This window comes from Elaeis guineensis, chromosome 3 (assembly GCF_000442705.2).
Source record: "Elaeis guineensis isolate ETL-2024a chromosome 3, EG11, whole genome shotgun sequence".
NCBI lineage: Eukaryota > Viridiplantae > Streptophyta > Magnoliopsida > Arecales > Arecaceae > Elaeis > Elaeis guineensis.
In genome coordinates, this window is record NC_025995.2 from 97,134,742 (window position 1) to 97,195,689 (window position 60,948).

The window sequence follows — 60,948 nt, forward strand, 5'->3', positions numbered from 1 at the left end:
GAAGGCTTTGATCTAGCTATGCGTAGCTTTCACAATTATTATTAACATGGCTCTTTGATCCTTCTTATTTAAATGGAATCGAAATCAGATTGGTATGAGGCAAGAGGCACATATGGAGAAGTACCCAGATGCTAAGGTCATCAGCTTGGGAATTGGTGATACAACTGAGCCTATCCCAAACATTATAACATCAGCCATGGCTGAGGTAGTGCTAGATCTTTAGATACTGCTTTGGTTTTAAAGATGTTAGCCAACCAAATCCTTTATACTAAGTTCTCATTGTCATTAATGTAAGTAGACACTTCATGAGGCTCTACACTTTCTCACTAGCATCACAAATTCAAGAATCTGCAGGATTTACTAATCATGGTGGATGAACCTATTAGTTGTTAGAGATCAGAAATCAGTTTTCCATTCTTTATGGTAGAAAAATTAATCATTGCACTAAAATTTCAATGAGTTATAATTAGTTTAATTTTAACTCAAAGAGACAGATGCAAGTAACGAGAACATAGGTGCTAGGAACAAGTGATTGTGCTAGCTTCATCTTAAAATGAATGAAAAAGAAAAGGAAGAAGCAGCAATGGACGGAGGGAGCGGGGCGTTTATATCAAAATAAATAAATTTTCAAGACCTTCGTGCAGGAGGATCCACATCTATGACATGTACCTGAAATGCACAATCAGAAAAAAAAAAAAAAAAAAAGCACAATTAAAATAATCATAACCAACTTTTCAAGGAATCGAAGATTTTGAAATATAAAATATCGTGAACTGATGGTGATTTCAAGTCCTCTGTCTGTGTTTGTCGTCAAAATAAAGAATTGACCAAGGTTCATGAAGCTCCAAAATGGATGAACAGCTTTTTATAATTTTTTTATTGACTCTGCAAAAACCTAATTATAAGCTTGCTATGTTTAGTAGCTGGCACCGTACTTTTTATTTATGATAAGTACCAATCAATTTGAGTTTAAGGACTGAAAAAACCGAAAACAAGACTCTACAAGGAGAAGTTGCATTTGTCCGATGTAATTTAATTTGATCATTTGACTAGAAGTTATGGCTTTTTTTGGTCAGGATAATATAACACATATAACGTATACATGTATGCACCTCTCTCTGTATGTATATATGTATGTATGTATGCATGCATACATGTATATGTATGTATGTATGTATGTACGTGTGTGTGTGTGCATGTGTGTATAGGTATATGCATGTATGTATGTGTGTGTGTGTAGGTGTGTGTATATATATAGATCTAGAGAGACTGAGATACTATTTAAACATGTATCTTTTATGGGTGAAACATCTTATTTTGATCTTGTTTCCCACTGCCCATAACGTTGTTATTTGGACATGGGTTAACCTATTTAGATTCTCTTTTCTATTCTCTCTAAAAAGATCTGTTTTGTTGTGAATCTCAAATCATTATATATAGTGGATTGATGAATATGCACTTAAGGCTACAAAGCCATAGAGCTAGAACTTATTAATTGAACGTTAGCAACTGGTGTTGCATTCCTATCAAACTATCAAACACACTCTGAGATCTACCTTCCCAAAAGAAACAAAATTCCAGGGTCTTCTTCAACAATAAACTTTTCACTTCTGGATCCAAACAAATATATATATATATATATATATATATATATATATATATATATATATACACACGTTCAGTTTGCCGGTTGGTTTTCAAATTCTTAGTGAATAAGATCTAAAATTTATAGGAAATAAAAATAATACTGTTCTTTAAAGAAGCAACAAAGAAACCATGGGGATGTTGCCTCTTTATCTCATGGCAGCTGGCTGCTGACAGTCGGGTCAACCTTTGAGCAATCCGGACCGGAGTTGGTGGCGACGACCACCAGGTCAATCCCGGTCGTCTCTTGACTCCCCAGGTTTGGTTGGGGTTATAAGATTTTCCCAGCAACTCACATATTTGTGCTTTAAACTTTAGAGCTCCGTTTTTTGACTTCTCCCCGAGTCCCTGGTAAGAACTATTAGTATCGGAGTCAACATGTGGCATATTTTGTTTTCTTGTGCGTGCAGTCTCAGCTAATTTGTTGGCCTAAAATATGAACTTGTTTCCAAGTGATTTCGTGTCCTGGCTTTCCAATGTTCTGCTTGAGTGCAGTTCATGCATGCACATCCATGGTAGGAAGATACCATGTTAAAGTTGTCACAATCCAATCAAAAACTGAAAATCGGTGGCTAGTGTGGGGCATCATTCATAGAAATCGACGAAATACACGGCACTCGATGAAATGTAGTCTCTCTCATTGGATTGTGATAAGTTTGACACGATATCACCATTGCAACAAATATTTTCTCGATCAAAGGGAGGGCCATTCTTCTAAATAAGCTTAATTTTAAGAGAAAATATATTCTACATGGTGTGCACCATGTGCTCATGCATGCAGCTAATCATAGCCACTTGTTCCTATAGCGGTGCATCAAAATGAGCACTAAGTGCTTAATAAATGAGACCCACAGGATCAATAAGTTGTGATCAGCGGCATGCATGGCAACGTGGCGAATGCAGTGTAGGATATAAATCTCCAATTTCAAGCCTGGTTCTTAATGCAAAGGTCATAATATCTTGGTTGGGCGTGTCTAAATTAGTGAAATTTGGTCATTAACCTATATACAGGCTTATAATTCCATGGTGTAGATCCAAAGACAGCCATCGCCCTGAAAACTTGACATTTCATGTTCCTTCATTATGTCTTTCTACCTGCACGGTGAACCAGGCACGGCAGGTATTACTAAAAAGTGACTGATAAGAAATGAAGCATAAGCCTGATGTTACCATATAAGTAATCAACTCAATATATATGTTAGTAGTCCTTTTGTGAATCTTTTTAATTAAGCCCATACTTCTCCTTAAACCTTTTCTTCTATATATTAAAAAAAAAAAAAAATTTACTTCTCCTTAAACAAACCTTATTTTGCTTGCAGTATTCACTCGCACTGTCGAGTTATGAAGGTTATACAGGTTATGGACCAGAACAAGGAAACAAGGTAATAACCAACTTATATTTGGAATTCCAGTCCATAGTGTGGCCTTTTTGCCGAGAAAGCTGGATCACCAATGTGTTGGCAACTAATTAAGAGTGCCATGTCCTTATTCTTCTCACACAACAATTCTATTCAATCTTGCAGCCACTGAGGAAGGCGATTGCTGAGACAATTTACGCAGATATGGGTGTCAAAGAATCTGAAGTCTTCGTTTCAGATGGCACACAGTGCGACATTTCCCGTATTCAGGTAATACATGCAGATGAGTTGTAGTGTCTGTTTCTTTAAACTTTTTGAGACAAGTTGTTTAGCAATTGAACCTTGAAGTATATTAAGAAGCCTAACACCCAGAATTATTTTTATATATCTAGAATGATGAAGGGAAATCCAATCTGGCCTAACGCTTAAGTCCACTTTTCATGCAGTTGTTGCTTGGATCTGATGTGACGATTGCCGTGCAAGACCCGACCTTTCCGGTGATGTATAAGCTTCCAAATACTTGCGTGACGATAATTCTAAAATTGGTCATTGTGACACTGTCGCTGTAATATTCTTGCATACTTTGGTGGTGATAGTGATAAACTAAGCTGTCGATGGGACACCGGAATAGCACCTCCCCTGGTGCATGCATGCATTTGAGTGGGTGTCCTTATCTGGGTGGGGAGAAGGTTCACCTTTAACCTGAAGGAGAGATTAGCCCTACTTACTTTATTAAGAAGAAAACAGGACTACAATTAGTAAAATTCATGTTCTATGAAATTAATTGTTAGACTTTTTTTTTTTTTTTTTGGTAGAAAACCATTTTTCAAAAGCTCTAATATAAATCATTATGAGGCAAAATTTAATAAAAGCTAGACAACTGAAAAGTTTATATTTCCCGATTAAAATGTAATAAGTGGTTGCATGTTTTCATGACGCCATGATGGATTCAAGTCTCATGCAACCTATCACACAAAATCTCCGACAAACTTTTCATTTCTTTTTTGAGAAAAAGAAGAATCTCCAACAAACTTTGGAATAACCTGTCTATTGTTGAGAAAAATGTCTAATAAATAGCGATTAACTTTTTAATATGATCTTTAGAAACTAATCTTCCGCTTTTTGGCTTTTAAAAAATAACATCTGTTTTCATTCTGTTTAATATATAAAATCTGATGAATATGGCCGGAGGCTTGCTTCCTTAGTCTCCATTATCTTCAAAATAACAACAACAACTACAACTGTTTAATGAACTTTGAAATACTAAATAAATTTTAAGGTATTGTTGATTTAAAAACCACATATCCTTTCTCTAAAAACCTTGAAATTTCCACTATGCTTGGAATTACTGTTATCGATCAATGGTGCAACAGTTTTCCAAACACTTAATCAATCTAAAAATTACGTGTGCAATACATCTGCCTCAAAACATAAAAGCATTCACACGTTCTTAAATGATCAGGCATATGTCGACTCAAGCATCATAATGGGTCAAACTGGTGAATACATTGAAAGTAATGGCAAGTATGAGGGAGTTGAATACATGAGATGCACGCCAGAAAATCTATTTTTCCCAGATTTTTCTCGAATTCCAAGGACCGACGTCATCTTCTTTTGCTCACCAAACAATCCAACGGGTCACGCTGCATCAAGGGAGCAACTACAGCAATTGGTAGAGGTTGCTAGGAGGAATGGATCAATAATTGTGTATGACTCTGTGTATGCTGCCTACATATCAGATGATAGCCCAAGATCCATCTATGAGATCCCTGGATCAAAAGAGGTAATTAGATTGCTTGGTTTTCTTGTTATAGTGAAATGGGACTTAATACTTCATTTGCCATAATATGGTATGCGAGGATATCCTTGTTTTAGGCTACTCGCCATAGCATAGAACATGTAGATAGCATCACCATGAGCGAACTCTATTTAACATGTAAATTTCTTAGAATGAGCAAAACATTTTTAGTCCTTAATTTGAGGTTTCTGAAAAAAGGGAAGAAAAAAAAGAGCCCTCCTAGGAGCAATAACAATGAATGACCATGAGAAGTCATCTATATCAGTGAAAATAAGACACAAAGAATGATAGTCCTCTTGGCTCCAAATATAACATCGAGGCTCTTTGACAAATTTTCTTGTTACAAAATTTCATAACATTCCTACAAAAGTAATCTAATTCAATTTTAATATCGTGATCGTCTAATTATAAATATATGAGACAGGGAAGGATCCATAAACGCTCGATCATGCATACAGATGCCATGCTAAGTTACAGAAGCGAATCTCTTAATAAGATTTGGACATGGTTCTCTTTCAGGTTGCAATTGAGATTGCATCTTTATCCAAATTTGCGGGGTTCACCGGAGTCCGTCTTGGCTGGACGGTGGTCCCTGAAGAGCTCCAATACTCTGATGGCTTTCCTGTCGGAAAAGATTTTGATCGCATCATGTGCACATGCTTTAATGGTGCATCCAATATTGCTCAAGCGGGAGGCTTGGCTTGCCTATCGGAACAAGGTTACAAGGTCAGTACTGCAAAGTTAGGTGCCATTTCATAAAAACAATGCTACGAGACTGCTAAGATTCATCAATGATCATATATATAGTTGTTTGAACTTTTTCTCAACATTTTTGCAGGCCATACAAGAAGTAGTTAATGTCTACAAGGAGAATGCTAGAATACTGAGAGACACATTTTCTTCAATGGATTTGGAGGTGTATGGAGGCACAAATTCCCCTTATATATGGGTGCATTTTCCTGGTCGAAGATCATGGGATGTTTTCGAAGAGATCCTTGAGAGAACACATGTTATTACTATCCCAGGTTGTGGATTTGGCCCAGGTGGTGAAGGCTTCATTAGACTCAGCTCATTTAATCACAAGGAATGCATTCTTGAAGCTTCTGAAAGATTGAGAGGTCTTTTTGCATAAAAGTTCCATCTCTTTTCTATTTTCTTTATGAAAAAATTGTGTTTGAAAATTTTCTTTGTTGGTTTGAGTTCATAACCAATCACCATCCCTGATGTAACGCTCTCTTCGTTCCCTTTCTCTCAGGCTTGATACTCTTAAATAGCTTTTGCACCTTTCTTTCATTTGCTGAATGAAAATGATTAAGCTTTGCCCAATCTTTTCTTTAGAAAAGTGCCACAATATATGCAAAATCCTCGACCCCCGCCAGCGTCCCCCATCCACCACACACCCCGCCCCCAACAAAACCCTCTACTCCAATGGAAGCAATTGAGTTTGGATCGCTGTGGATCCGATCAAAAGTTCAGATATGAAGCTGATCTATTTATTAAATAGATAATCCGACTCGATCTGCTTAATTAATCCATTTATTAAATGAACCAAGTTAGATTAAATGAGTTAAATTGGTTAAATAGATTTTTAGCAGGTTAAATAAGTTAAACAAATCGGGTTAAACAAGTAAGAAACAAGTGAAGCATGTTTTAAATAGATTAGAAGGGTCATAAATATGTTAAATAAGTTAAATAGAATAAATAGGTTAAATGGATTATCTGATTCAATCCAATCTAAATATTAAATAGATTAAACGGATCAGATATCCAAAATCTAAATCTGATCAAAATATTAAATAGATTAACAAATCGATCTGTTAATGATTCGAATATGCTTAGCCTAAATCTAAATCTATTTATAGTGGATCGAATATGGATCGGGTTGATGGATCGGATCATATTTTACCAGGCTTACTCTTCTCTCTCTCTTTCTCTCAGACACACACACAATTCTATTGGAATAGATTGGATTATAGAAAATACTTGATTGAGAGGAGTGAGGGATCGAAATTGGAATAAGAATGGATGACTCCCATTTCAACGTTTGGTTGGAAGGAATTCCATTCTGAGGTGGAATGAAAATGACCCAATCTACCTAGAACTCAATCCCCACTCTCCTCCATGGATTCAAATTTTCATTCAGACTTCGATTTCGATCATGAACCAAATACTTCGAAGAATTTGGTCATTTCGATTCTGATTTCAATCTATTTCAATTTTCATTTCGATTTCGATTTCGATCGCGAACCAAACACCCCTCGTTTAAATCCTAATTTGATGAAGCCCGACATATTTCCTTGCGCCTAACCAGACGCAACACCCTATCACTTGTGGTCAGGTTCAGGTCACAATCAGTTTGACCCCGATCAGCCCTGTTCATCATCATATGTGATGAGGTTCAGGATTGAAAGATATTCGATCAGAGCCGGCCCTACCCACCGTATACCCATATCATGGGATTCCGCACACCTAGAGAGGAATCTATGGATGGTTATCATATTCCCTTTTCCTTGGATCCTTATCCGACTCCACTTCTTCATTCTTATTCGTAGTGAGAGCGCTTATTGCAAGCACAAACTTGGCAGACCTTATCTCTATAAATTGACTGGTAGGATATTTTGTCTTAAAGCTTATCAGTTATGCAGCATCAGCTAGTAGGATGTGCAACTACGCCAAAGCTGATTGGTTCAAATGAACCCGGTTGGTCTATTCTTACAATGAATTGATTTGGTTCATGTAGTTCGAAGCATGTAATGAGGCACATAGGTTGCATGTTAGTGATTTAAGTAACATTAGGTATTTGGTCAAGCTATGTGGCTAGTGATCTGTTGTTTAGGCTAGGGTTGGCCCGCTATTAACCTCAAATTAAGAGGAAGAAATATTTGGCTGATGGTTGTGATTTAATGTCGGTAGAATTAGACTTTTCTTTAGACAAAAATATATCTACTTTTATTTTTTATAGTCTCACTCAGACATGCCATAAGCTATGGTAGTTGCACTGTCATCCACAAGTGCATCTTGGCATTTCATGTAAATGTTAAGAGGAGAGATGGGTAGCTATGATTCTTATGATGAATTGGTTGGCATTTTTATTTCTTAAAAGATAGATGACTATGATTTTTGCGTTTTTTTTTTTTTTTTTTTTTTTCTGGTTTTTGATGGCAAATTCTTGTCAAGCGAACTGCTGCACTCTTCCTCTCATGGACATCCCAAGTAAAGGACGAGCAAATGAAGCTGCTGGCACCTATTCGAAAGACCTTCCTTGTTAAAATCTGGGAGTAGTCTCCGTGGGGAACAAAGAGAGGTGCAAGCAGAAGAAATGAAACGAGCCATGTATCAACACAGCGAAAGAAACGAGCTGGCTGTGTGCTCGTGGATGATAACCGAAGACTGGCAGATGAAGTTCCCACCTCCAATGTAATGCTAATTGCGGACTGATAACGAGGAAACTGTTGCATTTCCTCAATCTTAACTGTGGGCTGAAACATAATTTCAGTCATAACTATACATGAGTACCGTTACAACCTGTTACGATTCGACGCTCTTCACTGACGGATATAAATATAGCAAACAAGATACCCATACTCTGCCTCCATATCTTGAAATTTCAGTCCGAAATCATCTCTTTGCTGCCATTATTTTTGTATGTATAACCATAATCTTTGACCATTATATCCACCGCTCAATCTATACATTGCCACCAACTCCTCAAAATATCATGTATATATCACTATAAATACAAAAAAAAACAAAATATCATGTATGTTACGACTCTAATATAACCAAACTATATGCTTATAAATAAGTAATGGAAATTTAACCTTGTTCTCATCAAAAAAAAAAAAAAAACAGAGAGAGAGTATGCATCATAATCCTTTCATGGTAATTCCTTTCTCTGATAAACAAAATAGAGTTGGCCATCCGCATAGAAGCTTATGAATTCTCTTCATACATGGTAAGAGAGAAATACATAAATTCATTAGGACATGGCATCATAGGATAGCTACTCTATCTCAACATTAAAGCTTCATTTGGATTGTGTACTAGTTTCCTAGGGATAAGGAAAACTTATGCTAAGGGCATTATTTTATACCATCATAAATGGGCACAAATTTTATTTTGTATTTGAGAAAAAATAGTGTTTTACCAAATAATAGTTGTAGTTATTTTGCAAATAATAGATGAGAATTCCAGAAAACTAGAGGTGGAAATTGATTTTTAATGCCGTGATAATATATTTTACAAGTATCCTTCTAAGCTAAGTACTTTCTCCGAGGCACTGGTTGTTTACAATCTAAAAATCATATTAGAATTCGAAGTCGAACACTAATAAATACTCTGTTATTTGATTTTCTTGGTGCAAGACATGATCAAACACTAGGCTTCACCATATTTAAAGGCCTATCATGTATTTTCTTTGCATACCAATTGATAAGAGCAAATAAAATCTTAAATGATAGTGTTGATGGTGCTATATGTTTTGAAGCCTTTCTTTGGAAGTATTCGATTTTTTTTTTTTTTCCATTTGTTGTTGCAAGGTTTCCATCTCTTTTTCTAAGGGAAAAAAAAAAAAAAGAAAAATGAACATGATGGCCTATCATGTGTTAATTGTCATTGATCAAACCCATGGACGGCACCAAAGAGAACCAGACCGGACCAACCCATGGTTCATTATATAGCCTTGGTCTAATTCTATGATTGGCATCCTAGCCCCATTACCTGAATCCGCGGCTTGCCCACAGATATTTGTGGATGTGGATGGCAAGCTTGAAGGGCACTCACAGTTGTTGCTTTGGCCACCTAAAGCCTTCTTAAAAATAGAAGAAAACAATAATAAAACATCTCCACCAACTCCTATAAATACCAAAAACCCATGACCAATTCCACCACAGAACCCTCAAAGCCTCAACCTCGGAAAAAGAAGGCCTCGAATACTATCTCTGTAACGATGATGTCCATGGGAGCTAGCTATGCCCGCCTCCATGTCGAACAAGAGCACTACAAGGAAAAGTTGAGGACAAAGGAAGGCGAGAAGGCCAAAGGAGAGAAGAAGGGCTCCAAAACGAAGGTCCATCCTAGCGGCCCGGCGACGTCGAGCTCGAACCCTTGAAGGAAGCCAAGATCACAAGAAGAAGGATCTTTGGCTTTTTCACTGTTAACTATTTGTAATTTCGATTTTTGTTCAGTAAAACCTCATTTTAAAGACTTCAACCTTTTTTTTTTTGTGTTTTGATTTCCCAAGTTTGGTTAGCGTGGCCTTGTAGATTTTTTTTTTTTTTTTAATTCTGAAATATCCGTTTTCTGAGAGTGAGGGGAAGTTGGGAACTTGGGAAAGAGGTTGAGAGCACTGAGAGAAGCTTTTTGGAGCATTGCTTCAAACACTTCGGTGTTATGTTCCAACATAGCCGTGAGCCCACAAAGGCTGGAAGGCATCCTGCAAGCTCGATCCAACTTCCGAGCTACTCTCTCTCACACAAAAGGCTGCGAGTGGAACCACCGAATTAGGTCACGGGTCTACAACCCCAGAAATTACATCACACGAAGCACATGATGGTGCACCATGTCAATCATACTAGTTTGTTTCTATATTGATGTAGCACTTGATGAATAAATAGGATCTACAAAATCGTGCAGTTGTGATTGATGTGGTGCATCATGGTGCGTGTGCTATAGGGGTACAATTGGGCCTCTTATCTGAGCTCTGAACCAAGAGAAATTAAATACTACATCAAATGCACCGTATTATCGATGTACCATGCCAATCAGATTTCTCATACCTGTGGGCCTTATTCATCCTGTGGCTTGTCTCGAATTGTCATCCGCTCACCTCGTCACAAATTGTTCCTATGATGCACTACTGATGTGGTGCACCTGTTTAGAATATAATTTTTCAAAAGTTAGGTTTTGTCTAAAAGTTTTGCATCCATTTCATCAGAAAAGATTGTAGATTGTAGAATTGTGCAAGGATCAATCTCTAGATACCAAATGAATTTAAGTTTGCTGTCGTTGCTGACCACTCAAAACTTGGACAGGCAAATTAGGGCACTACCATCAAGCAATTGTTGTGATGATATCATCCTGGCTCATTGAACACTAATTGAACAGGAAATGGGTTTGATTCTGGTCAGTGAAGATTAACCCCTTACGTAGGTGTAAAATTTTTTAAAAATACGTTGAAGATCGAAAGAAATTAGAACATCAAACTCTCTACCATTGCCGATGAGGTGACTACTCAAAACTTGGGCAAGCAAATTATGACACCGCCACTAAGCAATTGTCGTGACAGTATCATCTCTGCCAATTGAACAAGAAATGGGTTTGATTCTAGTTGGAGATGATCATCAAAGAGTGAGGTAGGTATAATTAAGAACACACACTGTCACACATGCGCGCACACGCACACACAGGCGAAAAAGGGGAGGGGAGGGGTGGGGGAGATGTTTGGATATTAACCCCTATTTAGATGTAAAAAAAAAAATTGAAGGTTGGAAGAAATTATGACATCAAATTCTTGTAGGGGCATATCGCAATGTTTCCATTACCTCCCCTCCTCTTTTCCTCGTCAATGTGAATCAATCCTTATGGAAGTCTATGATTTGCTTCCTTGATTGGCTAAATAGTACATGGGACCTTAATTAATATTCATTAACATCGAGACACCTCACCAATCTCTTACTGCCACATAGGACCTAGGAGGTTAGCTTAGAGAGGTAGCAGTACTTGTTCTTCAATGTCTTGTGAAAACAGCTTAATATGGTCCCACACAGATACCAACGCACGGTAGGTGTCATTTAATTGAATGCAACAGCTCTCGTAAACCATGTCATTGTTTCTTGTCCAAGTTTAGAAGCAACGTGATTTAAGCATTGGACACCACCTACGTTTCTATAACATGCATCAACATCCTAATGTGAGCTTATCAAGTTGCTAACTAAGTTGGTTCCTTCTTTTTGGCAATATCCAGTGTTTTGGATGCGCTTAGGTCTGGGATGTGCCATCTTAGAATGGCCACGTTACCATTAGGTCAGCAAATATGTTTGCTAGTTAACTATTAAATTCCTTCTACAAACTTTTGAGACCCATGGCTTTACCGCGAACTAGGATTTAAGAGCCCAGAAGTGGTTTGAAGCATCACCAAGGACTGTGGTCAGTTGGGTTTCGTGTTCCCTTTTTACATTGTTTATACTTAATTCACCTCAAGCTTTGCTCTTCCCTATTTAACCTTATTATTCTAACAATAGCCCATGATTAAGTACATCAAACTCAGTCCAATTTAAGAATAGTAATCTAAATAATAATCTAAACGAGCAAAATACTAGAACAAACATTACTTCAAATTGCTCTCATATAAATTAGATCAATATTAGACTTTATCAACAACATTTAAGTAAATATACAAATTGGAGTCTTTTAAGTACTGCATGGAAGTGATTTAGGTCAGACTGGCTGGACTAGATTTACAACTTGGAGTAATAAAATTTGGAGAAAGAATTAAAAATGAGTTGAGCCGGGTTCTGGGTTTTGGATCGTTTTTGGATTAAACTTTCTTTGTGTTAATTTGCAGATTAAGTTCGACATTTAGATCGGGCCAAGATCAAAGATCATAATTGAAGCCTGTCTTATGACCACTTTAATAAACAGTCTAGCAATGTGAGCCTGACTTGTTTGCATACATCTTAGGTGGTTCACATGCTTAATCATCAGATTTTGACCTCAGCCATAGGGCCAGCACAGTGATGTGATATAACCCCTTGGGAACATGGCTGTCCCAATCGTGGGCCAAGGGAACATGTTGGTGATAAGGCATTTAAGACATAGTGAAATAAATGATCCATCATTATTAACTTTACTCCATTCATAAGGGGAGCACCAAGAAGCAAGCTTGGACTTTGTAGAATGAGCAGAGTTAAAAATCACATACCTAATTATGACGAGCCTTTAAAAAAACCATCTTAGTGCTATCCATAGATTCTCTATGATCTAGCTAGTGCATTCCTGTCTTTCCAGATTTGCCACCATATGATGCATAACGGGCATTTCCCCATGATAAACCTCATTAAATGAAGATAGCCATTCATATAGATTTCAAAATATCATTCATCTCATATATCTTGACAAATCAAAACCAAATTATCGACACATTGTTTATTTATTAAAATAATTGATGTAAAATCATGTAATTTATTGAAATTATTTTTCTTGTCTTATTTTGGATGAATGTAGTCAACCAAGGAAAAGTGGGATGGAAAATAAAGGGGAAATCATGAATCATAATTTCAAACATGATTCCAATGAAACAAGTAGCATTTGTTAAGATTGAATACTATAAAGATTTGCTTAATTGTAATCTCTCATATAGCTATCATTGGTGAGATAATAGGAGTTTGCATTATATAACAGTAGATATCATGCCATGTTTGATGGAAGGCGAATAGATGTATGGATTAGCTTATACATTTGGCATCAGTATTCACAATAATATATATTTTTTTTTAGATAAATGGAATTATTCATAAAATTCTATTGGAATGCTTTGCAATGAAACATGCCACCCAATACACTACTCCATTAATTAGTTTTTCGATAGACATGATTTGCATATACCATGCACATAATGCCTTGAAATCCTCGAGTAAAAGCAAGGGATGCTCCGTAGTGGACATAGTTTGTCTCGAGATTCAGCTGATCACAAACATCAATTGGTCTTCAAAATCAATATGATATATTTGAGTTCTTTCCATATCCCTCTTAACCCACCTTTGATACAAAAAATATTTAATAAAAATTATGAGAAAAAAATAATAATAGAAAAAAAATTAGAAAAAAAAATAAATTTATTCAAAAAATAAAAATCAAAATAATGAGTTTGGCTCATCTCATAAAACTCGCATCTCTCTAGGATTCTTCACTTCAATGAATAAATAAATAAATAAATAACTCTCGCACTCTCTCTTTTCTCACACTATGCTGCAAAAAAATGTCCCACATCTTTTAAATAGAATTCTCAAGGTTTGGTTTCCACCCAAACTCAAAAATCAAGAGAAAGCAAGATGACCACTTTTCCAGTCCCACTAAAAGAGAAACTTTGATAATCATTAAAGGACTAAAAAAGCTACTAAAGGTAAGATAATTAAGCAAATAAAATTAGGAATGGAGTTCTATTATAAAAAAGCAGTGATTCTCAACAGAATCACAAGCTATCCGTATACCTGCAATGGTAGTTAAACTGATTATTCTGCTGCTTACATGCTTGCTCACTACAGGATGAATCAAGGAGAGGAAACAGCATTCTTGAACATCCAGTTATTTGTTATTAACCAAATTTAATGAACAAGGTAGACTATTTTGATGCACAAGAATCTACTTAAGATTCTGTTGAGGTCTACTGTCCAATCGTACACACTCCATCTCCTCCACCCAGCGTGAGATATTGTCCGCTCTGAAATGAGGCCCAGGCCTTTGACCCGATTAACACCCCGCCTCGCACGATTTTGCCCCGCAAAAGGTGCCTCACGTGGGAGAGGAGGAGTGGTAGTACTTAAGCAGTAGAGTCCTTTGATTGTATTCGGTATGAGACTTTCGGGCTCAATGCCCCCGATGCCCATCCCACAACAGAGCCCCCAGCAAGGAAGTCTACTGCTGCAGGTAGGGGACGGGATCTCACAGACGGCGTCAATTGTTGAGGTCTACTATCCAGTCGTACACACCCCATCTCCTCCACCAGCGTGAGGTATTGTTCACTCTGGAATGGGGTCAGATCTTTGATCCGGTTAACACCCCATCTTGTACGATTTTACTCCGCAAAAGATACCTCATGTGGGAGAGGAGTGATAATACTTAAGTAGTAGAGTCTCTTGATTGTATCCGATATAAAATTTTCGGACTCGATGCTTCTGATGTCCATCCCACAACAGGTTCTATTTCCATCATTCTTCAAATATGATAAAAAAGACTCAAGTGGAGAGAAATCCATGATAATCTTAAGAAGGACATCCGAAAATCTGATCTGTATCTGAGTTGCCCTTGGGCCCTGAAGACATCAGCCACAATGAGGAGGACACGATGAGTCCGTAATGGTGACAAGAGGTCCGGTTTTCCACTTGCGCTCATGTCTGTCCTGCAGTGTCCATAATTTTACAGCCCGTAGATGTTCTTAAATCCTAACATTCAGTAATAAAAGATATTTGAAAAATAATATAAAGTTGTGAACCGCATGACGTGATGTAGACGAGCTTTGTATCCGGACGTCACGAGGCGTCTCTGACACCGTCCGGAATATCTGCAAACAACCCACGTGCTCTCTCTTTCCCCGCTGTCACGTTGACCGCAAGTTATCCGTAAACTTAAAATGCATCACGTGTCAGCTGCCGACGCAATACACGCAGCTCCCTGCTACCGTGATTCGTCGCGTTATCTCGGACCATAAATCGGTAATACCGCCCGATATTTTTTAATTATTGGCGGATCTGTACTTCCCACCGCTGGTGATGTAATCGTACGGTCTAGATCTGCCGATAAATGCCATTTATCTAGTTCATAGATCGTACGGTTGAGGATGAGCCGGGCGGTGGATCCTGTTCCACTCGTGCCACCCTCGGCACGTCACGAGTCTACGGTCGGTGGGATCCAGCCCAGCGCCTGGAACGACGCGAAGTTCTTACTTTATAGTTAACTAATTTTAACACCTAAATCCCACTTAGACTGGCAGTAAATAAGTGGGATTTAGGTGGTGAGTGAGATGATGAGATGGTGGGGTTTGGTTGAGAAGACGTAAGCAGCCCGTTATACCAAATCATTTCACGTTATCCTTCTGGACAGCTTGTTTAATTAATTTTACTGTCTGGATTAAACAAAGAAGAAGAGATTAATATATTACCGAACAATATTATGATAGTTTTGCACAGTCCCCCGTCCCTTGAGGGTATTAGTACACAACAAGTTGAGGATAACCTTGTCACAAAAAGGTCATGGTGGAGCACAATCACCTACGTATATTGCATTTGTTTGGATGCATGACAGATATGTGAAGTGGCCTGATGTAAGTTGCTGTGGTGTAACTTAAATTCCCTATTTTCATAGTGTATGGAAATATAAAAATAGTCAGATCTCCACCACACATTCCATGTATGTATGCTGCAATCAACCCTTGCCTGTAAGTATGTGTAGTTTTTTTCCCTTCAATTTCTCATATTGTTGTACTGTTCCATTTAAGTGGAAGGTGAGTAAGATGCTTCTTGATTGAGTACAAGTGAAGCAACCAAAAGTCTTTCACCTAAAACAAAAGGATTCTTTATTTAGCTTAGCAGGGATCATGGGTTAGGTGATTTGTCTATCAGTCATCATGTCTCATGGGCAAGTTTTCTATTAACAGCAAAAACTCAATAGTGACTTGGGTTAAGCATAGACATATATGCCTTATCATGCTTGGCCTCCATTAATACCTACAACTATCACTAAATTTAACATAGATCAGAAAATCATGAAGAAGGATCTGTACTAACAAATTTCAAAATAAATGAAAATCCTTAGCCTTTTATAAAATACACCTTTATACCTATCTATATATATGTTGTCTAAAATCAATAATTTTCAAAAAATAATTAGAATAGACATAAATAATACATATAGCTTTCCTCCCCCCCCCCCCCTAATGTGCAAAAGTGTGATCTTTAATCTAAAATAACTATTATCATGCATAATTACTTTTCATTCTCCAAATATAATATATTTTTTCTTACATACTGGCATTTATTTATGTATGAATCATATAAAAGATAGAGATACATATAACAAAATATATATTCCTTATAATATTTTTATTTTTAATGAAATATCATAAGTATATTTGTACTAGCAAGAAAAAAGATATGCAAAACTTGCCATATTCCTCAAAACCCAAAAATCTGGTTTTCTAACCAAACATGAGTATAAAAACAGAAACTTCTAACCCAAAGATGATCTAATATGTATAAGTTAATCTCTATTTAAATTTTTAAACTTTTAAAAGATGCAAGATAAAACATATAGACATATACCATTACTTGTAAAATACTTCGATGAAATTTCATATCTATTGAAATTTTAGAAGCAACTCTTACTTTCATATATTATACACAACATATCTTTTAAAAAAATCATAAGTAAAATCTTTTTTTATTTCATCTAACTAAGAAGGCTAGTTGGATCATTCTATATTTTTATCATACTTTTTCATAATTTATTGGCTCGTTATCATATTTTCCAAGAGAGTAAATACTTATTAGAAACATGCAGTAGCTGATTTAAAAAATTATTTTCATCAGCATGATATTAAGATACCTAATAAATAGAAAATTTCAAATTAATATAAGTAACCTAGCATATATATTTTTTTCACCTAGATTGTGTTTGGAAGTTGATTAAAGACCATAAAATATAAAGTTGTCAAACTAATTAGCCACACATGATTTACAAATGATGAATAGATTTATTCAATTAACATGTGTAAAGGAGCTTAACTAGATTGTTTTAAATTTAAGGAGAGAGTAAAATAACTTCAACCACCTAGAGCACTCCCCCTCTCTCAGATTTGCTACTTTTTCACCTTTTCTAAAATTTTATCCCAAACAAGATATCAAGTTATTACCTGGCTGGAGGGATAATATCAATAGTTAAAATAATAAAAGGAGGTGGTTAGCTATTCAGCACTCAGATGCGGTTTTAGGACCATCCTTAATTCTACACACCGGCCATTCATCCAACACTCTAGGTCCTTCCGCCTGGGGGTGATTGCCAACAAAATGGGGGTGACAATAAAGCCATACAATTCATTTAAGCCGGAATCTCTCCAGCGGCATTACCGTAATTGACCCAATTATTTGTCCAATTTATTTTTTGTACAATAATATTATTTTATCAGTCTTTTTCTAATCATCGGAAAATAACGGGCTTTGGCGGGACGTCCTTTTCTTAAACCCTCTCCAGCTCCCTCTCTCTCTCGTGTATACCTACGCCGTATATCCTCTCCCCCCTCTCTTTCTTCCCTTCTCTCTACCAAAAACCTTCGGTCTCTTGGTCGCCCATGGCGAGCTCGATCGAGCCCTAGACTTCCTTTCGAACCACGCGAGGCCCCAATACCCCAGAATCCTAGCCCCATTTCGCTTTCCGCAATTCCACCGGCCTTTGGATCCTTCGCGAGGACGGCTTCCTCGCCATCGCTTGATCTCCAAGCACCAGATCCAGAATTAGGTACGAGCGTGGCGAGCTGTCCCTCTTCCCCCTGCACTCCCTCTCCACTCCTAGGGTTTCAGTTCCAGTCTTCTCCTGAATCTAGCAGGATCGTCCCGGAAGTCCAGCCGCCGGTGCTGAGGTCTCAGGTTTGTGTCTCGATTTGAAATCGTTGCTGGGATCTCACTTCTGGCGTTCTAGGTTTTTGGACTCTGTTGTTGTTAGTTTCATTTGAGGAGTGTTAAGGTGAGATTCTAAATAAAGAGCTCTTTTTTAACCTGCATTTGATTGTGTAGTAGTGGAAAAGGTCAGCGCTTTCATGGAGAATCATCGCATTCTTTAGTCTGTCGGAATGATTGAGTTCTTTTGGTTCATTCCTGTAAAATTAGAGTCCTTTTGGGAAATCCTTTTTGCGGGATCTGATAATAATTTGGGATCTGATAAATTGGATGTCGTTTCTGTTAATGAGTTCCCCGTTGTTTAAATGATCATTTTTGGAAGACATGTTGTTATTTAAGTTTAGGAGCAAAGGTGCATTTTTTGAGCAGTTTAGTTAAATTTATCTTCTGAGTTTCTCAATTTTTACTTGTTTTCAGCATATGAACGATCAGATATTTTGTAGGATTTCAAAATTACGGTTTAATTATAAGAATTTAGATTGTTGATTTTGTCCTTGTTTCGTTTTTCTAGAAAGGAAATGGGCTACATGATATTGGTCGTGTGGCTCGTGGGAGATAATTAAAGACGAAAGGTGGTGTTTTTAGCTGTTAATTAGCTGATTCTGGAACAATGTCGAGGATTCCGAAGTGGAAAACTGAAAAGACAAAAGTGAAAGTGGTTTTTCGACTACAGTTTCATGCTACACATGTAAGCTCTGCCTTTACACCATGGCTTTTACTTGTTTTTTTTTACACTGCTTAAATTGTTCGTTAATTCTCAGAAAATTGGACATATATCTTTGTTCACATGCGGTCTTATTCTTTATCCTATCTTTTTATTCTTTTTATCAAGTGTTTACACATGCACGTGATCTTTCTTTAATTGATTCTTTGCTTGTTCATAGACGTTCAATGTTTGCTAAAGTTGTATTTGAAAATCCAAAGATCCTGATCTCTCTCTCTCTCTCTCTCTCTCTCTCTCTCTCTCTCTCTGTTAAAAGAACATCTTGGCCTCAAAAGATCATCTTCTGAATTTTCTTTGCTTAGTTTTTCTCAGCTAACCTCACTATATATGGCAATGTTTAAGGTTCTTTTGAGTGCTGTTATGCTGAGGGTATTATGTGCATTAGATCTCAGGCATTTGAGTATATGAAATTTAAGAAGCTACTAATTTTCTTGCTTCGATGATTTGTGGTACTTCTATTCTTTCCCTGCTTGCAACTTCTTTGTATGTTTAGGTTCCAGCTAAGTCACTGACATGGAAAGGATATATAGATAATTCAGCTACGTGTTGGCACAACAATGAAGTTTAAAGCGTTCTTTCTTAATCTCTGGAATGTTACTACAGTGAATTTTGGCAAGTGGATTGCTTCTCTAACTCTATTGTTTGATCAAAATTCTCTCTACTGCCATCACAATGTATTTGCCACGTATTGAACAGAGCTAATTGGGCTACAAAAATTAACTTATAATGTCATGCATGCCTGCAATATTTTATTGTCTACCACCGGCACCACTAACAATGAATACGTTGGATATTGCCATCTGGGATTTACTGATCTGATGCTTGATGAATGCAGAAACTATGCCTTAATAGGCCAGGCTAGTCTTTCATAAGCTAGAAACATTATATAGAGCTTAAAGATGAATGGTTTTAGAAAGTGCTTGCCTTGCATGTGGTCAACCAGGCATGGCACATTTATGACACCGCTACACATTTAGATTATAAGGCCCTTCTGTTTTACCAGAAGTGCTATGGTTCATTATGATTTTCATGTGTTGCTGCCTTGAGAGTTTTGATTATAGAATATGTGGCCCAGGTTATTATAGATCCATCCATTTCGTAATTCTTCACATGAGTTGATAGGTGAGAACTAATTGTCTTTGCTTGTTTCAGATTCCTCAGCCTGGATGGGACAAATTATTTGTGTCCTTCATCCCAGCTGATGTAGGAAAAGTGACTGCAAAGACGAACAAAGCAAATGTGAGGAATGGAAACTGTAAATGGTCAGATCCAATCTATGAAACTACAAGACTTCTGCAAGACTCAAGGTCCAAAAAGTATGATGAGAAGCTCTATAAGCTTGTGGTTGCCATGGTATATTCAACTCTTTTATAGCCATGAATTTTCCATTTAATATGATTTATAGTGGTGCTATTGGTATATTTTCTCCTTGGACTTTTGATTTAAAAAACTTGGGTGCATATGTTCTTTAACGCATGTCATTGTCAGAAAAAATTTGCCTGACATATTTACTTGTAATTAGTACTCAGTCCACCTTTTGGTAATATTCTCAATATAATCAGGGATCCTCTCGGTCTAGTCTTCTTGGGGAGGCGAACATCAACCTTGCCAACTTTGCAGATGCACTGAAGCCTTCCTCTATTGCATTACCTCTTCATGGTTGCGACTTTGGGACAGTTTTACATGTGAGAATGCCCTCCTCCCCACTCCCCCCCCCAACCACCACACACACACACACATGCACGCACGCACACACACACACACACACACAAAAAACCCTTTCCCAAGCATTTTCGTTTTTGTTTGCTTGTTTTTTTTCTCTGTTATACATGGTTTTGCTACTGCTCTCAAATTCTAGTTAAAGAGAAAAGGCCTGTCAGGCTTGTTGGGTTCTTAGATTATGGCTGATTATCCAACACATGTCAGGTAATGAGACCAAAGTTTCATGTCTATTTATTTAATTTTGTTGAATGAATTTGTTTTGTGTGCTTCACACTCTTGTTCCGTGCTTAAGACTGAAAGGAAATTGCAATTACTAGAGTAATATGCTTTCTTAATTTTTTATTGAGTAATGCCTTTTCTTTCTTTGGATTGTGAGCCTACAAAATGGATTGTTAATGTGGTTTCTCTTTCTAAAATACAGTCGTTACTAACTATTTCAGGTCACAGTACAGCTTCTCTCCTCCAAAACTGGCTTCAGGTACTGCTTCAGTAACAATATAATATGGTTTTTATTAATATTACCTACCAGTCTTACACCTGATTATGTTATGTCAGAGAATTTGAACAGCAAAGGGAGCTCAGTGTAAAGGGATTTCAGACAACATCAAGCCAGAGAAGTCATGATCCAGCCGAAATTGTACCAGCTTCATCAGAGGTTGCCAGTGACCTGACAGACAAGGTCTGGTAATATTTGAATCATTATAATTGTTAATTTAAAATTATTTAAAGTTGCCATATGTGTGCTGTTTTCTTCTTTATTATAACTTTGATATAGGGTTGGAAGAGTGCTTCTAAGAGTCATTGCTAGTTGACCTTGGATCTACTCAATATTTTGCTTGATAAATTTAAGATTTTGCTGTATTAAATTTAATAGATAATATTTACTTAAGAGAATGGGACAGAGTTACAAAAGAATATTCATCTCTGCCACAGAAACTAAGCAGAAAAGGTCTAAGAGTTCATTTGGACATCAAATGTTGGTAATATCATTTTCTATGACTTCCAGATCACCCAACCTCTTAGTTTCAGTAAGCTATTGATTGACACGAAAAGACTCTGATCAGTGCATTTACTTTTAGGGTTTATTGTATTGACTAATGTTTTTCTTGAAAAGTTTCTCTTGAGTTATATTAGGATTCAGTGTAATAACCTTTTTATAATTACTAATTGTGGATGCCCTTTGCTCAAAGAATTCCCAAGAGCATATTCTTTTTATTATTTGTAACTGTCTTCCACTTGCCTGCTTGGTATATCCCATGAGATCAGTTATTGTTCTTGGCATAGTAGTAAGGCAACAGCCTGTGAATTGTTCCTATATTTTATTCTCCACTATATACATTCATGTGTAATTTCTTTTGCCTTTAGGGGAAAACTGGAAATGTGTGTCTGACAATGCTAGTGCCATCTGCATGGAATGAAAGGCATGTGGAACTATCTGTCGTTCTTATCAGTAATTCAGTAGAATTGTGAACTTTCAATATTCGGATTCCTCTCCTCTGTTGTGCCTATGCCGCTGATAAAGTTATGCAGGCAAAATCATCATGACACACCAAAGTAGGTTCATTGTGGTAGGCCAGCAAGCTAGGTCCATTGACAACAATGTAATGAACCTAGGAACAATCATACAATTATAGTTGGCAGAAATCCATGTGAAGTATTGTAGCATAGATCCTAGAATTCTTAGTTTATTGATACAAGCTTTTTTTTAAAAAAAAAAATTAATATGATGTTTATCAGTATAATTTCTGCGATTATTGGCGTAGATAATGTTATCTGGCTAGTGGCTACATCAAACTTCTAGATGGACTAGAAGTCCATTTTGAAGGGTTTAAAGGATATACAGTTAATTAAGTGGGCACTGTTTTGATGTTTTCTTGGACCTCCAATTGGACATAAGATAGTGATATGCATATGCCTTAGGGTTTTGTAGAGAACTGAGTTTAAAAGTAATGCTGGTTGGCTAGGTGGTTAAAATAATTAAAAAACTATACCGTCTTTGGTTCTTAAGCATTAGCTATTTGATGTGTTTAAATGGCCCATCAAATGGCTAATCTATCCAAAGTTATGTAGACTAAGAATCAAGCTAAGCACAATCTTATTATTGATTGCGGGAGTAAAATCAATGCTAGTACAAGAATCATAAATACAAGAATAGTGGTAGTGGTGGTGTAGTACAAGAAGAAAAAGAAGGGAAAAAATAAACACAAGTTTTAATTCATGGGTAGAAATAAAATAAAAGGAGAAATCCAAAAATGGAAAGGAAATAGTAATACAAGAAAAAAATACAGCGTTGGAAGGGGGGTTGGGAAGGAAAGACCTTCCTTCATCAATGGTTTAGCGGAGTGCCTTGCTTATTGTGAGAACAAATGACAGGTTGTGTGCAGGTAAAAGCAAAAGGAGATTCTTTTTCATCTTATCATAGCTAGGAGTACTTACATGAAACAAATTTTAGATTGCACCATGCTTTTAAACAAGACAACCATAAATTACATAAAAACATGCTATAATTGTTAGAACATGTTAGGTAGTATGTTGGAAACTTTGGCTTCATCAAGTATTATACCTTGCATGTGAAAATTTACTAAAATAAATGCTAGACAATCAAGCATCCTATCCAAGCCCAAACCTTCCAATGGAAGTAGCTGAGCCAAATAGAAAATTTGACTCCCCTTAACTTTAAACATTTATGCTGTGTTTGGTTGTAGAGTAAGTTTTTTTTTTTTTTGGAGCAGAATGTGTTTGCAGATTAAGCCTGGAGTAAATAGGTTAACTTATTCCTAACCCACTGTAGAGTGGAGTAGTTTATTCAAGGTCAAGTGAAAATTAACTACTTAATTTGTGCTCAGAAAAAACCTCTTCTTTTTCTTTCCTTTGGTGGGTTAAAGTGGAATAAGCAAACCAAAAGAGCCTTGTTCCACTTTAACCTGCAACTGGACACAGCCTTGAAGGTGGAGGAAGTTCAGATCTGGTCTAGTTGAGTTGGGACTAGCTGGGTTAGGTTGAGTATTGTGGGGAGCTTACAGATGACGAACGTTCAGGGCAATCACTAAAACTATGGTAGGTTGAGTATGATGGGGAGCTTACAAGATGACATAAGCTCAGGACAATCACTAAAACTACAGGCATCAAGAAATAAAGCTAATAATTAAATGACAGAGATACTTAAATGCTAATTAGCTGAGGTCATGTTTGGTTTCTGGTTGGGTCAAGGAGGATAATGGTTTAAATTGACATGGGTTGGATCAAGCTATTTGAGCTCTCTACCCCAATTTCTACCAGCTTGAGATCCAGTTCGTGTATGCGAACATTCATGCAACTTGAACTAATATTTTTGGTGGGTGAATTTGATATGTATTTGCTTACTTTGACATAAATTTGGATTGGGTCAAGCTAGTTTTAGATTACCTTGATCCAGTTGTAACCCTACTGGTGATTCATATCCTGTCAATATGTCCTATTTGTAGATACTTGACTTCGTATTCTTGCAGTTTTGCATCGTAGCCTTGTGCCTTAATTGCCTTGCTACATTGATACTACTTGGATTCAACACTTTTGCCTGGTGACTTTGTCAATCAACTCATCTTTATTATCCGTTTGCATTGCCAGCTTCATTTGACGTGCAATTCTACATTGTTAAGTTTGTCACCTTTGTAAGTTTACACAACCATTGGCCCAGCCACTTTCATAGCTATGTTTTGCTCCCATGGATTATCAATTAACTCAGTGCACCAACTCAACTTTCTATTGAACCTGCCTTGTCACTAGCGTTCTGCCCTCATAACATTTACTAACTGATTATGTGTTTATGAACCCTCAGTTTTGCTTATGCTTCCTTGAGCATATTTTCTGCTCACCCATGGAATAATCTTCTCAGGTGCTCCACAATTTTTTCTCCAGCAACTCAAAATGTTGTTGTTATCTTAATTCTTCTATTATCCTATTTGTCCTTTCATGGAGTATACATTTGATCTATCATTTTTGTTACAAGCTTTTGGCAAGAATCAAGGTGCCACTTGTGACAGTGATAGCCATCATGTTTTGGCATGGTACAGTACTGTGTATATTGTGCCTTGCTGTGCTATGCTGATGTGCTTGGCCACATGATAAGGCTTATAACAGTAAAATTATCTTACTGGTCCATATTTGTTCTTGCCTGTGAGAATTGGTTAAAAAAGAATAGATATGGACCCATACCCACAAGTGCTACAAGGGTATCTACCCTTATGCAGTGCTTGTATATTGCTGGTGTGATACATGCTGTACGATGCAGAGCCACAAATATCTAAATCCACTCCTGTTGTGTTATCCACTTTGAGTTTTAAGGCTAGGCACCAAGCACAAGTGTTTAGTAGCCTACTGTATTGGATACATATTTCGGCAGATGCATCACATAATATTGGCCTTAAAAAAAATCCTTCATGCTAGATATAAGTCCACTCAATCAATAGTATACCATTACTTTTAACATGTGTGCATCTTCAAGTGGTTTTTGCTTGAAGGGCTGTAATGCATGCATGTGTTTCTTCGCCCGATGAGAATAGGGAACTCACTTCAAAATGTATTTATCCAGTTTTAACATAGATGATCATGTGTTGGTTCACTTTCTTTTGGTATATGAAGGAGCTTCTCTACTGATATTCATGACAATATCATAGTGCAATAGCTTTTTTCCTTTTCTGGGCTCAATTGGCATCTGCATTATTTTCTCTTGTCATCATTGTTCTAGTCATGCTATAAGGTAACTCAATAGGAATGGTTTCTATATAGTGTTGCGTAAAAGCTAAAAATGACCAGGGAGCTAAATGATTGTTCATAAACAGTGTACCTGGTTCCCCTTGTTTACTGGCACAATTGGCCTTTGACACATTCTCTTATTTGGGATCACTAATGGTTCATAAACTTGAGTTATAAGCTATAGTTGTCGTCTCCCAACAAAACTAATGGAGTCAGCTATAAATATCTACCAGATTTTGAGTCTTATGCAATTGGCTCTCAACTTGATCTTGGCCCTTAATATTGTCACCAAGTTTTTTTTTGGGGCCTAGATGATTACCAGGAAAGAATGCCATGTAATCTAGAAGGCTGGTTGGATGATGAGAAGATGTTATGGAATCTTGATTACTCAGTTCGATTGTCAGTTACTCTCTTCTAGTCCAGGTCCAGGTAAGGTTCAAACCTATATTTTCTTTAACATGATGATGTTTTTCATGATTCCAAACTACTATAGTTACCAGGTTTTTTTTTTTTTTTTTGGCCTAGATATTTAGCAGGAAAGAAATGTTTTGCCCTGTAATCTAGAAGGCTGGTTGGTTCTCAACTTGATCTTGACCAAGGTTCACCGTCTCAGTATCGACGGTCGTTTTGGCTGGCCGGCGGTACGGTTCGATATGATTATATACCATATCGAACCGGCAGCGAACCGATGAAGGCACCAAACCCGAACCGGGAGAGAAAAAAGAGAGAAATAGAGAGAGGAGGAAGAAAGAAAAGGTGGGAGGGGAAGGAGGGGGCGGGGCTGCTGGATGGCCTCCGGCTGGCTGCCGTGGCTATCGGACGGTGCAGTCCACGTGCGCGGCGCTGCATCACCCCTGTTTCACGATTTTTTTTTAAAAACCGAAACTTAAGTGAAGCCGGCAAATAGTTTGCCAACTTAATTGATTTTAATTTTTTTAAAAAAATTTTTAAACAGTGAAGCCAGCAAATGGTTTGCCGGCTTCACTATTGATCTTCGTTTTTGAAAAAAGGGGTCACATGAATAGGGGTGACAGCCCTTGTTCCGCGACCGCGATGCTGCTCGCACCGCTTTCGCCACCCCCTTCCCCCAGCCTCGGCGAAGCCTGCATCTGTGATTGCGACCGCGATGCCGTCCGCTCCCATCTCCAGTGATCTTTCTCCCCTTCTTTTTTTCTCTTTCTTGCTTGTTTCAAAGCCCTATCGAGCGAACCGACGAGCCGCGGATGCTTTCGCGGCCTTCCGATGGCCGCAGTGGGCCACTGCCAGCCTCCAGTGGCTCCCGCCTCCCTCCCTCTCCTCCTCTCTCTCTCTTTCTCACTTTTCCTTTCTTTCTCTTCCTCCTCCGCCGGTATACCGTTTGAACCAGTTGAACCGTGCTGGTTCTCCGTCGGTCCGGCTCGGTATGGGGTATACCGGCCGGTTCGGCACGGTACAGCATTCCATGATCTTGACCCTTTAATATTGTTACCAAGTTTTTTTTTTTGCCTAGATAATTAGCAAGAAAGAAATGGTTTTCCATATAATCTAGAAGGCTGGTTGGCAGATAAGGAGATCTCATGCTACTAGAAAACAACCATATGGTGTTCTCTTAGACTTGGAAAGAGTCTTGGCAAAAGGGGAAGGAGACATTGTTTGATATGGGAAGCTATATTTCTCTCTTGGGCAAAAATGCGATTTGTGTAACTGACCTGAAACATTTCCTCAATGCCTTAATTTTTAAATAATTATTTTCTTGGCTCTAAGGTTTTAAATCCTGTGGGACAAAGATGTCTCAGTTTCTCCATGGAACGAAATGTCCCGCTCTCCCATCCTGTTCCGACAGCAGTCCCGGTCATGCATCCTGATGAATATCCTCCATCTTTCTTCTCTTCTTCTTTCCTTCTTTTTTTCTTTCTTCTTTCTTTTCTTTCTTTTTCTCTACCTTCCTTTCTTTCCTTTCTTTCCTTTCCTCTTTCTTTCTTTTTCTTCTCCCTTTTTTTTTTTTTTCATTTTTCTTCTTCTTTCCTTTCATTTTTTTCATTTTTTTCATCTTTCCTTCCTTTACTCTTTCTTCTCTCCTTGTGTGGATGGGTTTCGGAGTCCTGAGCTCGTCCCAGTATCGTTTTCTCACAAGAATAGGATGGGATGGATGGGACGGTACGGCCATCACGCCCCCTATCCCATTGGGACGTAAAACCTTGCCTGGCTCTCCAAAATAGATGACACAAGACATCTTACTGGTTGACATTCTTACATAAAGAAAGCAGTTATATCTTATTCAGCAACTGTAACTACATCCTTGATTACTCAAGTTTGATTGTCAGTATACTATCTTTTGGTCCGCATAAGGTTCAAATCTTTATTTCTTTAACATGATGAAGTTTTTCATTATTCCAAACCACGACGTTGTCCAGTCAGCTAACACTATATCATTAATGAGTAACTTGCACTAAGAGGTCTGCTATTGCAAATCAACAATTTGAGATGGACCAGCATGACACAGATGCAACTGTATTTATCGAACCTTGCCTATGTGCAGAAAGCAATCTCATATGATCGGTTCGATCAATGACCATTCTTTCCTATGAAGCACAAATCTTCACGGTGAACTTCTTAAAGGTTACCTCTGCCTTGTCATCCAAGGTCGCATAGATCTTCACATCCTGATGCTTCTAAACAACCGTGAGCCCGATTTTTTAGCTGTGCAAAAAGATCCAGTCAATCAATTAGATAAGACAAAATATCTGAAATTTATCTCATATCAGGTTGTATTGCTGAAAATCTAATGTCATCCCTAAGATTGTCATCATGATTATCTTCAAACGCAAATGTTTATTCTTCACAATCAGATGGTGGAGTTCAACCGTGTTTTTCTTGTGATGATAGCATTAGGATATTGTATCTAGACCAGCAATCACAAAGCTTTCATTCATAGATTTAAAAAATGGGCAAGAATCCTCATATTGCTGACACTTGAGATTCTTGAATGAATGTGTATCATCTCTTTAGTGACTGGATTCTCTAGATGGGAGACTAATGAAGGTGGGATTTTTCAAAAATGCTCCTCACCTTTTCTTGATGCTTGAAGCTTTCTTGCTCAAGCTGAATATCCATTGTTCAACTTAAGGGACATCTTGATCTTCAATTGTAGGAATCCTAAAATGATCTGTCAACTGTTGAATCATAGTACATCACATCTCCATTTAACAGGCTTATGATCTCTTGGAGTTCTCTTTGCCCTTAGAAGCACGAGGATCTCATGCAGCATTTTACTGATGCAATCAAACTAGTTCTGCGTCTTGCTTCATGCTCTTGTAGCTGCTTCATCATCCCCTCAAAATAATGCTCCATCAGTCAGCAGGATCAGCCTGATTTGGTACCAGATTGATACCAAAAAAAAGGAGTCTCGTTCTTCAAGTTTGTGGAAGTAGGGGTCTAAAATTCAGCCATGTGGATATGCTGCTCAAACATGAAAATATATTTAGATTTTTCATTGCAGAATATGCATTGTATACTATGTAATATTGAGTCTTCCCTCCTCAAAGTTCAAGAAAAGAGGAATCATGAAGGGTAGCAAAAGTATGAACATGCGTTCCCACACACAATTGTATTCCATCTCTCGGGGATGACCTTGCCCTTAAATATATAGTTCACAGAGGCTTAAAACTTGAGAAATTTAGAATTAGTTTTAACCATTAATGTAGCTAAGTTGATCCTCGCTTATAAATCAAACTTATAACTAGATGGGGGGAAGACGTGGACGTCCTTGTGTCACCTGTCACATATCTCCACAGTTTCCTTCCCTTTAAAAAACTAGTCATCTGTTGAGATCAAAAGGAATAATTGGTCCCATCAAGAATGACTTTCACAGGTTGAGAGGATTCTCTCAAATCTTCGCTATCCATGGAGAAGCAGTCAAGGCTAACAGCAGGGAGAAGCAGCGGTGGAGGAGTAGAAGCAGATGCTCAAGAGCCTGCACCGCCAGTAGCGCCGTCCGCAATCTAGATCTGTGATCCCAGAATTGACGCCGGATATCTTCGAGATACGGAGATGGCACAGGAAGACGGTGAAACAGCGGCGACGGCACAAGATCGAAACTGGAGCAATACGGAACAGAGGGAGGAGTGCCGAACAGGAACAACGGCGTGCTGAGAAGGTTGCACAGATGAGTATCGCAATCAAGAAGAAGAATAATCCTACGACTGAGGAAAAAGGAGAAGAAGAGGAGGGATGAATCCCACGGCTGAGATTAGATGGAATATGGAATGAATGGCTTTGATACCATATCAAAATTATGAGAAAAAGGAGGAATTCAATATATTGATTTGAATACTCTGTACATGGTTTACACCGTATAAATAGAATGCAGGAAGGAACAAAAAAGAAGATACAATAAATCAATTCAGGAAGGTTTGAATTGTGATTTGGTTTTCACCAAATTAGGAATTACTATATCTGACAATCAATTCAGGAAGATTTGAACTGTGATTTGGTTTTCACCAAATCAGGGATTACTATATCTGACAATCAATTTAAGAAAGTTTGAATTGTGATTTGGTTTTCACCTAATCAGGGATTACTATATCTGACACCTTGGACCCATTTTAGCCATTTCAATGCATGATAACTTGGTTTAACTGAGCTTGTCAAGTGCTTCTAAAATCTCTAGAAGATTGGTCTTACTGATCAATTCAATGTGAAGTACTTTTTTTTATCATTTTTAGTTCTAAATTGACCTCAATGTACTCATTTTTATAATTATCTCATAGGTATGCATGTCATTTAGGACATAATATCGTGTTATGGAATCTTTCCCTAGACCAAAGGCATGAGGCTATTGCACTAAGATCTAAAATTGCTTTGTTCAGCTTTCCAATCTGGCTTCACCCATGAAAATGTGTCTAGAAGAAGTAGCCATTCCAGAGTGCCAGTTAATACTAAGTTGTGTCTACTACTGTGCCTTGAAGATTGCTGAAGTCAACTCAAAACATGGAAAGAATAACAAAGATAAACGTGTCCTGTATAATTCAACATTCATTTTACCATCAATCTTTATATTTAAACTAATTTTGCATTTTATTGTTATTGTGCTTTTAAAGATTAAAGAGATCATTTAATTTCCTATAGGAAGTGGTTTACTTTCAATCTATAGTTAGGATTTTTGTGAACCTCCGTATGGTTAGTCTGGCTGCCAATACCAAATTTGAACTTGTCATGTATTGCCTTCACTTTTTTTTTTTTTTTTGATTGTGAATGACTGCTTAGAATACCAATAGGATGGCAATATTGGTCACATTTGCTATTGGTTGTAAATCTTTCTGTCATTTGGAAATAGGTTAATGCAAGGGTCAGGTTCAGAGAAGATTTTGCAGGGCTTCCCTCACTTGAAGAGGCAGGGGAGTCAAATGAAGATTATGAAGACTCAGCTGCGGGAGTTGATGGTTCATCATACACATCAGACAGTTTATATGCTGAAAAGAATGATATTCCCAACACACATGAAATCGATAACTTTAAGAGGACAATATCTGGTGATGTAGGTGAGTTTACCCTCGGTCAGATTCAGAGCCCTAGACCCGAGAAAGAGGACCAGCATGGGAGTCAGCTTTCTACGCAAGGGAGCACTGATTGGAGACATGGGTGGAGTTCAGACTACTCTGTTGACAATGATCTAGCCACGGCTTATGAAGAAAACAACAGACTCAGAGTAAGATTGGAGGTAGCTGAGTCAGCTTTTTTACAGCTTAAAATGGAAGCAAGGTCATTACAACACATCACTGATGAATTAGGTGCCGAAACACAAAACTTGGCTCAACAGCTTAGTGTTGAGCTTGCTTCTGGAGAACAGCTGACTAGAGAAGTCTCCTTATTAAAATTGGAGTGTTCAAAACTTAAAAATGACCTTGAAGAAATAAAATCTGTTAAAGTCAAGCAGCAAATTCCTGAAAGGAGAAATACTTTTCCACCAAAGATGACATATGACTTGGCAGATACTTCATTTGATGACAAGCTTGGGGGTAATGTTCTTTCTGCAGATCAAGACTGTATGCTTCATAATTTGCGGGTCAAATGGCTCCAGGATCTGTTACTTATTGAGGATAAAGTTCGAGAAATTCAAAACAAGGCTTGCCTCGGATGCCATGGAAGTGATTTTGATTTTCTTCATGGTGATTTTGAGGTTCTAGAATATGTTCTCAATAATCTTAAGCAAGGTATTGTTAAAGGAGAGGGTCTAGAAAGATCTTGCAGCGACTATCATTGTCCAGAAGTTATGGTTCATGCTTTAAGTGGTTCTCATCAAGTATTCCATGAACATGAGCCTCTGAGGAAGAATCTTGATGCTGCAACCAAGATGGAGGAGAAAATGTGTGAACTCTTACAGAAACTGGAGGAGTCCAAAACTGAGAAGGAAAATCTCATGAAAAAAATGGACCAGATGGGTTGCTACTACGAAGCATTTATTCAGGAAGTTGAGGCTAATCACAAGCAAGCACTAAAGGAGCTGGAAACCTTTAGAAATGAACATTCATCTTGTCTTTATACAATATCTGTTCTCCAAGGTCAGATTGAAGAAATGAATGAACAGTTGATGAGGTTCGCTGAAGATAAGGAGAGCTTAGAATCTCACGGCAAGGAGCTTGAGAGAAGGGCTATTGCTTCAGAAACCGCCCTTAAAAGGGTTCGTCAGAACTACTCTGTAGCAGTTGATCGTCTACAGAAAGACCTCGAATTACTCTCTTTCCAGGTTTTGTCCATGTATGAGACAAATGAAAACCTTGCAAAGCAAGCCTTCACAGATTCTCCTCAACTCTTTTATGAGCATTACCCTGAAGAAAATTCAGAAGAGGCACGATCATGCATGCACAAGGATCATGTGTTGACTTCATTTCACCAGGAGCAGTCCAAGCCAGTTTTTGCTAGAATTCAGGCTGAAACTGTATCTACAAAAGCTGAACTTGAATCATCTCTACTGCAGAATGGTGTATCAGAGCATATCAGCTACAAAATGGATGGTAAAGTCTCACAGACAGGCATGCCCACAAACATTGAAGTGCAACTCAAGGATGAAGCATATGAACGTGAAATTATTCAGGCGAAGAAAGATTTTGTATTTTGTGTTAATCTGTCTCCAGAGACAGAGAGAAACAAAAAACTTCCTGAAAGATTCATCAGCCATAACTCTAAGCATGATCCTCAATTACCTCATAAAGCTGAACCTGTTCAGACATGTACTGAAGTAGGCAACCTCCAATTGGATGATGAAAATAGCATAGAAGAGATGGGGTTATCGTTTCATAAGCTGAAAGAGCTTCTCTCAGAAACAGAAGCTGAACTCTCAGAAATGAATATGCATAACATGCACTGGAAAGTTTTCTCAGAGGTTTTACAGGAAACTCTGTGTGATGTATATGACGGGATAAGGCACTTGAAGGACAAGATGGTCGAACTTGCACAGCAGCTAGAACATTCAACTGACATGAAGGAATTGTTGATGCTGAAGCTGGCAAATGCATTGGATGAGGCCAGAATATTGAGGGAGGATGAAGCTAATTGCATCTCTAAATGTGATGATTTGTCAATGAAAAATCAGATTTTGGAAGCAAAACTGGAAGATGTCTCAGAAGAGAATAAGTTTCTTACTCAAAATATTGCAGAGCATGAAAAATTGATTCTGGAATACAGAGCTTACGAAAGTAAATATAAGTCTTGTGCTGAAGAAAGGAAAGAATTTGAAAACTTGCTAAAAGAAGAAAGCCGTCAAAAAAGCTGTCTTCAGAATGAAATTAGCTCTATGATTGATGACTTCAACGCATTGAAGGAAGCATTTGATCAGCAGTTCTCTGCAAATGTTGATCTGCAGAAAACTGTTACTTATCTTCAGGAGAAATTGGTGGATTTATGCTCCAGTTTGATTCATTCCAATGAGAAAATTGATGGCCTTGCTTTTGATGGCATATCTCTACAACATGATCTGGAAAACAAGAACTACATAGCTGTCTTCATATGTTTCAAGCAGTTCCAGCAAGAAGCATGTAAGAAAATACTACAGTTTCTTCAGGAGAAGAAAGAGATGGAAGAACAAAGAGATATCGCTAAACTTTCACTACATAAGACGGAATCACAAATTGTTTCCATGAAGCAGAAGTTTGAATCTGATCTAGAAGAGATATCGGAGAAGCTAGATTTGTCCAACACCTTTGTAGAAAAGCTTCAACTTGAATCACAAGACATTGCAGAGAAGCTAAAGATTAGCTCAGCTGCTGAAGAGAAAAATGCATCAGAAAACAGAGAGTTGTCATCAAAACTTGCAGTTCTGGAAATTGAACTACAACATGCTACTGATGAAAACAGGGATCTTGCTCAGAAGCTGCTGGTAGTGGGGAGTGTCAATGAGGAACTTGAAAGGACAAAAATCAGTCTTATGAATTGCATGCAGGAGAAAAGAGTGTTGTTGATGTCTGTACAGTCCGGAAATGAGGCATCCGTTCAGATGGAAAATGAGATTAGAAGTCTAAAAGAAACTCTAAAACGTGCCCATCAAGATCTGCAGATTGAAAGAAGCTTGAGAGAGGAATCTGAGGCTGAAGTCACAAGTCTTATATCACAACTGATGGAGAAAGATCAGCAGTTGCTATCTTTTGAAGAACATAAGTCTCAATCAGTCCATCTCAAGAAAAGGGTTTTGGATCTAGAAACTGCAAATATTGGGTTGCAGCATCTTCTGTTGCAGAATGAAGAAGACCAAACAAAATTAGAAGATGAGAATTTGTTTCTTTACAATAAAGTTGCCACTGTGGAAAATCACTTGGAAGCTATCCTTGAAAATTCATTAGCAGCTGAATTTAAAGTTACCTATATGAGAAGTCAATTCCACACCAGGATGCAGGAGCTTGTTCATCAACTCAAGACATTGGAGAGGGACCTTCAGGAGCTTCATTTAAAACATGCAGATGCTAAAGTCTTGCTAGAAACACATATGACTGGTAAAGCACAATTAGCTGATGAAAATGCAAGACTATCCACAGCTCTGCACTCATTGAAATCTGAATTTGAAAGTATTGTTTGTGAAAAAGAAGGCCTTCTGGATTACATTAACAAATACAAGGCAACATCTACAGAAGATGAAGATAAGAAGGCCAGAGCTGCGGCTATTGGAGCTGGTAGTCTAGAAAGGCAAAAGTACGAAGATGAAATTTGGCAGCTGAAAAATATGCTGGCCAGTTTTGAAGAAGAGGTGGATAATTTGAAAATGTCTAGATGTGAGTTAGAAATTATGGGAATAATACTCAGATCCAAATTGGATGAACAGCAAATGCAGATATCATTTCTTGAGGAAGGTGTCCATGAGTTGGGGAAGTTAAGAGAGCAACATAATGAGCTCAGTTACAGACTCTCTGAACAGATTTTGAAGACCGAAGAGTTTAAGAACCTGTCTATCCATCTTAGAGAACTGAAAGATAAAGCAGATGCTGAGTGTCATCAAGCTCGTGAAAAAAGGGAGATGGAGGGATCATCATTTGCCATTCAGGAATCACTGAGAATTGCTTTTATCAAAGAGCAGTGTGAGTCTAAGCTTCAAGAGCTGAGAAATCAATTGTATGTCTCTAAAAAATATGCAGAAGAAATGCTATTGAAATTGCAAAATGCTCTTGATGAAGTTGAAAGCAGAAAGAAAACTGAGGTTGCCCTTGCAAAGAGAATTGAGGAGCTGTCAATGAAAATCTCAGACTTGGAAACTGAACTACAGACAGTTACGACTGATAGAAGAGAATTGGTCAAAGCTTATGACAGAATGAAGGCTGAACTGCAGTGTACTATGTTGAATCTTGACTGCTGCAAGGAAGAAAAGCTAAAGCTTGAAGCTTCTTTGCAGGAGTGCAATGAGGAAAGAACAAAAATCAGAATTGAACTCGACTTGGTGAACCAATTTTTAGAGAACATGATGTCAACTGAAGATCCCCAGTCGCAAGGAGACCATGAATCTATTATTGGCAAATCTACATCAATTGAGCAACTTTTGGGTGATAGTGGTTCTGGTTTATCAGCTGTCTACCAAGGGGCACGAAATTCTAGAGGTAGCTGTTCTGGAAAAGATACTGTAACCACTGCTATGATGGAACCCTTAGAAAATGTTGTCAAAGACAAAGTCCTAAACACAAGTTCTATGTTAAGCTCATGTGGAGATTTGGAAGATGTACAGCCAACATGCAGCAATGCAAGTTCGCATCTGAGTCCTCAACCAAGCTCACAGGTCTTACAGGTAATTTATTTGAGAGAAATTTCATTAATTCTCAGTGTATCCAGTATATTTCATTCAATTTAGCAAGGTGATGCATGGCATGTAACATTCTTACCCTCGCTAGAACAAGACTCATGCATGGGAATTCACTAGAAATATATATGTGGCTTCCCACAATCCATATCATATTTTTCCAAGCCGCTCCTTGCCTGTATCAGACTATACTTTTCAAGCAAATAGAAAGTGGCTGAATGCGTAGAGGGAGGTATGTGATATTCGATTTTCTGGAGATATGGTGTCTTTGTGGGTGCGTATGGTCTCACATATCCCTTTCAAAGACTTAAATACGTGTTTTTCTCTGATTTGCTTGTCTAAATCAACTCCAAAAAGTTGCAAGGCCAGGGAGAATGACAAAATTGAAAATGATTATTTTGTTTAAAATTCTTCAATATGATGATATCATCATTATTGCATTGTATTGGTTAGTGATAAGTTTTGCTTTAAGAGTGGAAAGTGGAAACATTGTAGTGGTTAGAGAACTAGTCACTTGGATTTGATGACATCATCATTAGTCAGTTTGTTTTTTTTTTTTAATTATTTGATAGGATACCAGAAGTGCACTTGAACCAGAGATTGTGTTGAAGAATCATACAGAAGGAATTGCTGGTTTCGAGGAGCATATCAAAGAACAGCAAAGATTGAAGGCTGGCATGGAGCTCCTTCAAAAAGAGGTATCCTGATGTCTAAAGTAGTACAACAGATAATTAGCCTTCCATTATACTGCGTAGCATCATTGTTTGTAGGAGCCCCTTTGCAGCATGTTATTATTAAATTTGCATCTTCAAGATCCCACACAGAGCACATCTCTCGGCAACTTTCTAATGAAGTCCTGTTTATCCTCATAATGACACATAAGGAACTTGTCAAACTGTAAGGATTATCATCTTTCTTTTCACATACCTTTTTCTATGTTTCTGCTAAACTTTGTGTGGGTCAATGAACTTTAGATAGGCATCTCTTCTATGACATTATTGAAGTTATTTCTTACATATCATAAGCAGACTCCTAATAAATGTCAGACTGCATGTCCAGAGATTGCAGCTAAATATGGGGGTAAATTTATTTACTTAAATGATAGTAAATCTTTAATGAGATGGCTGATCGATACGCTGTCACATTTATTTCACATGTCCAATGCTGGTATGGGGTAAAACTAGGAGGCATGGTGTTAAAAATGATCAAAGTGGAGGATACTCGGGAGTAGGTTTGGTAGAGGATGAAATGAAGCCCATTTTAGTTCGCTAGACACTGGCACTAGTATCAAGTGGAGAAAAATAGGGCAGCCAATTTGGATCTAGGCTGGAGGGTCATATAGGTGAGAAGAATGAAATAACAATTACATGATCATAAGTATGGATAGGAATCTACTTAAATTTTGGAGGATTTTGGACCATGAATACTTATGAATGGTGAAGTAGCATCGATAAATTGATCCCAAGTAGACAGGTCGTCAAGTTATTCATGTCTATGGTTTTTCTTATTTAACTTCAAAGAATGCTTCTGCTGTTGCAGTTGGAAAAGCTGAGGAATGAGAATTTGTCTTCTTTGCTTCCATTAGAAGATCATCATTTGGATCCTTCCATTCAGCATTTACAAAGAGAAGTGTCACATCTAGACATGGTGCGTATCTTGTTATTGCTAAATATCAAAAAGAGAAAGAACCCTGCTGTCCACGTCATTGAACAAATTTTATCCAATTCCTCTTGATCAGGCAAATGAACATTTGAGAAGCATTTTTCCTTCGTTTAAAGAACTTCCTGGCAGTGGCAATGCATTGGAAAGGGTTCTTGCATTGGAAGTTGAGCTTGCAGAAGCACTGCAGACAGAGAAAAAATCAGACATTCGCTTCCAGAGGTAATTATATAGCTGTTTTTCGTCATTGGATTTCCTTGCCCGTCAGTTCTGATGCATTGTTATAGGTTTGCAAAGTTCCTTTTTCTGTATTATCCTTTTGACCTTTTCCAAAGCATATTCTTCTGTCGTTCATGGCATGATGTAACACTAGGGTGGGTCTGACAAGTGCAATCAAACTTTCTGAGTTTCTGTAGCAGGTCCATTATATATAAAATAAGTCAACGTGTACAAACGCTGTCCACCATAACCAATTCCATATCCAACAAGCCTCATCTATTCTGTTTGGTTTTGGCTCAATGATTCCTGCTTCTCCGTGTCTCCTATCTAGGGCTGTCTTGCTCCATGCCAAGGTTTAAAAATAACATCCCTTGTGACTATAATGATTTTGCAGCCTCCTCCATATGTTTATGTATGTATGTGTATACACCGTTTGTATCATTATCTTTTCCAAAACTTAAATTTTTACACCAAGTTCCCATCTGAAAAAGGACAAGCACCATTCATCTGTTTTAATTGTGTGAACAGTCTGAAAAAAATGCTATTATTTTTTAGTCGTTGTTCATTATTTTTCGTTATAATGTTCATTATTTTTTAGTAGTAAGTGACTTGAAATCGCAGAGGATGGGTAAATAAGAATTGTTATAACAGAAACATTGCTTTATGCCCCCTCAAGACCTATCATGACTTTCATCCAGATTTTGCTGTGTGTCTTCTTTTCACACCTATCCATTGACATATGCGAACCCTGGTCCCACTGCAAAAGGAAATATTTTTAGAAGTTGAGATAGGGCGAGCTGGGGCTGATAACCATGTCAAGAAGGATTTCCACCAAACATTTTTAAGACATGCCATGGCTGCTCATTTTGGGGTCTTCCTGCAGATTGAACTATGTTTTGTGTTGGCTTAAGTCTACAGATGCAGGCATATAATCCATCACAGTTCCTTCGATGTCAAACAACTTATGTCTCTCTGTAGATTACATGCATAATACTCATATTCTCTTCCTTTGGTTTGTTCAGCTCATTTTTGAAGCAACATAATGATAAAGCAGCAATATTCCAAAGCTTCAGAGACATCAATGAACTAATACATGATATGCTTGAGTCGAAGAGGAGGCATGCTGCTGTAGAAACTGAGCTGAAAGAAATGCAGGGCCGATACTCGCAGCTTAGCCTGCAGTTTGCTGAGGTGGAGGGAGAGAGACAGAAGCTCATAATGACACTAAAAAACAGAGTACCTAAGAAATCATAGTCTGTTGATTCACTAAAGCCAGGGTGCAAAAAGCAAGTGCCAGGGTGGACAAAGCAGTGACAGCCAATTTCTCACCAAGTGCTGCTCCCCTTTTCGAGAAGAGAGAATATGATACCTAGACCAGCCTCCATATTTTGTAAAGGAGATGAGGGCAGCAGGTGAAGCATAGTCAAGCATAGAATACCTATCTACTGTATATATTTGAGTGTAAGCTTGGTCTTGAAGCATCAATGGCTGAGGCTTATTTGGGTTGTGTAAATAAGATAAGCTGCTGCTTGTCTCGGTTATGCATCTAAACGAGCTGATTCATATGTTCCAACCAAAGTCTGATATATGATTTATTTCTTGTATACCTCATGTAATTCCTTGTATTTTACAGCAAATATAGAAATTTGTTATTGATCTTGTAGCATTTGCAATTTAATTTGCTTAAAAATGTCATGGCTTGGTTCTTGCTGTACCGCAAGGATTTTCTGATACAGAATGCTAAGATATGAGTTATAAAGCTATGAACGACTAGACACTGATCATAGAACTCTGAATGAAAGAAGAAAAAGAATTAAGTTTATTTATTTATTTATTGGGTAATAAAGAATTAAGTTTATTGAATAGCCTGAAACAACAGAGAAATTCTGTTGACCATAAAATGCATGCTCGTACAAAGAGAAGCCAGTGAGGTTGGGATTTAGATCCCAGGGGTGGGAAACCTAGAAGTACTTCTGGTAAAGAATTTGATGAAGCTTGCTTCAGGAGGTAACCAGACAGGACAGAAGGGAGAAAAGTGAGCAACAAAATGTGGAAAATTGATGGTTGTCTCTATTCCTGCATATCTGTGGCTATTCCTTTGGTGAATGTCGAAATCAGTCCATCCAATACGGCAGAGAGCTGGTGATATGCATTCTTGAAATGAGGTACCTAGATATGAGGAATAAGGTAATCATAGTAATTCTATCCTTTCCAGGGAATTTTGTTTCATTTAGATTGTTTTTGCTCAACTGTGAAAAATAATAAGAGGGAAAAGATCTTCAATCAGACAATGAACACATAAAGGCAACAAATAGTTGATATTTCCATCACACCTCTCATTTGTACAAATGCAATCAAAATCTTTGAGCTCTTTGATTTTTGACTGCACAAGTCATGAAATCTCCGACCCAGAATCAAAGAGTTATGGTTGAGTTGAGGCCAAGTTCCCTTCGAATGGAAGTTTTGTACTGAACTAATTTATATTCAAAAGGAATGAAACTTCAATTATCACTTTGATGCTTTTTCCAATGCTCCATGCAAAGATTGTGAAATATTTATAGAATTTTTTACAGCCAGCTAAGGGAACACTGTCAAAACACTTGATCTCAACCAACAAGCCTTGTTTAACCAAACATGACTGTCAAAATGCTGGCTAGAAAAGATTTCTCAAGATATTATTTGGAGTCAGAGGACGGTACACGTGCAACGGTTCTGTTTTTGTGCATCTCCCAGCTGCTTCTCTGTACAAACTACAAGGTCAATAAGGTTTATGAAATACTGAAAAAAACAACAGGTTTTACAATATTATTTTTTTGAGCAGAAGGTTTTACAATAATCAGCATGCAACTGTGTACGTAAAATGACGTGCATGTAATGCTAGAAAAGAGAACGTTGCTAGCATTTACGAATGGGTTTGCGTGTTTGTTTCAGAAGGTATGATAACTCGCGTGTAACACCACAGATCATTAAGCCCTAGGCCCTATTGCTAGCTAGAAGCATTCAAGTCTAAATAATGATGCCCATAGAAGAAAATCTACCTCATGATATATGACTCAGAACTCCAAGTGAAAGCCAAGGCAAATTATTGAAGTCGATTAGCTATACCTCATGATTTACAAGGACCAAGTCTAGAAGTTAATAGACATACATACTTCTTTTTTTTAATCTTGGAAACAAGCAGGACTATCAGCACTAGAATATACTGCTGGAACAATTCGATGTCAGCTTGGGAAAAATTTTGGCTTTAGAGGTGCTGCTTTAAAGGATCTTCTGGCCATTGTAGTTCTCTATTATTTTGCATATATTCCCTCCGCAGTGTAAATGACTAGTTGACTTTAACTTCGTTCTTCTTCTTGCAATGGTGGAGGTGGGGTGATTCTATTAGATATCGGTACCTTTGAAGACTAATTTGTATGTCTCATTGAATGTTGTGAAGTTCCGTCTTTCCTCAGAATAAAAAATACTCGTAGTTTTTTTACGGCTATCACTAATTGTTTTTGCTACGACCAGCTGTTTACCTTCCAAGTATATACAGCAACTAATAAGAAAGCAAAATTAACCCACTGCTAAACCAATATAGTATGAGAATGCATGTAATAATTCAGAAAGGAATACATAGTGACCAGAATATTCCAATTTACATCACCGATTTAAGTGATCTTAGACCACCCTTGAAGAGACAATCCTCACATTTATGTTATCTGTTTACCAAAATTAGGTTTCTAGTGATGAATTTGACCTGTGTTGAACAACTCAAACTAGCTGCATCAGAGAGGAGGGGAGGGTGAGGGAGAGATAGAGAGAGTCTTGAGTCAATGGCATCTTCATAATTTGTAGAAATAATGCAATGGAGAAAAACTAGATGAAGATTGAAGAAAACCATTTAAATCAAAATCATTTCAACCATTCAGTGGTCCTTTAAATTCCATGATCCTGGAACCCTCTTGCTCAGTTTGGACCCCCTTTTTTTCGAATCAACCCCGATCTCTTAATCAACGAAGTCCTTGCTCATTCTACTGTGAGTCCCCTTCCAAGTTCCAAGCTAAGATCAGCTAGTGCTAATTTCAAGAGCTCAAGTGCCCAATTCTTGAATTTACTATGCTTGAGATGCCGAGGAAGCACCATCTGTGAATTAAAATAGTTGGTTTGTAACTCCTTGATAATTTAATCTTTGATTCCTCATAAGATGCAATTGTTCACCAAGCTAGTAAGAGGGTTTCACTTGTCCCTATACTAAGATGCCTGAATGCCAGGGCATGCTATATGAGGACAATGTCTCCGAAACTTTCCAAGCATTCACGAAGTTAATAAGAGGGTTTCACTTGTGCCTACACTAAGATGCCTGAATGCTAGGGCATGCTACATGAGGATATTGTCTCTGAAACTTTCCAAACAACACAAAACATTAGCAGACAAATGGAGTAGGACTAGTAATTCAGTTGCAGGGGTCTTTTGGGTGAGTGATAGTTGGATCACTTCATGGTAGAATGAGCATATAATCTCCTATAGGTTGATCATGCATCTTGCTGAATGCAATGCACAGGGCCCAGAGGTTGTGGGAGGAACCATGCACCATAGTGGCTCGTGAGGTACATGTGGCACATGATCAGCTCTTAGGCAACAATGTCATGGCACTGCAAGGTAACCTAATATGTTGGTCCCTCCAACTTCATACATATAGAGATAAAACAACCATTTGTAATGCCTGAGGTACATGTGACACTGCAAGTGATAGAATTGCTAAATAATCACATCCCATCAACAAAACGCACACACACGGAGACATGCATATACGATAGGTGCTAGCACTATCATTCTATCACTTCTCCAAACTCTCTTGACTTAACAATTAAGCATGCCTCATTAACATTCTTCCATTGTTAGAATTTAATATTTAACTCCTTTTGATGTTTTGGACTATGTATTTTTAAGCAATCGATCAGAGAATGGTAATGATAGAAGATCATAATTGACAAAGAAAAGAGGACAGAAAGGAAGCAACAACAATGAACTATATTTACACTTGGGGATGACATGGGTGGATAATTGAGCAAAGATTATTCTCATAAAGGTTGTGATTCAGATGCTACTAACATTTCCTTGGACAATTGGGATTCTCTTTCAGTCTTTCCTCTTATTCACTTAGTTAATATTCATTTGAGAAATCAATGTTACTCTCGAAAATTGGTCCATGAAATAGAAAAAGGCTAGACACCTGTCATAATTTTCCAATGACTGCCAAGTCAAATTTCAATTTCTAGTACTAGCACACAATACATCAACATCAGTTCAGGAAACTAAACGGCCTGATGGTCGACCCATATATAATCCTCCAAGGGCCCCTTGGATTGCACTCCACATCACACTCAATGATAATCATCAACTTGATATAACACCTATTTCCCAAAAATGACCAGCTTCTTCTTCTCTAAGGCCTAATTTGCCGTCTCAGTACTCGACTCTATACTAGTACCATCTTATTACACTGTCAAAGACAACGATGCATGCCAAGTGTTGGTACAATACAAGATGCATATCGGTACTATATGTCCGGTATTATAGGATACCAACCTGTACGGCAAAACCTTTAAATAGTCTACCATACTGGTAAAAAAATACTCATATTTCAATTGGATTAGAATTTGCATTTAAATCATCTAATCATTGGTCTCTTTACTATTGTAGGAGTACATTATTAAGTTGGCTGTTTGGATTGCTGTGGATTTAATTTGAGTTCAGTTAGTAATAGCATATAAACTGGATGTGAAAAGTTGCTATGCTAGCATTAGCTTAGTTGTAGAGTGATCTGGTTTCTGCAAATATTATAGTTGTCCTCAAAACATTGTTCACAAAATTTATCTATGTGAATGGTTATTTTCTATTGCACTATTCAAAGTTCTTTTACCACAAAATTTGCTCTTAAACACAACAAAACAAATGGTCAAAGGAGGCTAACACCATCTCAACTAAAAATTCCAAGAACAGTAAACCTACAGTGCATGTGATAAAGCCATTTGAAATTTTGAATTGATGACTAACCTGAAAGCATTATACGTAAGAAATCTAAAATGCACGCATTCTGAAACCATATAAATAAACAAACAATAAATTGCAGGAACAACAAAACAATACCATTATTTTTGTCGAGTTGGGGAGGCCGCACAACAACATGCATAGTGATAACACCACCTGGAAGCTCTCCAACAGGCACTCTGGACTCTGCAAGTGTCTGGTTGTTCTCCAATATTTTTCCCGCATTAATGAGTTTCACATCATTTATTGTTTTTGGGGTAATTTCTTTGTCTGTTGATAATGCAATGTTCATTAACAGAAGCATCAAATACATAACCAAATAACCGTATCACAACGGGACAATTAAAAAGAGTAAATTTTAAAATAAGAAATGGCAGCCCATATTTCTAATTTAAAGTGAGATACAATGATAATATGATAAATGAAGATAATGTGTATTATTTTACCAGTTAATAAGTTACTACATAACCATGCAAAGGGAAGATCATTGATGGAAATCAGGAGTCCAAGTTCTTTTGTTGTGTAAGTGGTGTACAAGCATGAACATGTAAGATTGCAGCATCATCCATCACTTAATAGCATGCGATGAAAATGTTGTCAATGATGATGTCATGGGCATTTTGCACCACATATTTGTTGTATGCAGTTAAATGATCACAATTGGTTTTCCTTACAGGTGGTTAGAAGAGGTGTGAAAAAGACCTCCTTTTCTTTTTCAGATATTCTCCAAACAGTGCACTATGTATTTATTACTGGATTCGCCCAGCTGCCAGGAGACTTATGTTTGATCCACATATAACAGGTAACAGTTTCAGATTCTCCAAGAATACCTATGTTCATCTCTTAAGCAGTCTCAACTCTGAAGCGTCTCTTTGGATCGATACACTCCATGTAAACCTGACAATATTTGAGGGTTCACATTTATCAGTCAACTAATAACTAAAAGACCAATATACCATATGAAGAGCCACAATTACTCCTCAGTTCCAGCTTAATGATCTCAACAAGAGTTCACTAGAACATAGAATTTACTCTTAGCTACTGTGCTGTCCAACACAATAACCACCCTCTTCTCTAGGATATCTTGACTCTCGAGCTTCATCTGCCTACCATTGGGAAGCCAAGAACAATTCTCTTTCCCAAGTAAACCCTGACACATTCACCAATACAAAATGAAGGCATATACTCAAAGCATAATCATAGACAACAACAGATGTTTTTCATGAGGCTGAAATCATATTAATTATGATTAACAGCCCACATCTCCCGAAGAAATAGTACATATCAACAGGATGGCTGGATTCCTAGGCTCATAAAGTGGTGATGAATAAATATTTTGTCCCAAATTGTGAGCATATGGAAAGTTGGTACTTAGCTTAGTGGCACTTTGCACATTTGCAGAACATGCAATATGATGGACCTGAGGATCATCACACTACTTTATATGATTTGCTTGAGCCTATTCCCTCTACAGAGTACAAAGCTATCTCAAAGCACCAGGATATAGATATCCAAATGCATGCCCGAGATTATTGCATTTTCGTATCAGATTCATAGTGTAGAGCCATCGGACAAAACTTCGATGATCAGGTAAGAGTTGTCATGTTAAAAATAATTGTAATTGTCTTGTGAAGGTTTATATCCCATGAAGTAAATTCTTAGAGTTGGCAGTTCATCTCATCTGCTTTGTAAGGGATATCTGAAACAATGGACCTTTCTGACCACTAAGTGGGTTGAGTAGATGGTCCAATCTGGATGACCAAAAAGGCCAGCTCACGTATTACAAAACTTGAACACCTTGCTTTACCATTTTGGGTCCGAAAAACTTCCTTCCACTACAACGAAATAGAACAGTGGAACACTACAGCATGCTGTTCTTATGGTGCATCAGTCCAGTATCGGTGACGAACTCCGGCATTCATGTACCTGTGCTGTTAACAACACGGCAATGCAATTTTTTTTCTTCAGAAAAATGGCAATGTGAGATTTAAGCATTAAAGACAGCATGCTTTCAATAGTTCAATGAATCCATGGATGTCTAAGAATGGCTGTGAACAGGAACAAGAGAAGATGGTGGAAAGTATCAAATGGATGGATGGCACCAATCAAAGCATGAGCCTCTGTCAGAGTTCTTGCAAAAGAATCATTAAAAAGCAGTGGAATAAATGCTGGATGTAATAGAATTATCATGAGATCCTAAGATGAGGATCGCCCCATCTCACCACACAAGTATGTGATCCTTTTAAACCAAAGATTGAGAAGCATTAATCATCAAAGTCAGGAAAACCACATAAGGACAAGAAACAAATCCAACCAAGCCAAACGACATGACTATTTTTGTTAGTTAAAAATCTACTCAAAAGTTTGCACCAATAACAATATCACATACCTGGTCACAATTCGACTCCCGATGGACAATGTAAACGTTATTGCGTACAAGCATCACTCGATTGAGGTGGTGTGGCCAATATCAATTTAATGGGAATGGGGAGAAAATTAAAAGCCAAAAATAATATAACTAAATTGGTAAGGTGCAACTGTTGGTGAGAAGAAACTCGAGTAACTGCCATGCTGATATGAATCTACAGGTCACTATGAATCTAAAGAGATATGACTGTTGAACCTCACATCAGATATTTGTCATGAACAGCTGACCAAAAAGTCATGCAAGCGCCTAAGCTATAATCTTAACTCAATATCTACAGCATAAATAAATATGTCAAGCTAGACTAACACTAAAAGATTTCTTGAAGGCCTATAATTGAAGAAAGGAAGAAGTTAGAACTAATAGGATCAAAAATCATTGGACTTCGACATAAATTTTACTCACCTCAATCTTACCAACAGCACAAGCGTACAACATATGAAAATTTTTAAGAAAATCTAATCCTACTTAAAATTAACAAAGGCCACTGTGCTTTTTTCACCTTGAGGCCACCGAGCCAGTATGACTTCTTTGAGAGATGCCACGGTGGTCGCAGGATCATACTTGTCTGGCCCAATGTCGGAGCCATCAAAAAGCCTAAACTTAAGCTCAATCGAATCGTCTTGTGCCATTGGAAAAGGACCGGAAAAGAGAGTCCTCAGCTCAAATTCTCATGATTCTTGCTCTTGAGACATTGAATTCTACCATAACCCACAAAAACCGATCAAGACAGAACCTAAAAGGAAAACCGCCCAAGATCCAGATCAAAGCCCAAGATTCTAAGGAAGAAACAACTCATATAACTGTACCAAAATCACTATTCCCCCCACCCCGCCACCCAAACAAAAAGAAAAAGACAAGATCTTTAAAAACCAAAAAAAACACCACAAAACCGGTTTCTAAAACATTGGAATCTATCCACAAAAGCTCATGGCAGGAAAAATTCTCATCCAGAACCCTCTTCTAGATTTTCCCCGAGAGAACTCGGATCAAATTAATAGAGCCCAGGTCAAAGAGATCGCTCCAAAATCCCGTTTTGACGCCATTTTTCGTATCAAAATCAGATTTTGCGCATAAAAAATCAGATTTTGACGGCCGACACTGACCGAGGAAGATTTAAGAGAAGAGCTCTGTTATTCTTTCCAAACACCTCTCTCTCTCTCTCTCTCTCTCTCTCTGTTTTTGTAGGCATTTATCTGTGGAGAAGGAACCAAGGTATACGGCAAACTTCTCGAACTAAAAAAAAAATTGACTGAATCTATTCCACCTCTCTAACGAAGACGCCAAGATGAAGGAAAGAAGATCACGTGGCTGCCCATCAAAGAAAAGAAGGAAAATAAAAAAATTTCCTGCCTGAATAATTCCAAGGCTTCAAAGCATAACGGCGTTATCCCGTTGGAACGGTTGTGAAGGTCATCCTTGCTGACAGTTGTAATGATTAAAATAAGCCCCGTTAATCATCCTGGTTCAGCCTTGGACAAATTTTTGGATGAAAATTCCAAAGTACGAGCACTCAATTATTATAACAAAACTTATCCATGATAATATTAAATCAACAGCGCTTTTTCCATTTTAAAAGGAAAAAAAAAAAAGGGAACATGATGTGTCCGACACCATTAAGATAAATAATGAAAAAATTCATAAATAATAATATTTTGAAAAATGATGACAATCCATAAAATATAATTCTTCGTATTGATATATTTACACATCCTAAAAATTTATCATAGTGAAAAGATCAGGTGGCAAATATTATTTGCTTCATGTACCAACAGCTGGTATTTGATAACCCAGTGATTTTTTTTTTGATAAAAATGATTAGTTTACGAGTTATTTTTTAATTTTTATAAATTTAATTTTATTTAAAAATAATAATTTCAAATCAAATATAGATCACATTGAATAGAGAATAGATTAAAAATTTATCAACTCAAATTTAATTTATTTATTAAATATATCAAAAATTCAAATACAAATTTGACCAAATTATTAGACAGATAATATAGCTTGATTTGTAATAGATTGAATCAAATTAAACAAGTTAAATATTTAAATATTATCATCCCAGGTTCTATTATGGTTTACTCAAGTTCTATTATTAATCTTTTTCTTTTTTTCAGGTGCTCAAGAAAAGGCAATGGACTCTAACAAGTATGCTATACTCCAATCTTCCCATTACATAAAGAGTAGATGAATCTCTTATAATATTTTTTTTAACTCGTTTTCTATATATTGATAGATAAAATTCATCGATAGATACGAGCTATAAAAGGAACACATCTTTCCGGAGGCACAATAACCTAAGAAATTCGAAGCCATAACAAATGCTGGAGTTGGTCCCAAGTTTCAGTACAACCACCACTAGACTTCACTAGCAGGTTAATCTGCACCTTCACTCATAAAAATATTGTTCCACATCTACAACGGAGCATTCCTGTAAACATGGGTAAAAGTAGTCATCTTTTTGAATCCTAATTCCTTGGCATCTTCTGGAAATAATGTGGCATCTCATTAGTGCAATTGGTTTATTCATTAGGTTAAATCTCACCATCTTTCTGAGGGACCAACACAAAGGTTCCTCCAGCATTTAGTTAAGAGCTACCATAACTTAAGCTGATCGAATATTTAGGCTATTAAATAGGTGGATCCTTCATCGTTTTAAATAATTCCAAATTGTTTTTAAATTGCATTAATTTAGTGATGGAGAAGCATAACTCGAAGCCTTAAATTGCCACATCCAAATCTGGTGGTTGGAGGTCTGCAACAAACCAAACACATGTAATCATATCTTAATAGCAGGAGACCTCTCCCTAGGTTGCTGCTTTCATTTTAAAATAACTCATGCTTTGCCCCTTTTTCCAAGAAATTTTTTCATTTTCTTTTCCTCCTTTTTCTTTTAGAAAGATTCACTTTCCTGTTTCCATACTCTAATCTGCTTCTGCACCCACTCCAACTTCCTGCAGCCAAGGATCAAACTATTACTCTGCATGCCATCCTTTAACTCCAGGCTGATTCTTACTCATAGCTTAAAACAACTAATTACTTCAAAGAAAATAAATTATAGAACATAGATTGTCAAGAAGATGACAATATTTGTCTATGCCTTGCAATTATATAAGCATTTCTATTATAATATATCAACCATGCTATCATAATGTACACTTGGTGCTGGGTATCGGCATGACCATTGGACAAAAAGACAAGATGCAATACTGTAGAGACAGAGACTGGTAAAGAAGCTATAATCTCTTGGAGGACTCTCTGGGAATTTAAAAGCCTTCATAAGGGCTTCTGATTGATAGGCACGGGCACCGGATGTACCAGTGTAATCCAAAACCAGCAATATAACGTTTGTCAAAGCAAGATTCCCAAGTTGTGAACACTCAGAAGGACAGCTTTTAAGTCCCATGGCAGACCTCACAGTCAACCATTCACACCGTCCACCGTCCTTGATGTTCTGGATAACTAAGAACACATGCAGATCACAATTCAAATGGTTTTGATAAATCTGGGCAAGTTAAAGCACCTCCTTTTATCCTGTTACCAAGCATTCAGTAATCATTTTCTTAGAAACCTTTGATGCATAGGAAACAAATCTCGAAAACATTTGAGAATGTGTTTACAGGCACTTTCGATGTTTTGATTGATGAGGAACAACATGGATTGCTAAGTTGTATATCCAACAGACTGTTTTAGATGCATGGCACAACTGACCTGATTATAACCTTTGAAACTGTTACATTCCTTCACAGTCAGATCAGAGAGAGGAATTTTCAGGCCAGGTGATGGCAATACTGGTCTGAGTTCGGGGCCTATATCAAAATTTTACAGTGTCCAAATGGACAAATTGACTTGTCTCTACCTATTCTTGGCATCTTTAGGTTTACAATATAGTGCGTGGCAGTGATTGGACTCTCACGTGCATGTTTCTAAGAACATACAAAGAGGTGGTTGGGCAATCAAGAAGAGGCAAATCATTCTCCTCTTTCTTTATGTTGCATAGGTGACTGGGGCCCACCAGACTCCCTCGTCGCTATAAATTGGAGTTGACCTATAAGTGTTTGATGTCCCCACATAATTCACCCAACATCAGCCCGCCCGTAACCTCCGGTTGCTGTGGCTACAAGCAATTTGAATGCCACTCCATATTCAAACGTAGTATCAAGTAAATAACTCAGGCCAAGCCTCAAAACAGTTACAAACCAAGTTCGGTATAGACCACAGGATTCCCAACTCCTCGGGCACGGTCTCAGAGACAGCCAAAATCCAGAAACTCTGTCTTCAGATATGTTTACAACCTATAACTGTAAAATTTACAGCATTTGATCAAACCAACATAAAGCAGAAGAAAATTATGACCTGCACTATGGGTTCACATTTATTGTGATAGAGCACCAAATTTCCCAGTTCATAAATTAGAAGAATATTGAGACTCAGAGATAATGCATGGACCATGAAAAGTCTGAATTTTAGGCTCTGCAAGCAAAGATGACGTGTACAGGCATTAAAAAAAGAAGGTTGGACTTCTGTAAGAACTGATAATCATGGTATAATAGATAATAGGATAAATTATGTTTCGAGTCCCCGAACTAAGTCGGATTTTCTTAAATGATCCTTGAACTATAAAATCCTAAACTTTAGTCTCCTAACTATCTGAACTGCTTTAATATTACCCTCAAACGTGATTCCGGTGGTTTTCTCTCACTGGAGTCTGATGTGGCAACATCCGGTGTTTATGTGGTGCTTACATGGCATTAAAATTTGAAAAAAAACACTAGTGATGCTTACGTGGCATTATTTTTCTTTCCCCACCGTATTTTTCTTTCTTCTTCTTCCTTCGGTTTTTCTTCTTTGAGGATGATGGGGCTATGGAGGAAAGGGAGTTTGGAATGAGAGAAGACCCGATGCCAGCTCGGTGGGAGGCGTTGGGAGGAGGTGATGGGAGATGAGTGAAAGAGAAGAACGAAGCAAAGGAGGATGCAGCCATGGAGGGAAGGAGGTTTTTCTTTATTCTTCCTTTTCCATTGGGGTTTTGGAGATGAGAAACAGAGAGATGGGAGATGAGAGATTTGAAAAGAAGTGGATAAGAAGAGTTCAATGAGAAAATAGTGAGAAACAAAGAAGAAAAAGTTATGAGTGAGGAGGAGAATCGGGCCATGGAGGGAAGGGTTTCCTTCTTTCTTTTATTTTTCCATTGGGATTTTAAGAATGAGAAAAAGAGAGATGGGAGATGAGAGAATTGGGGAAGAAGATAAAGATTTTGGGAAGAAGATGAAAATTTTAAGAAGAAGATGAAGATTTGGAGAGATGAGATATTAGGGCTTTGGTATTTACAGAAGAAGAAGATGACATGGTTCCACATAAGCACCGGAAGTTGCTACGTCAGACTTCCAATGAGAAAAAACTACCGGAACCGCATTTGAGGATAACATTAAACCGGTTTAGATAATTGGAGGACTAAAATTTAAAATTTTATAGTTCAGAGACTATTTAAGAAAATCCAACTTAATTCAGAAACCCGGAACATAATTTATCCTAGATAATATGAGTCACAAAATTATATCTAATTCTGTCAAAAAAATGGCACTAAGAAAGATTTAGCCAGGAATCAACTTTAAGGATGTTCAAATCATGTCTAGATGTGGTCACTAATGGTGCCATCATGAACTTTATGCCTGATGTGGTGCAGTTTCCAGATACACGTATCCATGCAATACATGGTGGAAGCATTTAACTTATTATAAAATTACTATTGCTGATGTGGAAATAAAGACTCAGACAGCAAACACTTTCAAACAGGGTGCCTCAACCTCCCAACAGAATCAAACAACAAAAGCCAAGAGCTATGATTCCATTAATTGCGTATCTCAAAGTTCCAGGATCTCTACCATGTAAACATCACATAATTCATAATTCATGGAATAGTATGCTAATTATTATTACAACTAAAAAGAAGGCTATTAGGCAAGTGATAACATTTCACAGTGCGGAACACCAGAAGAACAAGTGCTGAAATAATGCATCCACTCAAGCAAATGAAACGGTAAGAAATTGAGGCCATTCCTTTTTACTGGTAATAAAGAGGATTCTCACACGAGAACCTTGACATACTGAGCAAGTCGTGAACAAGCAGAAAAAGAGAGCCTAAACTAGATAAATTTACATTAACTGAAACAATCCAAAACATAAATTATGTATGTTAGCCATGGAAACATGCAAAAGCTTTTGAATGTCTATACCTTGCGGTCCCTTTTTTTGAAGCTATACCTTGCAGTCCTTGCTGGTGAATGAACAAGGATAATAACAAGCCTTATGATGCACCTTATAATATTTAACTGTGATAAAAAATCATAGATTCCAATATACTATCATTCTGTGGCTACTATCTATAAAGGCAAAAGTCCCTAATAGAAACAACAGATCTTTGAACAGTACACAGCCAGCAGTCTTTGTTTCACACTGAGAGAAGAAATCATCAATTCATCATCTTGTGAAGTTGATTACCGGCTACAATAGTATCAAAATTTATAGCTTCTCCTCCAGAATCAACATAGAAATGAATAAGTACCATTGCCTTATCCCTGCTGATAGAACTGATAACATTATATAAAAGTTACATAGCTTATCCCATTATGCACGAACCACCACAACATGCAGCCTCTCTATCTCTCTGTGTGCATGCACCCCAAAGTTAAGCAATATTCGCTGCTCAATGAATACATATAATACTTTCATCAAAAAAAAGAAGAAGAAGAATACATATAATAAGGAGAAATGTACAAAGAGCTATCCTAATGCTTGGACATTCAATACCACAGTTGACAAATTTAATTCATCTTTTGAACTAATAATTTCTAAAGATTTGGCATGAATGGAAACTTTCCTTAACGGAAGAAAGCTTTCAAAATTCTACTATAACAGTTGCTGAAACACAAATTCTCTGTGAATATATACTATATATATGGGTCAACATACAAGAACATATGTTTAAGAGGTCCTAATACAATTCCAACATAAGTTAGAAGGGAAAAAAGAAAATAATGGCCAAGTCAATTTATGATACATGGAAGAAGCACATTAGGGTTAGAGATAGTGCAGTTTTTGCAAAATACATAACCACATGTTGTGCTAATTTCCCCTCTATGTATTCAACCAAAGTTGAATATACATCAATTTATCAAATTACATGCCCGGTAATACTGAATGCACTAGCCATGGGTGCCAATTTGACCAGCTAGGAAATCTTGGTGTACTGCATTACGTATTATAAAGGTGATTAATGTCTCTCCCCTCACATATGAGCATAAAGGTGATAAGAATTATTTCTAATGTTATCCTTTCCAGTTTGATGATGCATTTGGAAAGATATGGTAACTAAATCATCTCATAACAGTTTATATATAACAACGCTAAGCTTATCTTCTCTTCATGTCTAAGAGCAAAGGAAATATTCACCACATTTCCCTCATAGTAATCATGTCCAGATTACATCATAAACAAAAGATTGCAGTTGAAAACTAAATTTTATCTACACCATTAGCACAGAAGTACCATTTCTTTCAGCATGATGTCTATAAATTTTCGCTCCCCACCAATCTTCACTTTCTTCATATAGTACTTGTCAGGCATTATGCAGCAATACTGCTTTGTAGTATTCTGATAGGTATACTGCACATCTTAAAGGAAATTCTTATCAAGGTTCCTTTCAATCATCACTTGCCAAGTTAACTGACAGCAGGGCTACTATACCAAACAGGCTCTGACAGATTGCAAGACTACCTTTTCAGTCATCAAGGTCTGGCTAGTACAACATGGTAGAGAATCTTTCAGTGGAGCTGCATATTACTTTGCACCAGCACAAGCAAATACCTATTACAGAACCATGGCAGGTATTGACAGGTCACTGACACAGAAAAATGTTACAAAAGGCAGCACTTTAAGCCATCTTAGACCCTTTTATTAAAGAGAGATATTTTGCATTTAATGGTTCCATTTAGGCATACTTTAAACACTCAAACAAACTTTATATCCTTCCAATCATATCTAGCATAAGGGATCAAAGCTGTTGGGAAGAAACAAGTTATAAACATATACGTCACACTTTTTAATGGTAAAAAAATTGAAAAAAAAAAAAAAAAACATGCAAATCAGCGATGATGTATTTAAGTAAACAAAAATCAAAGTCAAGAAGATCAAAAGGTAATGTGGGGAAATATCAAAACTTACCATTAACAAATAACCATTATGAGGTAAATTCGAGAAAATTAATCTGCATTCTATATTTTTTGACCTTTATCACAGTGTATTGCTGCAGATAAACCATGGCACAATTGATATGGGCCAACACATATTGATGTGGCAGCAAGTCGATGCATGCTTATCTAAAGATAATAGTTCAAATAAATGCATTGTTGCGCTCAAAGAAAGTGGCCATGTTGTACTCAACTTGCTTTTTCTAATTTTTCTCCTAAAACATTTTAGAGGTGGGGAAGACACAAACAGCTTTTAAAAATGAAAACTTCTCATTCTCCAAGTACAAAGACACAAGAGTTATCGAGTGGCCTTTAGGTGGTGTCAACACTGTTTGAAAGTAGAATTGTGGAAGCCTTAAACAAATGTTTGCACTACTATTTGAGGACAAATACATGGTTGCATTGAGGCACACAAACAGTGGTTTTTTCATCTTAATACTTTGAGAGGTTCTCATGCTAGATTCTTTTGAAGTGGAACTTAACACTTTAGACCGATAAGGAAGCTTCATAGTCTTCTTTTTTTTTTTTTTTCTTTTGTAGAAATCAACTTAAATGTTCTGTATAAGTTTCTATAACTTCAGTACCAACCCATTTATATATGATGCGGTCAGGGTATTGTTTCTAGGTTCTTGGATCAAGGTAAATAGAAATAGATTGAACATAATGAGCAGATAGGTATGAAGATCTGCAAAAACGATTTAATCAGGTGATTAATTTACTGTAGGTGGCGGAGCGTGCCAAAAGTCTTAATATGAACAATTTGTAAGCTAGAGCAAAAACATATACAACAACCCATTGTAATTGCCTGCAATTCATATTTGGAGAAAATAAATATAGACAAACATTCTAACATCGAAATCCTCTATGATAAGTAGACAGCTTTCAGAAAGTTAGCATACAGTATCTCTCGGACATCATTGTGACCAAGATCCAGCAATATGCAAGATCCAGAACTAGTAAAAACCTTAACCTTGAGGTGAATGAATTATACAATGAACACATCCTGTAAGAAACGCACATTTGCAACCCATATACAAAATCAAGTAAAATTTTGGGGTGATAGCTTGATGTTAAATGCTTGGGCTGACAATCACAATGGCACGGGTTCGAGTAACCTTGATGTGAATGAATTATACAACAACCACCTCCAGTAAGAAACTCACATTTGCAACCCATATACAAAATCAAGTAAAATTTTGAGGTGATACATTGACGTTAAGGCTTAGGCTGACAACTACAATGGCACGGGTTTGAACCCTAAGGCAGCCACTTCGTATAAAAAGAATGCCAAAGGTTAGGTCAGTCCCCCATTCACTCCTCCTGGTATCCCATAATTTTGGGAACATAACTAGGTAGTGACATTTTTTTAGACCTCTATTGGCTATAAAAAAATGATGCTAGAACTTGTGATTGTGAACAATCAAATGTTGCCCATTCTAGTAGCTAGCCAGCATATGCCAGATTGAATTATGGTTCATTCAACAAGTGCATATATAAGAGTTGAAACTCACAATTGGTCAGTTTATGAATTATCTGGATCATACACCTACTTGACCTGAAAACAATGACATGGTTGTATATTTTGCAATTATCAATCTGGGGTATTCACATGGGCACTTATTGTTAGACAAATGCTAGGAAAGGCAGCAGGCATGCAATCAAAGGAATCAAATCCTTGCTCTCGGGTTGAATACTTTTCATTCTGATATTGTTACTTTCCTAAATGATATTCAACTCAAATTTTGACTGATATAATTTTCAGGTTATATTCTGAATATTTTTAGATGTTTTAAAAGGCCTAAGAAATCCATCAAAAAATCTTCATCGAGCATTAAAATAAAGAACATGCAAAGAATTCATGTCCTTCACAAGGAGATATGAGCCATAAAAGACACTGTGTAAGAGGATGCAACTAGAGAAGAGCAAAGAAGCTAAGTATCACTCTCTTTAAGAGGTTTGTTGATTTTTCCAGAATAATTATTTGCATAGATATAATAAAAAATGGAAAGAAAAAAAGGAAAAACAATACTAGGTTAACTATAATACCAGCTAAACTAACAAAGCATGCATCCCTTCCTCTAGCAATTCATGATATTTTACTTAACATTACCTGATAACCCAACTTGTACAGTGACATATAAGGCAGATCATCAATAGCACATGCTGCCTTGCGTGACCAATGGAATAGCATTTCATGAGCTATAGGTTCCAGGTAAGTCATAGCTACAATATGCCAGGCCCTACATTTCAGCAAGGCCCCAATAGTTTTATTAATATATATATATATATATATATATATATATATATATATATATATATATATATATATATATATATATATTCCTGTAGATAAGACATTCTATTCAAATCATAGTCACCATTATAATGGCTATCAAGTACCACTGGTAATTTAAATGTTTCATAACCAGATCTCAACTATTAAATGCCATATTAGAAGGCACAGCTCCTCTAAGATATAAATCAAATATCAAGGACCTGGCAGCTGACAAGTTCTGCCGCACCAAAATTCTTAGAAGCAATGACCTTCCAAATATCTGTTTCTGCTTCTACTGATGTATCAACCTTTTGACTTGCTGAGTTGGCTGCAGATGATGAAGTTAAAGAGGAAGGAGACATATGATTCTGCAAGTCGGCCTGCAGTACGGCAGTGTCATTGTTGACATCTTTTGTGATCACATGAAGCTTCCCAAGAAAACCAGCAAGCAAATATGGAGACTCAGAATCAGCAAAATCATGAAGAGGGACCTTTCCAATGACAACTTTCCATGCATCCTCCTGATGATTATATATCTTTATCATGCCATCATCTAAAGAACTAGATGGGTCCAAAGCATATAATTCCCCATTTACTACAACACTCAACTTTGTCCCTGCCTGCTTTGCAGGCCAACCCTCACCCATTCCAGCTGGCATGTCCACCCAAGAATTTGTCTCAGGGTCATAGATCTCGCCCCCAACATCAACAAAAAAAGGCCAAGAATATAGACTCTGAGGTACACATAACCTACCTCTGTATGAAGTCATTCCAGTTGCAATAGGCTTCAGCAAATCAGCTAAGAAAGCAGTAGGTAGGATCTGTGCTTTTGAGAATGGCATGCTTGGCACCTGTGTCCAGATACCAGTGTCAGGATCATATACTTCAGCAGACTGTAGAGGAGTTAAGCCACCTCTATCTCTGCTGACTCCACCCACAACATAAAGCTTATTGTTCAACAGACTCGTCTTACAAAAGGCCCTCCCAGTGGTCATTGAACTCACTTCCTGCCACAAATTAACACAAGGATCATATCGCCGGACACAATTCATAGCTGAAGCTCTAGATAATCCCCCTAAAACGTAGAGGCATCCATCAACAGCTCCAATAGCACCACCACAAAAAGGCATCCGATCCAAGGCATCCCTCCGCCCAAGCCAGCCTCTGATAACATCAGCAATCTTGATGCTGGTACCCATCACATTCCACATGCAAAATCCAGACAATCCTTTCCTAGACTCATCCTCATAAACAACATTGGGCATTGGTGGCAGCCTTTGCCATAATTTAGACAAAGGGTCCAAAGCATACCACAAAAGTTTATCCTCTTCAACTTTTGTCAGTATATACAGCCATTCTTCAGTTATCCCGAGTTCTTTTCTCAATCGATAGATTTCAGGACCAGTTATGGCAGCTTTCCAGCTCCGAGAAACCATTTTCACATTCAAGTAGTAGATTCTAGGCAGTCTTGCTAGGATCTGCAGCGAAATTTCATCAGGGAGGCTGGATATTAATCTTGGGTTCTCATCATGGTAGTTGGGTGACATCCTCAGCCTCTTGGAGGCTTCAACTTGAGAAGTTTCAGAAAGGTCCCCTACCCGAGATCTACTAACAGGCAAGCTCAGCAATGACCCCATTTCAATCTTTTCTGCCTCCTTACATTCAATAAAAAAATTGAGAAGAAATCAAGTCTAAGCTAATTTCTCTTCTACTCTTTATGCCGGAAAACAATGGGTTCCACCATATCATTCACCAGTATAAGTGTTGAGGCTGGTAAGAGAAAAAAATTGTTACATAAGAACCAGAAAACAAATGGTAAATAGCAGTCAAAATGAAGCACAGGAACAACAAAAATTAAAAGCAATCATAACTTGCCCTTTCATCCAAAAATATTAGAAAAAAATGCAAAATATGTATTTCCAGATAATTAACCTCATGTTTACTTACTCCAGTTAAGTATCCCTCTCTCTCCCTCCCCCCCCACCCGCACACACACATATATATACATACAGACATATATGTGCATATATATATATATATATATATATATATATATATATATATATATATATATATATATATATATATATATATATATATATATATATATACATGTGTGTGTGCGTGCGCACATGCTCGTGTTACTCTATGTTTTTCCAGATAATTGAACCTCCTATTTACATACTTCTGCTCTCTCTCTCTCTCTCTCTCTCTCTCTCTCTCTCTCTGATATACATGTGTGCGTATATTTTCAGATGACCAAACCTACCATTTACTTACTATGGTTAAGTTGTGTGTGTTTGTTTGTGCACACACGAAATCATCCAGAAAATCACAAAGACAACAGCCAGTATAATGAGGAATCACAGACCAAATGAATTGGACATTTCTTTTTTCCTTTTTTTTCCTTTTTGGAAAGAATTGGATTCAACAATTTAACAGACCTTATATTGAGTCAATACAGTTCAACTATGTTAAACCTAAAAGAATAAAATGGCAGGACAGTTACGGTTAAGAGACTCAATTCAAGACTTTTTTTTACTGAATATATGATCAGAAATTTTATGAAAAAACTGAGATTAAGACAAAAGAAAATGAGTATTGCAGAAAAAGACTAATGGAATGATCCAAAATTTAATCTTGAATTGGAAACCAAAGCGACTCAAATTTTCTAAACTTTCATAAATAATCCAAAAGCAATGCAATCAAATAAAATCCTCGGAAACTCCATGATAATTAAATTAGAGAAGCAAATAACACAAAAAAAAAAAGAGAGAGTCAAAACCCTAACTGTACAGAACGAAACCAAATAAAACGAGGAAACTGAATCAAAATCCAAGCTTGACGACACTAGAGATCAAACAAACCAACCACCAAAACACAAGAAACCAGACTAATCTCACAAAAACCAAAATCCCGACCAGCAACCAAATATGCCCCGGAAAAACAATAATTTCGAGCAAAATCTCCACCGAAAGACGCAGGGAGAGAGACTGCAGTGACAATCTTACCAATTGAAAGACGATCGACGAACAATGGGATCGGAGAATCACCTGGGAAGAGCTCCAAATGAGGAAGCCCTAACTCGGATTGCCTTTTTTTCTCCGAGAATTGGATCGCCCCGGGAATTTAATTGCTTTCCCTTTGATGGTTTCTCCAGTTGGCGTACGCTTTCCGTCTCATCCCTTGCCCCTTTTTTTTACTTTTTTTCGTTGCAATACTGGCCAGTTTTATTATTTTATATTTAATATATTGACTTGGGTTCAACCAGAAGTGCACCCTCACAAATGGGCCCCACAGCAAATCGACTTAGGGCCGCATAGATTGCCACACGTCATACACTCGGATATGGACAGCTATCACGATGCGCAGTGTTTGGTGCTACAGTCGACCCTCTCCGAGATTAGTGACGGCGCAAAACACGCACCACGGGTTTCCGAACACGTCACCATATTTCGAAGCATTTCTAGCAAAAGTCAGAATACTAGACTTGGTCACGCCTTAATAACCAAAAATTCTAGTTACTCGAACAATATATCTCAAAGAATCGTCTTACAATTTATGATTTATAGTGACTCTAAGAATTTTACTTTCAATTTGTAGCGGCTCTTAAGATTAATGTATCTCACCACTCTACAAACTAGACAACGTCGTTTGCCTTTCAATATTAAAGCATTTCTTAACTAGTAAATTAAAATAATATATCATTATATATATATAATGAAGATATCGGATAACATAAATAGTTTAATAGCATTAATCAAATCATTTCATCGTCTATGAATTAGAATATTTTTTTATCTCAATATGTTTAAGTGAAAAAGTTTCTAGCGACAGTCAATATGTTATACCATAATTATTGATCCCTCCTCTATGATTTGAGTTAGAACTCAAAAGATGTCATACCTTTCTCCAGTACATTTAGTTTTCAAAGCTATATTAAGTTAGAACTCAAAAGACGACATACTCATTTGAACCCTTCCTCTAGTATATCTTTATATTTTGCTACAATGATTAAAAATAATTCATTATTGAACAATTGAATTTAGTGCTTAATAACACAAGCAATAACCATTATTTTTATTATAATGGAAAATGATGGTCTTGGTGGGCCCAGTATTTGAGAAAATTGATATCATGGATACATTGATTGGTGCATGATATTTTCTAGAAGGATGGTTGCAGGTGACAACTAAGAAAAAATATACTCATCATAATAAAGTTAGATGTGAGACTCTAACTATAATAAAGTTAGATGTGAGACTATGTTAGAGAAAAGATAACCACAAAATTCATCAAAGAAAAAATATCAAAATAATTAAAAAGTTTATTTGTAAAAAAATATTGAACAAATTTATAACATACTCATCATAGTTCATTAATCAAGGTATGATCTCAGGATAACAAAAGCAGCACATAATAAAGCATAACCATGCACATCACCATCATAGCAACAAAAAGCATCATT

General features: G+C 37.2%; 4 protein-coding genes across 11 annotated transcripts in view; 2 read left to right on the forward strand and 2 right to left on the reverse strand.

Moving 5' to 3' along the window:
• Positions 1-6,126, forward strand: part of LOC105041657 (aminotransferase ALD1 homolog) — a 6,627-nt gene extending 501 nt beyond the window's left edge. The window contains exons 4-10 of the mRNA XM_029263807.2: positions 89-205; positions 2,964-3,026; positions 3,168-3,272; positions 3,449-3,499; positions 4,465-4,785; positions 5,320-5,526; positions 5,639-6,126. Of these exons, the coding sequence (XP_029119640.2) occupies positions 89-205; positions 2,964-3,026; positions 3,168-3,272; positions 3,449-3,499; positions 4,465-4,785; positions 5,320-5,526; positions 5,639-5,932 (1,158 nt within the window). The 3' untranslated portion in view covers positions 5,933-6,126. The remainder of the gene's footprint in view (positions 1-88; positions 206-2,963; positions 3,027-3,167; positions 3,273-3,448; positions 3,500-4,464; positions 4,786-5,319; positions 5,527-5,638) is intronic.
• Positions 6,127-17,766: 11,640 nt separating this feature from the next.
• Positions 17,767-39,154, forward strand: LOC105041655 (uncharacterized). Of its 2 annotated transcripts, none has more exons than XM_010918626.4 (11): positions 17,767-18,155; positions 18,697-18,873; positions 20,062-20,262; positions 20,472-20,594; positions 21,072-21,109; positions 21,187-21,310; positions 30,680-35,605; positions 36,190-36,315; positions 37,157-37,264; positions 37,356-37,498; positions 38,518-39,154. In XM_010918626.4, exons 2-11 carry the CDS (start codon positions 18,796-18,798, stop codon positions 38,747-38,749), a joined length of 6,099 nt encoding a protein of 2,032 aa, XP_010916928.1. In that variant the 5' UTR covers positions 17,767-18,155; positions 18,697-18,795; the 3' UTR covers positions 38,750-39,154. The 2 variants fall into 2 exon arrangements, with proteins under 2 accessions (XP_010916928.1, XP_019704942.1); XM_019849383.3 differs by having other exon boundaries at positions 17,767-18,027.
• A 640-nt stretch (positions 39,155-39,794) lies between these two features.
• LOC105041656 (membrane-anchored ubiquitin-fold protein 3) lies at positions 39,795-47,341 on the reverse strand. Of its 2 annotated transcripts, none has more exons than XM_010918628.4 (3): positions 46,456-47,341; positions 43,628-43,798; positions 39,795-40,245 (listed from the first exon to the last, which is right to left on the reverse strand). In XM_010918628.4, the coding sequence occupies exons 1-3, from the start codon at positions 46,583-46,585 to the stop codon at positions 40,181-40,183; spliced, it is 366 nt and encodes a 121-aa protein (XP_010916930.1). In that variant the 5' UTR covers positions 46,586-47,341; the 3' UTR covers positions 39,795-40,180. The 2 variants fall into 2 exon arrangements, with proteins under 2 accessions (XP_010916930.1, XP_010916931.1); XM_010918629.4 differs by having other exon boundaries at positions 39,795-40,236; positions 46,456-47,320.
• Positions 47,342-53,335: 5,994 nt separating this feature from the next.
• Positions 53,336-59,693, reverse strand: LOC105041653 (F-box/kelch-repeat protein At1g22040). 6 transcript variants are annotated; one of them, XR_012139785.1, is made up of 4 exons: positions 59,534-59,693; positions 56,702-58,250; positions 53,733-53,822; positions 53,336-53,621 (listed from the first exon to the last, which is right to left on the reverse strand). XR_012139785.1 is itself a non-coding variant. In XM_010918624.4 (3 exons), the coding sequence occupies exons 2-3, from the start codon at positions 58,115-58,117 to the stop codon at positions 53,796-53,798; spliced, it is 1,443 nt and encodes a 480-aa protein (XP_010916926.2). In that variant the 5' UTR covers positions 58,118-58,250; positions 59,534-59,693; the 3' UTR covers positions 53,336-53,795. The 6 variants fall into 6 exon arrangements, 4 of the variants coding, with proteins under 4 accessions (XP_010916926.2, XP_029119360.1, XP_073110178.1 ...); XR_012139786.1 differs by having other exon boundaries at positions 53,336-53,629; XM_010918624.4 differs by having other exon boundaries at positions 53,336-53,822.
• Between the last annotated feature and the right edge of the window lie 1,255 nt (positions 59,694-60,948).

Excerpts from the sequence above, each read along its gene's own strand:
- LOC105041656 (XM_010918628.4), bottom strand. The coding sequence starts at position 46,585 with ATGGCACAAGACGATTCGATTGAGCTTAAGTTTAGGCTTTTTGATGGC. Across the intron at positions 43,799-46,455 it reads ACTGGCTCGGTGGCCTCAAG|ACAAAGAAATTACCCCAAAA; the intron begins GTGAAAAAAGCA and ends CATTATCAACAG. Across the intron at positions 40,246-43,627 it reads CCAACTCGACAAAAATAATG|TTTGTACAGAGAAGCAGCTG; the intron begins GTATTGTTTTGT and ends TTGACCTTGTAG.
- LOC105041655 (XM_010918626.4), top strand. The coding sequence starts at position 18,796 with ATGTCGAGGATTCCGAAGTGGAAAACTGAAAAGACAAAAGTGAAAGTG. Across the intron at positions 20,263-20,471 it reads ATAAGCTTGTGGTTGCCATG|GGATCCTCTCGGTCTAGTCT; the intron begins GTATATTCAACT and ends CAATATAATCAG. Across the intron at positions 21,110-21,186 it reads TCCTCCAAAACTGGCTTCAG|AGAATTTGAACAGCAAAGGG; the intron begins GTACTGCTTCAG and ends ATGTTATGTCAG.
- LOC105041653 (XM_010918624.4), bottom strand. The coding sequence starts at position 58,117 with ATGGGGTCATTGCTGAGCTTGCCTGTTAGTAGATCTCGGGTAGGGGAC. Across the intron at positions 53,823-56,701 it reads CAGAACTTGTCAGCTGCCAG|GTATTTGCTTGTGCTGGTGC; the intron begins GTCCTTGATATT and ends GTTCTGTAATAG.